The sequence below is a fragment of the Haemorhous mexicanus genome, chromosome 10, assembly GCF_027477595.1.
Source record: "Haemorhous mexicanus isolate bHaeMex1 chromosome 10, bHaeMex1.pri, whole genome shotgun sequence".
In the NCBI taxonomy this organism is placed as follows: domain Eukaryota; kingdom Metazoa; phylum Chordata; class Aves; order Passeriformes; family Fringillidae; genus Haemorhous; species Haemorhous mexicanus.
Genome location: NC_082350.1, coordinates 6,446,505 through 6,517,661, shown reverse-complemented (window position 1 = coordinate 6,517,661; position 71,157 = coordinate 6,446,505). Strand labels below are relative to the sequence as shown.

Here is a 71,157-nt window from a genome sequence, read left to right as displayed (position 1 = left end):
GCTGCCCAGAAAAGCTGTGGCTGCCCCTGGATCCCTGGAAGTGTCCAAGGTCAGGTTGGATGGGGCTTGGAGCACCCTGGGCTAGTGGAAGGTGCCCCTGTCCATGGCAGGGGGTGTGACTGGATGGGCTTTAGGATCCCTTCCAATCCAAACCATTCTGGGATTCCACAAAGTGCATTTTGCCAGCCACCTCCAGACAAATATCTTGGAGAACCAGCTCACTGAACATGTTTTGAGGCTGCCCAAAGAAATTATCCCTGTGCCCATCACTTCCCCTTCAGCCCCTTCCTGTGCTCCTGCTCTGACTCTGCCCAACAGCACATTGAACTGCCAGAGGCTCCAGGAGGCTCCCACTGCTCTGGGCATGGAACATCCCTCCACTTGTCCACAGCCTGCCAAGCTGGGATGAGTCCTGAAAAAAACTGTCCATTCCTGCTGCCTGCTTTGGGCTCAGCTTGTTGCAGATCACATTAACAAAAGCAGTGACACAGCATTTCCAATGGATGCCAGGAAAACATTCCCCATGTTGGAAGAACATGAGGCTTTTTGTGCTCTGTACTTGAAAATCAACCGAAATTTAGTTCTCTGTGATGAAATTTGCTGTTCTCACAAAATCCAATTCAGATTGGATTAAAAGATGTGTATTTTTTTATTGCTGCTTGCATGCAATGGTGTTTGTGAAGGTGCCTGCTTTTTTTGATTTTTCCATAAGTGATGGGAATTTCCATGAACTGTGGCAGTTTTCTACAGCCAGAAAAGCACCAGGAGCCAAGCAGCAGGTCCTGGGCTGAGCTCCCACTGAGCATCTCTTCCAGAACAGCTCCAATCCTTGTCATTGAACCACAGGAATTACCAACCCCCAGAATGTAAAACCAGTTTGTGAAACCCACAGCCCTGGCAGGGACTACCCCACCGTATCCACCACGGTCCTTTGGAACTTCAAACTGCTGCTGTGGAGGTACCAAGTTCTCCCTGCTGGAGTTGGTTTCAACAGGAAAGTTTTGCTGTTGTTGCACCTTCAGCTTTGGGTTCAATATTCCTGGGATGGAAGTGGTGGAACAGAAGAGGATGTTGGATGGGGCTTGGAGCAACCTGGTCTAGTGGAAGGCGTCCCTCACAGCGGGTTTGGAAATAATTGATGCTGAATTTCCCTTCCAACCCAAATGGCCAGGATAGTACAGCCACCATCCTAAGCAGGCAGGGAGCAGGGAAAGTCAGGGGAACTGACAACTTGAGGTCTCCTCAATCTAGGAAGTACACTCAGAAAAGAAAGCAAAATTCCCAAAGTGATGATTCCTGGAAGTGTCCAAGGCCAGGCTGGATGGGGCTTGGAGCAACCTGGGACAGTGGAAGGTGTCCCTGCCCGTGACAGGGGGTGGAACTGGGTGATTTCTTCCAACTCAAGGCATTCCATGAATACATGATTTTAGTGATCTCTCCTACACTCAAAATACACTAAATGACCACGCTGCTTCTTCCAGCCTGATTTTCCTATTAAAAAAAAAATAATCCCAGTGTCAAAGACCATGATAAAAGGATCAAACCTTCCCTTATCAAGCCCCTGAGCAGCAGAAGGGAAGGTGTTGATTCCCAGGCAGAGCCAACCTGTGGATCTCTTCCAGCTGCTCAATATTCCAACACCCCGGGTCCCTCCCAATGCCCAGAACTCCTGTTCATGCCCCGCTGCCCCAGATCAGCGAGTGAGAGCCTCTCCTGCAGCAGCTGTGCAGGGTTTGCTGGAGCAGCTTTGGCAGGAGCTCTTCCCTGTGCCTGCTAACAACACATCCCCCCCGTGGCGGGCAGCACGCTCCATTTCAGCCCCTCTCCTGCCCCGTCGCTAACGAAGCCCATCCAAAGCGAGCAGTAATTGTGTTTGCAGGTGACAGGGCTGGAAGTGCAGTGCTGGGAAACACATTCTTGGCAAGGAGTCCTGCTTCGGAGGTGAGGGAGGGCAGCCAATTGTGAAATCCCTGGCAAAAGGGTTTGTGTCAGAGCAGTGCTGCTCTGCTCGGCCCAGCTGCTGCGGAAAATGCCGGAGGAGGGTGCCTGTGGGAATGCAGCAGAGCTGGGAAGGGCTGCACTGGCATGGAGAGCCAGCATCCAGGGCATGGCAAAGCCTGCTGTGACAGCTCTGCTGCCAGCACATCGCCAGGTGTGCCCGTGGCTGCTGGAGCCACTGCTCTGCTGGAAAAATGTTGGAACCCAGGACATTCCTCTGGCTGCCCTGGAGGACTCAAGACCCTGGCAAGGGGCTCAGAGACCTTGGCATGGGGTCAAAAACACCTGTGCCTTTGATTTTAGCCCATGGAAACACTTACCAACCTTGAGTGAAGATTTACAAGCCACAAGGGTTTGAGTAGGATGACAGTGAATTTGTCACCAGGGTGAAAAAGTAGAATTTTGGGGATTTAGAATGGGGGTTCAAGAGGCAAGATGGAGGGATCTGGGCGTGTCCAGTCTTCTTCTTCTTCTTCTTCTTCTTCTTCTTCTTCTTCTTCTTCTTCTTCTTCTTCTTCTTCTTCTTCTTCTCCTTCTTCTTCTTCTCCATCTTCTGCTGGGATGGTGACACTTCTGGATTGGTTTAGAGTAGAGACAGACTGTCTAACACAGGTGATAGGTATTGGAAAATTATTCTAAATAAAGTACAGGTAGTTCTTAGTATAAAAAGCCAACACCACCCCAAGGGCAGGGACTGTGCCACAACCTGACCTGCTGGACAGATCTCAGCAGGTCAGAGAAAGAATGTGATAGAGAAGAGAAAATAAACAGCCTTGAAAAACAGAGCTGAAGAATCTCGACTTCTTCTTAGGTTGTGGGGCTGGGAGAAAAGAGACTCTTTAATACCTTGGGAGCCATTTCAACCACAGAAACCCAAGAGAAAAATGGGGCTGAGCAGAGCCTGCCGGGAGATTTGGGGATTTAGGAAGCCTGGCAGGAAGGTGGATGGAGGGTGGTGCCCAAGAAGGGCTGGTTTTGGGAGAAACACCTGGATTCGAGCTCTGGGCTCCAACCCTGAGGTGTGTGATGGTGTTAACCTGGTGCAACGATAAATAAAGCTCCCAAATTCTGCTCTGGGATACTGCAGTACTGGGAATGCACCACCTTTGTCAGGTGGTCAGGCCAGAAATTTGGTGTCTGTTTCTTACCTCAGGAATATGCCCTTTTCACAGGAATGCATACCACACGAACACATTCCACGGGGGAGGCACAGACAGACCTCAGGGAAGGACATGAATGGGGAGCAGAGGTAGAAGGTGCTCACGTTTCCATGAATAAAAAAACAAAACGACCCTCTGGATGAAATTCCTGCAGGGCCCAGACCACAGCAGAGAGGATGCTGCAGACACTCCAGGCTGGGCTGCACTTGTGTCTTGGATTTACCAACTTTTAACAGCCCAGGGTGGTGCTGGCATTGCCTGGCACCAGTGGGGCACCTGGGGCAGAGAATCCATATGGGAAATGCAGAGATCAGCCCTTTGGAGTGCAGTGTTGAGCACCATGGCTGGAGGAGCGAGGGACATGTACCATCCCTTCCTTCCATGTCTTCTATCCTGGTCTTGGAGATAATGTGTGGATGTGGATTCCCCAGGTTTACTCTCTTAGTTGCATCTCCCTGGTAATTCCCAGTTTGCATTTGAGTTAATGCCTGGAGTTTCATCCCACTGGGGACTGAGGCTGCTCCTTCTTCCTTCCCCACATTCCAGTTATTCATCTGTAGCAGGCCACAAGTTTGGCTGGAGTGAGGGCAGGCATGCTGTCACCTCATCAAGGCAGAGCTGTTGTCCTGTGCCCTTTCCAGAGTGCCCTGCACATTTATGGTGCCAGAGAAGTAATAAATAACAACAGTGAGTCATCCAGAAGTGCCCCTTGGTGAGGACTCAGATCCCACTGGGAGGAGAAGCTTTCCCTTGGGGCATAACTCTTACACACCAGCTTGTTATTGCAGAACAATTCCCTTCAAGGCTCCATAGCCTGAACTCCATTAAAATGGATGTTCTGGCAGTGACTGATGAATTTAGAAAGCAAGAGCTGCACTTCTGCTTCCAGCTAAACACGATGGAAATCCAGGGTCACTCCCTGGCCTCGTTCACACGGGGCAGAGCAATTCCAACTGCAGAGCTGTGAAAATCCACACTGCCACAAGCACAGACTCCTCATCCACTTGCCAGACACCGTTTTTGCTCTGAATTCCACCCAAACCAGAGAGATTTGCAAGGATCTGAAGGCTGGGTTGGCACTGGGTGAAAGAAGGGATGTGATTAGAGGGGCAGAGAGGGTAAAACGCAGCGGTGTGAGGTCCTCCTGCCTCCTGCCAGATCCCTGGGGGAGGAGAAGGGAAACAGCCTCTTTCTGTCCCATTTAGTTGCTACTGAACGTTGCACTAGTGAGCATTAATGAGATTCCAGCAAGCAGATATCCCGAGGAAAAGGCTCTCATTTGATCATGGGGCCCGGCTGCTAAAGCTGACCTCAGAAAAATGAGAAATATTTTATTAATTGAGGTCTTCCACGTTTGAAAAAAAGCCTGACTTTCTGCCAAAGGAGACCTTGGAGGCTCTCATCTGCTTTTGTGAGCCTGCTGGGTGAGGGGCAGCAATTAAAAGCGCTTTGAGGAGAGGAACAGTGCTTTAAAGAGCTGCAGGGAGCTTGGGAGGGAGGAATGGGGAGAAATGGAGGAAGAAAGGGAGTGGCTGTGTCTGTCAGGAGGTGTGCCACACCTCTGGACAGCAGCGCTGAGCAGGGATGCTCCTTGCTGGAGAAGGCAGCATCCCCTCTGGAGCACCGGGAGCCTCCGGAGGCAGCTGGATTTAGCAGCACTGAAAATGAGGTGTCGCAGGTAATGAGCCAGCAAGGCACTGCTGTAGGACAAGGGAAGGCCAGCACAGGGTGTCCAGAGGCGTTCAGGTGCTAATTGTATTGCTGGTGATTAACTGCTTCCACAGACAAACCTCTGCTGTTCACAGGGCCCTCCCTCTCCGGGAGCCTTGTTCCCGCCTGCCTAGCAGGGCTGGCGCTTCCAAAGGGGTTTGGCCCCCCACAGCCCATGGTTTCAGGGGAATTTGGGGCAGATCCCAGAGCTGGGTGCCCAAAGCTTGCTAGAAATCCAAGTCAGAGTCCAGCAGTGTGAAACCCTTCTTCACAAATCCCCTGTGGGAGACCAGAGCAGGGCCCCAGGAATGCAGCTCCGTCCTCTTTCCATTTGTCCATTCCCAGCTCCACATCAAGGACAATATGAGCAGGGAGTTTCTACTGTGAGTTGGTGAGGCCCTGGCACAGGGTGCCCAGAGGAGCTGTGGCTGCCCCTGGATCCCTGGAAGTGTCCAAGGCCAGGCTGGATGGGGCTTGGAGCAGCCTGGGCTAGTGGAGGATGTCCCTGCCAATGGATGGAACTGGATGAGCTTTAAGGTCCCTTCCAACATGAATGCAAATAACCAGTTTTTAACTAAAGGGAGGTGCTAGTGGGGTCTACACAACCTTCAGGACCTCCCCTCGAGCTTTTCCTGGCAGCTCTGAGGAGGAAGGCAAGGTAGAACCCTGGCTAGAAAAGCAAGTGCAGGAATGGGGCAGTGGGCACGTTCCTAGGAAAAGGCTGGTACAGAGAGGGAATGAGGCAGGAGGGAAAAGTCAGCTTCCAGTAAAGGCAAATTCACAAAGAAACTTTTCAGGATCAATAATAAATTGTGAGGGGGCAACATATCAGTGAAGGGCTGCCCTGGAGCCCAGGGAAGGGAGGGCAGGACCATCCAGTGCCTGCAGCAGGTGCTCAGAAACTGCACCTGGAGACTCCAGCATTCCCTGCCAATCAGTGGTGAGAAAACAGGCATGTCACAGCCATGGCTATCAGCCCAGATAATCCACATCCAAAGGAAAAAATATCCATAATCCAAAGGGAAAAAAAATCTAATCCTCTCTCCTCCTTTGCCTATTAGCTGTGAGCAGGGTTTATAATCCCTGAGCTCTGATGGTGCTGGGGAACCCCACAAGTGGCACTGCCAGGCACGAGGGATTCCTCCTCACCCTTTCTCAGAGGCCTTAAAAGAAGGGATAAAAGGCAGGGGATGAGAGGAGGTGAAGGAGAAATGAAAACCAGAGCAAACCAGCCCTGTTTCAGTGCTCCCAGCAGCTGGAAGCCAGGCAGAGGAGTCAGTGCTGCCTCTGCTGCAGCGGCATCTTCTCCCGAAGCAGGAGCGGGTGGGACTGGCAGCTGTTTTCAGTTTTCCAGCCTAACCCTCTGCCACAGCAAACACCATGAGCTGGAACAGCCCCTTCTGAAGGTGATTAATGGCAGGGAGCTCCTGGGGGGAACTCAGCTGTGGCACGGGCTGTCAGGGGCAATGGAGGGAGCGGTATTTACCTTCCAAGGGATCGCAGATGATTTCCCTCTTTTCTCTGGTCTGTTGTTCCTAAATGGGTGTCTGGGAGTGACAGGAATCCTGGGCAAATGCATGGGAGAAAGGTGTTTCTGCCACTCAGAGGCTGGGCTTTGCTTAAAAGCAGCTGGAGGGATCAGGAGGGGATTCCTGCCTCCCAAAAGTTCTGATTTGCATCAAGACAATGCTGAATATGGGACTCTCTGGAGCTCAACACTGGGAGGAGCAACAGAGGATTCCTGCCCCTCAAAAAGTTCATATTTGGATTTAGAGAAGAGACCAGTGAAGAGTGTGTGACTTTTGGAAGCTCATCACTGGGGAGTACTGGTCTCACTGGGGCTGGCTGGGAGGGAAGTTGGGTCTTGGAGCCAAGTCTGCCTCCCTTCACACCCTGAGAAGTCCAAAATAGCTCAAGTTCTCTCTCAGGGCCGTCTCAGCCCTGCCCTGCTGAGGAGACAATAAACAAAAAACCCATCCTGATTCTGGGCTGAGCCAGATGGTGTCCAAATCTGCATTTCCCTGCTCTCTTTCCAGCAATTTCCCTGCTTTCTGTTCTCTTTGAAGACTCATTATAGAACCCTTCCAAAGCATTGCTGTCACAGGAGTCACACCCAGTTCCCAAGCCCCTGAGGGTCTGAACAACCCCCACACTGCCCCTTTCCCCTGGCTCCTCTCTGACAAGGGCACCTGCCTTTCCTGCCCAAGCCCAGGGGCAGGCTCTTCTTCCCCAGAAAAGGCTCTTTCATCCCTAAACTCGCTGTGCTTTGCAATCCAAGCAGCCTGAAAAGGTGATGACTTTGGATGCAGTCCAGCACAAGCATGGATGGACATCCAAAGATCATCAAACCTCGTGGCAAAATAACCTATTAAACTCCAGCCAAGAGAAAGTGCACAAAAATAACCTTGGAGTACCCTGATGAAGACTCTGAGGTGAAGGGTTGGCTTTGTTTTGCTCTTGGGGCTGAGAACAAGTCCTGGAGGGAGGCTGTGAAAAATCAAGGAATCATTACCCACAAAGCTTCAATAGCCCAGCTAATGCCTTGGTTCCTCCTCCACCCCATGCCCTGTTTTTCCACAGGTTCCCCTCCACCCAGCACAACCTTGCTGTGCACTGTGATTATTTCTGGCCCTTTCCCAGTGGCTTGTGGCATTATTTCCATATCACTTTGTTGGGATTGCAATTAGAGCCTATCCAGCCCTGTAATGGCCACGGTCATCCCTGGGGGAGGGGGAGGTGCAAACAGCTTTTCCAGCTCCATGTTTCTGCAGTTCCAGCTCCTCTGGCTGACCCTGGAGGTACAGGCACTTTCCACTTGCTAATCCTGCTGAAGGTCAGGCAAGAGCATGGAATAGCCCAGAGGCTGGAGGGAAAATCACAGGAGAGTGACTGCAGCTCCTGGGAAAGGTGAAAGGCAGGGCTGTTGTGCCAATATGTGTGGGAAGGGCAGGGGATTGATTTAAACAGGGGAAAAGATGGGGGGAGACAAGGAAGATCTTTTTGCTCCTTTCACTGAGCTGTTAGACCAAGCAAGCTCCAGAAATTCTGAGGATATCAACCCCCAGCAGTTGGTTTTCTCTCCCAGAGCTCCTTTACCATCTGTTACACGCTGCCCAAACAAGCAGGAAAACTTTGGACCTTCCCCTTTGCTTCCTGCCCTGTCTGGGCAGAGGAAAGAGAGGAACACTGCTGGTAGTGACAGCCTTTAAAGCCTTTGGGTGGAGGGCATGGGGGGCACGGAGCAGATGGAGCCACACTCTGCCACCCCAGGGGGTTCCTGCAGCCTGGGTGCTGAGGCCCTGGCACAGGGTGCCCAGAGAAGCTGTGGCTGCCCCTGGATCCCTGGAAGTGTCCAAGGCCAGGTTGGACAGGGCTTGGAGCCACCTGGGACAGTGGAAGGTGTCCCTGCCCATGGCAGGGGGAGGAACAAGGTGATTTTTAAGGTCCCTTCCACCTCATTCCATGATTCTATGATAACTCTGGGAGAACATTTGCTGGGAGGAAAACAGTTGGGTTCATCTGCACTGGGGTGTCCCTGTAATCATCTACACAAGCAAATAATGTTCTTGGCAAACATGAGGACATCCAAGAGCAGGGACATTCCTGGGTCTGCAGCCTCATGAAGTCCCAGTTCACTTCCAGCACGTGGAGCTCACCTCCAGCACATGGAGCTCGCCTCCATCCCAATCCCTGGTGTGGGGAATAAGAGCCCTAAGGTCCACCTGAGACCCTTCCCTTGACCCTGAAATCCCTGGATACAGCAGGAGGAGCCTTTGTGCTGGTGTAACTATCACAGAGACCCTTCCTGGAACAGTGAGAGCTTTCCTGGGGCTGCTCAGGGGGGTGGAGTGGGAGTTGTGGATACCTCAGGGTCCAGAGAGAGGGAATTTTTAAACTTTGGACTGAAAATGTAGACTTGCTACAGAAATTTCTCATTTCAATATGCAGATTTCCCAAAGCCCATGTGACAAAGATGGGGGAGAGGCAGACTGGGGAATGCTGGAGGGATAATGGGGAAGTCAGACTCCAGCCCCTGTTGAATCCCTGCCTGAGGCACGGGAGGATGCAGTCACTTCTCTCTGCCTCATCTGCCTTCTCCACACAGCTAAACGTGGGGGGACAGGGGGAGGAGGATGAGGAAAGCTCCTGAGCCATGGGATGGCAGGCACAGCACTGATGTGGGATCCTTCACACTCGAGCCTGGTTCCAAGTTAAACAATCAGCTGGAGCCTCCACACAGCTTCTCCAGGCAGGGGCTTTCCCCAAGGTGCTTTTCCACCTCCTGTTTTATGTGAAAGCTCTTGCAAGCCCTGCTAATCCAATACAGAGGAAATGCCAAAGCTGTGAGGTGTTTTGCAACCCCCAAATCCTGTTCCTCACCCGGTCCAACCTCCAAGACAAGCCAGACTGATCCTCAGGACCTCCTGAACTGTGCCACGGGCTGCCTTCATCCATGGACTGCAGCTCCCAGCAGCTCTCTGCCCCAGAGTACCCACACCAGCCTAGATTAGTCCAAGATTAATTCAGCAGCACACAGGAGGAAGGAAAAGCTCCCAGTCCAGCCTGGGCCCTGAGCACAGCCCAATTTTCCATCACCTCCCCATCTCCAAGTCACTCATTTCCCTCTCCAAACCAAAGGCAGAGGTGCAGCTTGGGAAGGAAAGGCACTCCCAGGGGATGGAGGGGTGTCATTTCCAATTCCAGGAGAGGTGACTTTGGGGAGGGAGGAGGAAGTGCAGAGGAGAATGATGGCAGCAGCTCCATCCCTCTGCTCGTTGCCATGGCAACAGTGCGGGTACCAGCCCAGGGGTGCACACACCTTTCCAGGCTGCCTTCCAAACCCGGGAGCAGGGGTTGGAAATGGAGGCTTTGCATTCCCTGAGCTCTTTAATATTCCCCTGGAGCAGGTCATTGTCTCTCGTGTCAGGTAGGAGCCCTTTCCTCCCCCTCCTGTTCTGCTGGTGGAGCCCAGGCTGGAGATAAGGTTCCTTGGAGGGAGCCGCAGGGAAGGAGCCTGTCCCGAGCCATTCCCACTGACTGTGCCAAGGTGACAATGTCCTGCAGCATCCAGAGGATTAGGAGCAGGCTGGAGCACTGGGAGGTGTGGATTAACACCTTCTCCTTCCAAGGTCAAACGTGGAGTTTTGGGGCTGAGATTTGATTTGGTGCCTTCTGTGGGTGCACAAAGCTGGAGCTCCCACTCCAGGGGATGATGGTATTTCCATGGATCTTTGGTCCATGCAAGTCACTAAATTCCTGTGCTCCCCCTCCTGCAGCTCCTCCCAGCTCTTGGAGCAGCACTGGCTGCTACAATGGGACAAACCCAAGGGGCTGGAAAAGGGGAAGGAATTTTCCTGAAGAGGGAAGGAAAATCTGCAGATAAACAAATTCTCCCTCTTCTGGTTTCAGTTAACTCGCTGCGAGCGAGCAGCACCCTTTAGGGGTTATTTGTGGTTATATTTTCCAGTTTGTCTAAATAAATAGCTTGGTTTTCAAAACACAAACATGTGAAGTGGCAGGAAGTTTTGGCTTTCTCCGTGTTTGTTTAACAGCACAGCTCCTGCTGCCATGAAAACAAACTCCAGCTACTTCTGTCTGCTGGGAAAAGACAAAGTGCTTTCAACAGGGATAAGAAGAGGCAGCCTTTTACCCCAGGAAAGGTAAAAAGGAGGCATGAAAGGGAGTAAATTAAGATTTTCTGTCGATCATGGAATCATGGAATGGTTAAGGCTGGAAAGGACCTCCAGGATCATTGAGTCCAACCCGTGACCAATGTGCAGCTTGTCACCCAGACACATCCAGGTGTTCCTTGGACACCTCCAGAGGTGGGCACTCCACACCTCCCTGGGCAGCCCCTGCCAAGGCCTGACCACCCTTTCCATGAAGAAATTCCTCCTGGTGTCCAAGCTGAGCCTGCCCTGGCACAGCTTGAGGCCATTCCCCTTGTCCTGTCCCTGTTCCCTGGGAGCAGAGCCTGACCACCCCCAGCTGTCCCCTCCTGTCAGGGAGTTGTGCTGAGCCAGTTCCTGAACCCTCTGATGCAAAATATCTCTGGGAGCTTCCCATTGCTCACAGCCACCTCTCCTAATCCTAACCCCCCTTTGTTCATACCCAGAGAGACACAGGGATGGATCCAGAGGGAGCTGGCATCCAGCAGAAAAGGCTGAGTGAGTGATTTAAAGAAATTTTGTGATGTTTGTGGAGCTAAGGGGGCTTTGATGACTGTCCATAGCCCATTCCCACAGGGATTGTCACACCAGGTGGATTTAGGGAATGGTTCTTCAGAGAGAATAGCTGAACCTGGTCTATTAACCAGGAATTCTATCCCACCATCACCACACTGAAGGACAAGTGGAGGCTTGCTTGATGTTCCTGGAGGAAGGGATTTAGACACAAACAAACCCTTCTCTTCCTTTCCCCCCACAGTGTCATTATGGGATAGAAGGAAAGATGAGGCACAGCACAACACTTAAGAATGGAATTGTCAGCACTGTACCTGTTCCTGAGGAAGCTGTGTCTCCCACCTGCTGCCATCTCCTAGAAGAGACCCCAAAACCAGGGCCTGGAGCTGGGAGGACACCAAACTTCCAATCTCATTACAGCTGGAAACTCTGACCTGCTAAAGTCAGCTAAAAGGATTTTTTTTCAGAATTTAAAGCTGCATTTTTTTCCCCAAATCTGCCCTAAATTTCACCCTAGATATTTTCTATTTTTTCTTTCCTCTTGTATTTTGTTAGACCAGTTTCAGCACTTTTTTCCTGACTGAGAGGGGAAAGAAAGAACATAATCTGGATTTATTGGCTGTCGGGTGGGATTTATATTCAAATTGCTCTTTCTCCCTGTGGTGTCCCCACAATTCCCACTGCAGGCAAGCTGAGATCCTGTGCTTTTCTGGTACCACCCCTGTGTGTGATGGGGGAGCACCACAAACCTTCTCCCTTTCCTTCAAATGATCCCATCAGCCTCTGGAGCTTTGGGAAGGGCCATTCCCACCTGCAGCTCTGGGACTCACATTCCAGTGAAGCTGACCTGGACCCACTGGGGACTCTTCCTTCAGACACCCTCAGGGGAATTCGAGTGGGGTTTAGGGACCAGGAGCAACCCAGAAATGTCCAAAAGGATTTTGGGGCTGGCCACTTCCTGCCTGTATCCCTTCATCTCCCCCAGAGGAATTTTCTATCCAAACTGAGTGAAGAGGAAGAGCACCCACAGCTCCTGTCTGTCTTTGCTGAGGATGGGGATATACAGATTTAGTGCCTCCCTCAGACTGAGCTGTGTCTTCTGCCTCCCTGAGGATGCCCAAGCACGGATGAATTTTGGAGGAAGCTGTTGGGAAAGAGAGGGATAGTGACTCAGCCTCCAGGCTCAAGGCAGGTGAGCATGGAGTGACAAAGTCACCACAATTAGAGGAGGGAGAAGGAAAAGTTTCCCCCTTGTGACTCCATGGCTTAGGAGTGCTCAGAAGAAAAAAAATCCCACTGTTTCTAAGCTGGATCACAAGCATTTCACAAAATCCATGGAATAAAGCAAAGTGAATGTGCCTGGAGTGGGAATGACAGCCCAGGATGTCTCCTCTCCCAGCAGATCCTTCAGTCCCTCCAGGCAGTAGAGCACAGAGAATACCCCAGGCTGGGTCTGTGCACTGAGAGCCTGCCCAGACTCTCCATCCTCAAAGAACAAAAGTTCCTCTCTGCACCTTTGTGCAAATAATAAATATTTGCACGGACATGCTCGGAGTGAGTCCTGCCTGGAAAGAGCAGCTGGTTGTGGCTCCTTTATTGCCACTGCTCAGCTGGGTGGAGCTGGGGCTCACTGAGCACTGACACAGCTCAGCAGCTCCTGAAAACACTGGGAATTTACACCTGGGGCTCCTCACTCACTCCTGGAGAAGGGGTTGTTTTCACAGAATGATGGAGCTACCAGCAGCAGGAATAGCAGTGATGATGATGATGATGATGATAGTGGTGGTGATGTCTTAATTTTGTATAATTCCATCCATCCATCCAAACATTCCCAGAACTGAACAGATCTTAATCTGCACAGGGATCACTCTCACCACTGCAGGTAACTATCAGAGATATGACAGGTCCAGATAAAAGAATGGTAGGATTTTTAGGCAGAAACACAGTGTTTTTCAATAATGACCCCATTTTTTCTGTACTGGGAGGAAAAACAGCTGGAACAGCTTTTTGTGGCTCTCCACTTTCCCTCTGCTCCTGGGTTCCAGCCCATTTACTCTGGGTTTTACAGACAAGGAAATGATACGTCCTGTTCTTTTCTGATGTCCATCAGATCTCTCCTGAACAGAATTTGGAATATCACATTGCCTGGGGAGCACTGCCTTTTTAATCTCCAGTGTCTGGGAGAACATCTGACATTCCAGGGACATACTAGACCTGTGTAGAAAGAGGTGATCCCTCCTCAGCTCTGCTTGTAGGGACACTTTCAAAAGAAAAAAAAAAAAAAAACCTGTGGCCTTTCATAAATCCAGATTTCTCTAAATGCTGCCTGCTCTGACAGCCCTTGGGAGGCAGGGAATCACAGAATCAGGGAATCATTGAAGTTGGGAAAGATCTCCAAGATCATCAAACCCAACCTGCAACTGAATATCCCCATGCCCACAAGACCATATCAGAAAGTGCCCCTCATCTCATTTTTGAGCACTTCAGAAGATCTGAGGATGTGAAGCTCAGGGACTGCAGGAGATCCCAACTCTCCAGTGTCCACCTCCCCACATCCTGGCTCCAGGAATCACCTGCTGGAACAACACTGGGTTTTGTGGTGTTGTGCAGAGTTTGGTCTCAAAGCTGGGGTAGGAGAGAAACACACCAGGTTTCTCTTCAGGGAGAAAAACCAGCTCCACACTGGGAGAGAAAGGCTGTGGGAATCTGCTTCCCATTTTCTGCACTGCCATTCCTGGAAGGCTCAAGACTCCAAAAGATGCTCCTCACCTTGGGATGACCTGTGCCTCACCACTGATGAAAGCTGGAGCACCTCTGCAGGATTTCCAGTGGCCACATCCAGGAGACAGACCAGCTCCCAGGAAGAAGAAATCCCAGGAATAACAGAAACCCAACAACCTCTTCATTTAACGATGAAGGGAAAGATGTGGGACCCACACATGAGTGATGGAGATGCATTTGGCTTTGGAGAAGGAGAGATCTGCCTTCCATCTGCTGGAAGACATCTGTCCACCCCTCAGTGGAAGCTGTGGCGGGATATCTGCTTCCAGCCAGCCAGCCCTGCCAGTTCCTGACATCTGCTCCCACCTACCCACCGTTCCCAGAGCATTGGGAAGAGCTGCTCCTCTTCCCAGCCAGGGGAACGAGCAGCAGCAGGACTGTGAGAGCAGCAGCAGCAGCAGCCTCAGAGCAGTAATGGCCCCGTTCCTCTAGGTGGAATTTGCAGGGTGACTAAGAGTGATAGCAGCTATCAGCTGCTAAGTGCGAGCAGCTGGACTAATGACGTGTCCTAGTGAAATTCCAACTTTTTTTTCGTTCATGGACCAATGCAAACGGCAAATGCAGCCCAGGCATTTGCTATAACTGCAGGGTCAGACCTGCTCTCCTGTGTCCAGCATCCCAGCCACCAGCAGGAGCTCCAAGGAAGCTGAGAAGTTCCTTGGTCCCTGCCGGGGGCAGGAGGGGATCTGTGGCTGCTGCAGCTGCCTGGGCTGGGTTCCTGCCCAGAACATTGATTAGAGATTAGGTGCTCCTTATCACAGTGCTTGGCACCTGCCTGGTGCCAGCAGGAGGAAGGCACCAAGAGCCCACGGGGGGTTTGTCCCCAGAATAGGGAACAGTTCTGGGAAGGCAAAGTGCTGCAAATCAGATTCCTGCTGCTTCCTCCTCCCTGAGGGAACAACCTGTCAGTGCCTCCTCCCAGGAGCAGTGCTGGAAACACAGGGAGAACCCTTTCACAGTGAGTATTTTCCATGGATGCACGCTCCCTTGCTGAGTCTTTTCCAAGCTGTCTCAAAGGGAGGAGGGATAAGTCTTGCTCTCTGAGTGGCTGCCAGCTTCCAGTCCCTCTGGCAGAGTGAGTAGCAGAGCTCTGACACCTCAGCACCTCCTGAAAATTCTGCCCCATCCGCCCACAAGCCAATATCCCCACCCAGAATGCAAACCTTGAGATATCCAACTGCTGTGGCCAAATTCCAGCAGATCATTCAGGAATGAAGCTCACCAAATCCCAGTGATGCTGCATCTGCCTGCCTCCTCTTTTCCCATATTTTGGACAGAGTTTGTGAAAACATGCATTATACAGCAGGTGTAACACACATAAGGAGACACTGAGGCAGAGAACAGTTCCTGTATTTATTTGAATTCTCCCAGCCACACAGCCATTGCCATAAATTCCTGTGACCGAGGGAATCTGTATTTCAAAACACACATTAGAAAAAATATAATTGAAATGGAGAGACCAAGATAAATTTGTGTTATCAGGTGCAGTTATCAAGGCAGTAAATCATTGTCACAGCATAAGCTCTTATCCATATTTCCATATTAACACCAAACTTGGGCTCGGGGCTGGTGCTGCTGCACAGAAAAGGGATCAGCACATCCTGATGCTGTCTGGAGCTGGTGGCTGTCCCCAGGGACTGAGTGGAGCCAGTGCTGTGTCCTTGTCCCTCCGGGATTTGTCCCCATGCTGGAGCTGCTCTGGGCACTGGGGAATTAATGCTCCAAGCTGTTCCCAAGCTGCACCCTCACAGCTCATCCATGGAATAACTCTGCACCCAAGGGGGACTGATGCATGGTGGTGCCCCAGGGTGAGCTGATGACCTTGGTGGCAGCCTCAGCCTGCTCAGGAGACAGACAAAGATCAGATAAGCTCAAATCTCCGAGCAATCCCAAAGGTTTGCCACAAAACTTAAACCTAAGGATCTGTGCTGGCTGCACTCCCAGGGGAAAGGGCGAATCCCTAACCCTGTGTGCCCTGGAATAGTGCTCCTGGTGCCTCTGAGCCTTCCAAACCTCCCTCTTCACAAATCCTGTCCCTCTTGTAATCCCTGTCAGGGATTTTCCACAGCACCTTCCAGAGGGTCCCAGCCAGCAGCAAACCCTCTGCAACTCCCCAGGCTCATCCTGAAAGATTCTGCATTGCTCAGGGGGGCTGGAGGGACCAGCCTGGCATTCCATGACTGCCCTCCTTACATCTCCAACCCAAAAAAGTCCATTTTTCAGCCTCTGCTTATGTGAGAATCCATTATAAATGCCAATAAATGGAGCCAGCATTTGGTTCCACTTGAGATAACGTTTTGGCCACAGCTGTGCCTCTTTACAGGCAAGACATAAAACCCTGGTGAAGGCTCCCTAATAAACACCCTCATCTTTAAAGGACTTACAGCCTCACAAAAAAAAAAAAAAAAGCTGTGTTAGTTACCAACCTGATTGATCCTCATTAAAATAAAGCTGAGATAATTCTTCCCTGAAATGAGTTGCCACTAGGAATGCACTGATGGAGCTCGGGCAGTGTCGTCATTTTTCCCTTCATCCCCTTGCTTTTTCTGGAAGAGGAGAACACACACATTTCAACAGAGAGAATGCTGTAAAATGAAGAAATAATTTTTGGGCAAACTGTCAAGGTTTCACGCCAACCCCTAAATCTTCTTGTTGAAATCCAATGGTTTTCCAGTAAAACCTGTTGGCTCCTGACAGGGATTTTTTTTTTTTTTTTGTGCTACTGGCTCAGCACTTTCCTTGCATAATGTCCAAGCAAATGAGTGTTCTCTGCCCACATTCTGATGCCTTTGGAGGAATGGGATGCAGTCACAGTGTCCATGCTTCCCATGCAGGGCCTGTCCCCACTGAAGAGAGGAGAGGAATAGTGAAGGCACCAGCATAAAAATCACCATTAAAAAATGACAACGGCTGCTCCTGCCCCTGTGTGCTGAAAATTCCACTACCCAGCCATTATTCCATTGTATCCTGGTAAATCTGAAGTGCCAATCTATTCCTAGAGCAGCCCTGGCCCGAGCTGAGACAACCCCTATGATTAGTTTTATTCTGCTGAAGCCCAGAAGAAATTGCAGGGGGTGATCCCGCTGGATGAGCTCTTTCCATTACCTTCAGTCCTCTCCATAAAATACACGAGGAGACTGCAGGAAGAGCTTTTTCTTGTCTGCAGCTTCCTCCTGAGGGATAGTAGAGGGGCAACTCCCACCTCTGCTCTCTGGGATCAGGGACAGGGACCCCAGGGAACGGCTGGAGCTGTGCCAGGGGGTTTAGGTTGGAGATCAGGAAAAGGTTCTTCCCCCAGAGGGTGCTGGGCACTGCCCAGGCTCCCCAGGGAATGGGGACAGCCCCAGAGCTGCCAGAGCTCCAGGAGAGTTTGGACAATGCTCTCAGGGATGCACAGGGTGGGATTGTTGTGGTGTCTGTGCAGGGCCAGGAGCTGGACTGATGATCCTTGTGGGTCCCTTCCAGCTCAGGAGATTCCACGATTCTGTGATTCCATGATTTGAGCTTGAACCTGGCATGATTTGAACAGGATTTTTAGTACTGCAAGTGGAATATCCATCCAGTCATGGAGAAACCATGACTCCCTTCCAAGCCAAACCCAGGCAGGGGATGGGGCACACTTGGAATGCCTCTCTCATTTTCCAGTGGACAGCAGAAAACCCTCAGGGCCTGCTGGAACTTCTCACAGCAGAACAAACACGTGGTGGGGGGTTATTTATTTCTGATGGGCTGGAGGAGGTCCAGAAGTTCCATCTGTTCTCTTACACCTCCCCATGCTGGAGCCAAACCAGCCAATGCCCCCTTCCCTTCCCTTGGACACTTGGAAAATTTATTCCCCTATTTCCTGCCTGACTAGAACAAGCAAAAGAGAAACTTGCTGATTGATTTGAGTCTCGGAAAGTCCCTGTCATCTTGTTTGATGACTTCATTGCAGAAATGAAATAGGCAAGGGAAAAGCAATGTTTTCAAAACAATTTGGAGCAAGAAGAGGAAGGTAGTAGGAGGGGAGCCACGGGAAGTTGATGGCCTTTATTCCTCAATTCCCATGTTGTGCCTGGCTTGCTGCAGGCTACGGAGAGAAAGCAAAATTGTTATGATTCTTATTAGCTTTTATTTTATAAAGCCTGGCCCACGCTCTGTAGGGGTTTCCAGCTGGAGCTGCAAATCAGAGGCACGGCTGGCGCCTGCCTGGCCACCTCAATGTCCCATTAATGTCCCACCTGTCTGCAGGGGAGGGGACTTGTGTCCTGCTGCCAGCCAGGAGCGAGGTGGCTGCTTGGGGGATGGGATGAGTGTGGCTGCAGCATGGCCCTTTGTTCCCTGCTGGTGAAACACCCACCAGGAATGACTGGAGTGTGTCACTCACCCAGCCCAGGAGCAAAGAGAGCATTCCCAGCCCTGCTCCCAGCTGCTAAACAGCCAGCTTGGGTAACCAACATCAAGGAATGACAGCTCTGAGACACACCAGGCAGCAGCACCCATGGGCAAGGCTCTCCCACAGCCCTCTGGCTTCATGAAGGAAAACCAGGACCCCCCTGGATGCTCCCAGTTCTGCTGGGTGTTTGTGCCCAGCAGCTTCTCTGTCCTACCACAGAAGGTGTCAGCCTGGAGAAGAGAAAGCTCTGGGGAGATCTCACCTGGAAGGGGTCCAAGAGAGTTGAAAAGGGATTTCATACCAGGCTCTGGGGAACAGAATGAGTGGAATGGCTTCAAATTGCCAGAGGATGGGATATTGGGAATGAATTCTTGCCTGGGAGGGTGGGGAGGCCCTGGCACAGGTTGCTCAGAGAAGCTGTGGCTGCCCCTGGAAGTGTCCAAGGCCAGGTTGGATGGGGCTTGGAGATTCCTGGTCTAGTGGAAGGTGTCTCTGCCCATGGCAGGGGGTGGGACAATATGATTTTTAAGATCCCTTCCAATCCAAACCATTCTGGGATTTTAAAAACAGGGTTGGGGGGGGTCACCCAGAGCACCTGGAGAGTTCCCCTGCTGGCCCTGGCAGTGTCTGTGCTCAGCCTTTCCTCAGTGTTTGGCTTTCCAGAGTGACAATTCCTGAGAGCTCACACAGGTGATTTGGGGGGGGAATAACAAACCCAACAGGATCCATTATTTATTTCTTGTGTTGGCACACCAGGAGGCAGCAAATAACACAGAGCACTGTAGTGGAAGGGGCTGTGTCCTCCCAGGAGGAACACTGGCTCAAATGGATTTGCAGCCTAAATGGAAGAGACAGATGTGGGGTGGGAGAGGGAGCAACAGCCAAGAAAGAGCTGTTTTTGTTCATCCCTAATCTCCAGGCAGGCAGTGATGGCTTTCCCAAGGAATACAGGTAGGGTTTGCACCAAAAGGAGATTCCTGGTTGTGGGGTGGGCAGCAGCTCCTTCCTTCTCCAAGGAGCTGTTCCCTGGAGCGTGGCTTTGATAACACCTCAGGCACAGCTCACAGTGAAAGACACAGCCCTTTACCTCTGCCTTTGGCATAAACCAGTGATTGCTGTTCCTGAAAATGTGCTCTTCCTCTCCCCCAGGTCATTCCAGAGAGCTGGCACAGAGCCCAGATTCCTGCACGGGACTTGCACGCAGCGCTCCAACAGGGAAGCAGTCCTTATCCTCACCTAAACAGTCAGGAACTCAGAGGGAGCCATAAATATGCCAGTGCTCCACTTGCTTTTTTAGGATTTAAAAAAATCTTGAGAAGACACATTTCTTAGGAATCATTCCTGTGCAGGAGATAGGAGGCAGATTATGCTAATTGCCAGCAGAAGCCTAATGCTCAGCAAATCCCATCAAATTCCAATATGTTCCCAGACACATTCCATTTGCTCACGTGTTTATTTGGGGATGATGCCGACAAAGGAGGGAATTCTTTTTTTTTTTCTTTTTTTTTTTTTTTTTTTTTTTTTTTGAGCAGAATTCTTGGATTTTGACTGTAAATATGGCAGGAAGCAAACAGACAAGCTGCAAGGATTTCCCTCCAGAGAAGGAAATGCAGTGAGATTACTCAGAACAATTCCCATTCTGAGGGCTTGGGGGAATGGCTTGGGGGGACCCCAAGGAAAAGGAGATGTTTTGGGGTTGTAAGTGAAAGCCAAGCCCAGAGCATCAATAGCAGCACATTTCTAAGCCATGGCACCACGAGAGGCATCAATCCTCACAGGGAACAGAGGGCTGGAACACAGGGAATGTGTGCTGTGCCTCCCGGGAAAACTGCACCTCCCACTGCAAAGGGGTCACACAGCCCGATGGGGCTTGGCTCCAGCCCATCCCCTGTCCCAAGGGCTGGGATCAGGTTGCAGTTAGGGATCACCACAGCTGATATGCCCTTCTCCCAAGGAGGGAAAGACTCCTCGGTGTGTCCATGCCAAGTCCCAGAGATGCTGGTTTGGGTGGGAGAGTGTTCAGGCAGTTCTACAGAAGTGTTGAGAAAGACTTCCAAGGTCTGTGAGCCCAGCACTTCTCTGCTCACCACTGAGCCATGGCCCCAAGTGCCACCCCCACGAGTCTGCTGAACGTGTCACAGAATGCACAGTCACAGATTTCACAGAATGTTCTGAGTGGGAAGGGACCCACCAGGATCACCGAGTCCAACCCTTCAGGGAAAGGCTGCTCTGGGATCAAACCCACAGCCTTGGTGTTGTTAGCTCCATGCTTGCCTCCCCCACTGTGCTGGGCAGAATGTCTGACCACTCTTTTAGGGAAGAAATTTTCCCTGATGTTCAGCCTGACCCTCCCCTGGCACAGCCAGGAGACCCATAAAGCCCAACTCAGCCCAACTCAGTCCAACTCAGCCCATCTCAGCCCAACTCAGCTCCCAGATGATGCCTTGCACTAGGGAGTGGTGATGAGTTATCATGGCTTGAGGGGAAAAATCCATTTTATTATTATTATTATTGTTATTATTATTATTATTAATAATAATATAGAATCACAAAATCCTTAGGTTGGAAAAGCCCTCCAAGGTCATTGACCCCAAACATTAACCCAGCACTGCCAAGGCCAACACTAAGCCATGTCCCCAGCTGCCACATCTACACAGCTTTCAAACACTTCCAGGGATAGCTATTCCATCCCTTCCCTGGGCAGCCTGTTGGCAGTCCTTTTGGTGAAGAAACTTTCCCTAGTTCCCAATCTAAACCTCTCGAGGCCATTCCCTCTCCTCCTGTCCCTGCTCCCTGGAGCAGAGCCTGACACCCCAGCTGTCCCCTCTGGTCAGGGAGCTGTGCAGAGCCAGAAGGTCCCCCCTGAGCCTCCTTTTCCTTGGAGTTCCAGTACTGAGCATCCCAGGTGTCACCCCCAAATCCCAGCACAGGATGTCCTGCCCCAGCACTGAGATCCACCCCCAGCAGTGACCCTGGGCTGCTGAGCCAAGTGCTGTCACACACACAGGCCTTTCTCCAGCCTGGCTGTGACACCAGAGCTGGGCAGCCTCATCCAGCAGCTTTAGGAGAGGGGAGATCTGGTTGCAGTGTGCTGGAGTCTGAGGCCCAGATGCAGGGAAATGCACCATCAACCAAGGATGAAATGCCACCCTCCCACTCTGCTCTTTCCCACTGTTATCTGCTGCAGTCACACTGGGACTGCTGCTCCCATCTCTGGGTGGAACTTGTCTGCCTGACTGCTGGTTTGCCTCTCAAGCATCGCTAAACCAATGAAAGTCACTCCATTGCAACCCCCGAGGCCAGATTTGCTCACCATGCAGGGAGCACAAACTCAGATTTCAGTACATTGGTGATGGTTCTGTTCCGACAGCTCGGAGAGGAGTGATGCTGCTTCATGCTTAGAGTCATGGAATCCCAGAATAGTCTGGGTTGGAAAGGAGCTAAAAGCTAATCCAGCCCCACCCCTGCCATGGGCAGGGACACTTCCATATCCCAAGTTGCTCCAAGCCCCATCCAGCCTGGCCTTGGACACTCCCAGGGATCCAGAGGCAGCCACAGCTTCTCTGGGCACCCTGTGCCAGGGCCTCCCACCCTCACAGGGAAGGATTTTTTAGCTCAGACAATTTATCTTTCTGCTCAGGATTTCCAGCTCAGAGCCTGAGCTGCTGGCATTGAGTCTCCTCTTCTTTATTAAATAATTACTGAACCTTCAGACTCTGAACAAATCTCCCCTGTGCCCTGTGTGATCAGCTGGAGGCTGCTGTGCTGGTTCCACCATGGATAGAAACTCTGGAAATAATGCACACCAACACCTCGTGCAGAGAGGATTTTCCAGGCATTTCTTTCCAGAGGGAGAGATCCATTTCCTTTCTCATTACCTGACTCTGTAGAGACACTGGGCTCTGCATCCACAAGCAGACCCCCACTCCTGCTTCTTTGGGAAAGGCCACAGGTGGGTGTTTACAAGCACAATACCACACACTCCTGACAGGACAAGATTGGGAGTCCTTGGAGGATTTCATGGCATAAAAACTTACAGGATAGAAACTGATCCAGATAACAAAGAGATATAAAGGATGGGTGACCTCCTGAAGCCATTGCTGCCACCAGGAATGTGTGGTGAGGGCATGGGAAGATGCCTTCACTCTGCTTTTACCTCCAGGACATTATTTTAAGTCCTCTGGGAACTATCAGGGAGTCTCTAGGATTAGAGCTGGAGGTTTTTTAACCTATGGAATGGGATTCAAGGCAGATCTTTACTGTGAGGGTGCTGAGGCCCTGGCACAGGATGCCCAGAGCAGCTGTGGCTGCCCCTGGATCCATGGAAGTGCCCAAGGCCAGGCTGGACAGGGCTTGGAGCACCCTGGGACAGTGGAAGGCGTCCTTACCCGCAGCAGGGGTGGGACTGGATGAGCTTTAAGGTCTCTCCCAACCCAAACCATCCTGGCATTCCATGATATGGACCAAAGTGAAAATCAAATCAAGCAAACCTTTGTGTGAAAGAAGCAGAAATCCCCAGGGAAAGGCAGATTTACTTTTATTCCAAAAAGCTTAAGGCTAACAGTAGAGGTCAGATGAGCAGTTCCTTCCTTGGACAGTACTTCTGTCCAGTGCACTGGAACAGGGGACACTGACACTTGTCTTGAAGTGACAGATTTATTTGCCATAATTATTGTCAGCTCCAAAGAGATCGGATTTTTCCTGGCACTTCGTATTCTGGCAGGAGAGTGGGACTGATGAGGTCTGATGCAAAGGCAATGAAAAATGTGAGGGATCTCCATAAAGAGAAGCAGTCAGCTTTAAGGTTCAGCTGGATGAACTGCTCCAAGGATTTATGGTGTGGAAGGCAGAGCTACAGCAGCTTCTGAAATCATTGCTGCAGTCACACAGACAAGGGGAAGGGACCCCAGCCTGGGCGAGGACAACTTCCAAACCAGGCTCATCTCTCGTGGCTCACTCTGGGCACATCCATGTGTAAAAGTGACTTTGGAGAGTGAGTGCCATCACCTTGAAATCTCATTAATTACAGACCTAGAACCACAGGATGGTTTGGGTTGGAAGGGACCTTAAAGCCCATCCCATCCCACCCCCTGCCATGGGTAAGGACACCTTCCACTGTCCCAGGCTGCTCCAAGCCCTGTCCAGCCTGGGCTTGGACACTTCCAGGGATCCAGGGGCAGCCACAGCTGCTCTGGGCACCCTGTGCCAGGGCCTCACCTCCCTCACAGGGAAGAATTTCTTCCCAATATCCCATCTAACCCTGCCCTCTGGCAGTGGGAAACCATTCCCTCTTGTCCTGGCACTGCAAGTCTTGGTAAAAAGTCTCTTCATCGTTCTTGAAAGTCCCCTTTATATATTGAAAGTCCTCTATAGGATCTCTCTGGAGCCTTCTCTGTTCCAGGCTGAGCACTCCCAGCTCTGCCAGCCTTTCCTCCCAGCAGAGCTGCTCCATCCCTCTGCTCACCCTGGTGCCTCCTCTGGGCTCTCTCCAGCAGCTCCAGGTCCTTCCTGTGCTGGGCCCCAGGGCTGGGGCAGCTCTGCAGGTGGGCTCTCACCTGAGCAGGGCAGAGGGGCACAATCCCAATCCCTTTCCTGCTGCCCACTCTGGGATCAGCCCAGGGCAGGGGTGGGATCAGTACAGAAATCCCTCTCCTGGCCTCCAGACCCCAAAAGCTCCATAACACAAGACAGGGAAAAAATGCTCTCTCCCTGAGTCACAGGTGAGGTCCTGTCCTCTCAACACCTCCACAGACCTTGCAGGCATCAAAAAGCAAAGGGAACTGTCCCCAGGAGGTTTTTGAGGGGGAACCCTGTCACCTTTCCTGCCACCCATCCCCGTGGGGCTCCTGGGACACTCAACCCTGCTCACTTTGGTGAGGACACGTCTCAGGACCAGCTTCTCCTTTGGCATTTCATCACGTTCCAACCAGCAATGTGAGGGAAAATGAAGAAAATCCCCTATTTTTAGCAGATAAAATGCAAATTTAAAGCATTACCTAATGCAGAACATTTGTGGGACTGTGTTTCATTGGTTGGCTGGAAAACCCTGATGTGGGAGGAAAGATAAAGCCAGTGAGCTCCCCCTTCCCACTTCCAGCCACAGAGGTGCATCCATGCATTGGAATGAGGTGGTGAACTGGGCAAACCCAGGTTGGGGTAAATAAAGGTTTAGCCAAAATAACACATTTTTATTGATCTGCAGATGTGTAGATAATGATTAGAAAGTTTTCTTGGAAGTTTTCCTCAAGGTGTCCTGAAAGCCCTTCTTGTACAGCCACCAATTTATATGAATGTCCTGGAATGCTGAGGTTTGGCCATCACAAATGGAAACATGTCCTTGCTCAGGAATTTGGTAATCACCCATGGAACAGAAGAATTTAGGAAGATCTCCAAGGTTGTCAAATCCAATTTGTGCTCGATCCCCACCTCGTCACCAGCCCAGAGCTCTGAGTGCCATGTCCACGAGTTCCTTGGACACCTCCAGGGATGGGGACTCCATGACCTCCCTGGGCAGCCTCTTCCAATGGAATACATCCCAAATACATCCCTGCTCCTTCGGGAAAAGGACAAATTCCTGCCAAGGAGGGAAAAAAGCTCTGGGCAACTGGTCTAGCAGGAAGTGTCCCTGCCCTCAGCAAGGGGTTGGAATGAGCTTTATGGTCCTTCCAATCCCAATGCTGTGATTCTCCTCCCTCCTCCTGTTTGGGGGCATGGAAAGCTGTCCCTGTGGTGTGCTGGGATGAGGATCCCAAGCAGGGAGCTTCTCCTGCATCCTGGCAAGTGGCACAGGGGGTTCTGCTGCTGGCTGCCGCAGATACAAGCAGGGCAGGGAGAGGCTCTGGAGCCTGAGCACCCCCAGCTCCACAGGGAAGGTGTTTTGTACCTGGCAGCCCAAAATCTCTTCCAGTTAAATCCAAAACCCTACTCAGCAGCACCTGCCAGTTCCCCAAAATGTAAATTTTCCAGGCAGACGATATTGATATGCACTGACACTCCACAGGGGACTGGGGGAGTTGGGAATTTGCCAGAAATAGGCAGCTCTTACTTCTGCTTAAAACTCACTTTTCATCTCACATTCAATTATCAAGCACAGAATGTATTTTTAGCAGCTGGCATTAGGAGAGCGCTGTCACTTTTGTTCCAGCCTGACTTGAAAGTTGTGTTTATGGGAAGACTTGGAAGAGTTTGTGCCTGTTCCTGTCCCAAAACTGGGAAACAGGAGCAAGGAGAGGCTTGGCAGGTGTCTCTAGACCCCCCCAAAATAAAAGAAATCCATGCTGAGCGTGGTTCAGGGAACTGGGACCGGATGGGAGCTGGCAGGGATGACAGAGAGGCAGAAGATGAGGCAGCAGAGGAAGATGATGTTGACAGTGACATTTTTAACAGGATATCAGCGCTCAGGATTCAGGGACCTTCCTGCCCCTGTTGCAGCAGCAGGAAGATGAAGCAGTTTGGAAGAAATCTGTCAGAAAGACACAGCTGTAATCCCTCTCTTGGTGCTCCCCATCCTCCTGACACCCAGTGCCACCACGCCTCAGCCCTCCCCTCACCACGGGGGTCTCACCTGGGGCTTTGCCTTGCAGGAGATGGATGGATGTTGGGGGAGGCAGAGGAAGTTGTTAAAGCCTCGTGTTTCCCTCTCCCTTTCACAATGCACCTTTTATTCCGCTGGAAACATGAACCAGCCCGGTAAATGCTCAGGATTAGATTGGAAAGAAAGAAAACAAAAGGCAGCAGCTGCCTGGGTTAGGAGCGTTTGGAGCTGCCGTTGCAGCGAGTCCCTGCTTCTTGCCAGGTGTTTTGTTGAGTTCAAGTAAAACATCAAAGTCCATTATCTTCCCTGCCTTGCCCTCAGCTCCTCGAGCCAGCGCACAGCACAAAATTAATTTGGTTTATTCCAGCACACGCAATAGCCGCCTATCTTCCCGACTCCCTGGCTGGAAGGAAACAAATTTCCTCCTTAAGCACTTTCCACTTGACCTGCTCTTTTCTCCACGGAGAAAATTGAGGTCAGGGAGCCGCTGTTGTGCAGTGGCTGCCGTTCTCCTGATGCTCCGTGGCCAACAGGGTCCCTGCCCTGCTGCTGCTGGTGGCTCCAGATCTCCCAGCTGGGGCTCCTGCCTTCTCCCTGCTCCCACGAGACCCTGGCAGATTTAGGAAGGCAAGGGCTTCATTTCCCACTTGGTCCAATTATTTTTTAAGCCTCTCCTGTGCTGCTGGAGAGGTTATATCTGGTGAGGCCTGGAAATGAAGAGAGAGCTGTGGTGGGGGCAGAGCTGCCAGGAGGTGTCTGTGACTCCAGCCATCCCATTAACAGCGAGATGTTTGTGGGCTGCACTGAGCTGGAAATGCAACAGGAGAGGGATTTGTCTCCACGTTTCTTTCCTCCCTTTTTATTTCTTAGGAAAGTGAGCACAGACCTCTGAGTCTCCCCACACCCTCCTTGCCTGGGGGTAAGAGTGCTTGGAGCCATGAGCAGGGGATGGGTGGCCACTTCCAGCCCGTGGGACAGATCCTCAGCTTTCCTTCCTGCTGGATCAGCACTGCCAGGGATCTGGTACTGACTCCCCTCCCAGGGCTGTTTGCCACGAGAAGCAGAGCAGAACCTCTGAGCCCATCCCCAGTGTCCCCACGGAGGGACACGGGATATGGCCATGCCAGCTCCGGCTGCCTGGATTCTCCTGGTGCTGCCACAAGGATTCCCAGCACCACTGACACCACCCACCCATCCTCACCTGCATCCCAGTGCTGCCCAGTGGGGCAAGGAAGGCAGGGAAAGGAGGTCAGAGCTGTCTCCCAGGCACAGCTCTGACAGGCAGCTCATCACCCACTGAGTGACAGCAGCTCCCACGGCTCCAGCCCAGCCTGCTCCATCAGGGAGCACCGTGTCCCCTCAAGCTCCTGCAGACCTGTGTGAGCACTGGTTTTGGAGGATGAGCCAGGGATTTCTCCCTGCCAGAGCAATCCTCCTTTTCTTACAGCTTCCAGCTCAGGGTGATGGTGAGAGGGAAGGGGAGGTCCAGCTCCAAGGGCTGAGGGTGCAGAGGCTGGAGCTCTGAAGTGTGAGGAGGACCCACACTGTGTGTGACACCTGCCCTGCTTGCAGTCATTCCACTCCTGGGACCTGAAGGGATGAAGGCAAATCCACAGATGTGGATGGAGGCACTTTTTGGGTCTTCAGTCTCAGGGGGAAGAGTTTGGCCTTGGTAAGGAAAGGGTCCCAGTGCTGCATTTCCTTCACCCACCTCGGATGGATTCATCAGGAGATGAACAACCAGTGTCCCCCAGGCTCTGTGGAGGGACAGCAGGGCCACTGTGAGAGCCCACAGTGCACCAGGATGACTCTGACAGGCAGAGCCAGGAGTTCCTCCGGTATCTGTTGCTTCAGGACCTTGTTAATGTGGATATGCAAATTCCTGAAGCTCGGCAGCGCTGATGGCCGGTGCCAGCTGTGCACCTCTAATGACTGCAGAGCTGCAGGCTCAGCACTCCCCTTACTCCTTGATTACCATTTATTTACTTCAGGGAGGAGCCTGGAGAATCAAAACAAGGCCAAAGTCCTGGGCAAAATCCCCACAGGTTAGGTCCATCCTGAGACAGCTCCTGAGAGCTGTGGAATTGTGTGGGATTAGTGGGGTGTCCTGGCAAGGAGTTGGACTCTGATTGTCCATGGTCCTCATGGATCCTTCCAGCTCTGGGTATTGTATAATTCCATGGTTCCCTTTGGAAATGGGCAAGATGTACACCTTCCCAACTGATACACAGAGAGGGGGAAACTGGAATATCATGATTTCAGTGTAAGAGAAAAATATGGATGACCAAGGATGCATCAAACTGAAGGCAGCAGACTTCCTGCCCACTCCTTGGGTGATGGTGCTGCATTTCACCTGTTCTCAAATAAACTGCTGTATTTCTGAGGTATCAGGTAAGCCCGGCTTTCCCTAATTCCCACATCTGATTATTGATTTCCAGGGAAATCTTCCTGCCTTGCCAGAACCCGGAGTAAGACACAGTGAATAATTCCCCAAAAATAATTTTCATGACAAACGCAGCCTTTTCTCTCTGCTCCTGGAGCACACACGAACTAACTGCGGTTTCTTTGTGCTGGAAACCATTCCACACCTCGGCTGGTGATTTCGAGCGTTTGCTTTTCGCAGTGTGAGCTGATTTTGAGGAGACATCTCCCGCCAGTGCTGGATATTTGCATCCAGATGACTGTGGGTCGTTCTCCTTGCCTTCCTTTCTCTGCTTTCACGGCAAAACAAACCCACCTAGAGAAGCGACAGCCAGGGAAGCAAATAGTTCCTGTCTGAACTCTGAAGGATTTGCTGAGGCCACCGCACTCGAAGCCTCCCCAGTCGCACAAAGGCCGTGCTGCCAAAGGCTAATAAAGATGCCTAAGTGGTGAGTGTATTATAATTACCTATCAGCTCGTTTGCAAAAGCACCGGCAGTTAAAAGGCAGCAAATGAAACGATGCCGGCCTTCCTCGGCTTCCCACATAATGAACAAACACATTGCCCATGGCAAGCTCACAGGAACAGATCTTTCATTACGATAAAAGAGTCTTAACCTTGACCAGCCGCTCCGCTCTGCCTTCCTGGCAGTTGTTCCACAGCTCAAATAGTTTGTTTTCCAGCCCTTTGATTCCCACAAAATGCTACAAAATCAAGCATTTCTTATTCAGTAGATGCACACGAGGGCTTTTTTTTTTTTTTTTGTCATATTTCTTCAGATCTTCCTTGCGCAGTTTAGAGCAGAAAGTGTCTGGCATAAATTCCTGACTGCATTATTAATGTGGAAAAGGGAACATCTGAAGTTAATCTATTCCACTAATGGGTGCTATATAATACATTAAGTCAGGTTAAGCGTGTGATATAATAAAGATCTGCCGGGTGAGATATTCTGAGATTACTGATTTAAGCATAATGGTTATTTTGGTCAATGGTTATAGATTTTTAATAGAATTCCCATCTCAGTGCTGGCTGAAAGGGGAGGAAATCTTGTTCTGAACCACAATGAAACAACCCCTTGTAACAGTCTTGGAGCAATTTTGGGGCACCACGATATGGAAAGGAGCTAAAGCATCCAAAGGAAAGATACCAGGATGGGGAAGGGTCTGGAGGGGCCACAGCAAGGAGCAGCTGAGGGCACTTGGTCTGTTCAGCTGGAGCACAGGAGACTGAGGGCAGAGCTCATCCCAGCCCACAGCCTCTTCCCAAAGGGCTGCTCCAGTCTCTGCTCTCTGGGACCAGAGACAGGACCCAGAGAGTGGCTGGAGCTGTGTCAGGGGGGGTTAGGCTGGATATCAGGGAAAGGTTTTTCCCCCAAAGGGTGTCAGCCACTGCCCAGGCTCCACAGGGAATGGGCACAGCCCCAAGGCTGCCAGAGCTCCAGCAGCATTTGGACAATGCTCTCAGGGATGTGCAGGGTGGGATTGTTGGGGTGTCTGTGCAGGACTGGATGATCCCTGTGGGTCTCTTCCAGCTCAGAATATTCTATGAATATTAACACTTCTGTATTCCCCAGAACAGGTTCCCAGGCTATTTCTAAAATCTTTGTATTAAAAGAATCAAAATGAGAATTCAAGCATCTGATCAAAGTGATAAGAATTTCTTGGTGCTCGTATCACTCAATTTTAATGTCAGCTTAGAAGGTGGGTAAGTCTACAGGCTGGTCTTTAATTCACCATGAAAAGGAATTTACAAGGAAAAGGAGTATACAAAGAAATGTATCAGCTGTGCTTTACAACATTTTTTTTTCCATTTTCTGTCTAGATCAACAAAACTGAATATATTTCACCCTGGAGAAAGAGCCTCCTCCAGGATTCCATAGGGATGAATAAGGAGATCCATTTCAAGGTCTCCACAGGCAGCAGGATTGCCCTGAACACTGCTGCAGCTCCCATTTCTCCTGCCACAAAAGCACAAGGTATCAGCTCACTTCAAACCAAAGGGAAAAAATTTAATGGGATGCTTGGAGAAAACTTTTCTCCAATTTTACATTCCTTGGGGATTTCCTAGGGAAAAAATCAAACCCATTTTAAGGCAGGGTGAAACCCCCCCCGTGGGCTTCCTGAACAATGCAGGGAACGTTGGGTTCATTTTGTGCTGAATTTCCCTGTGTGGATCCTGATCCTTCCCTCAGCAGAGCTGAGGAGGGATGGATGTGCACAACACCAGGGATCCTCGGGTTCACTTTTTGGTCATTCCTGCCACATGCAGGGCTCCCACCTTCTCCCAGGCAGGAATATTGATAGGGATGAGCTGGGAGAAGCTGAGGGTTCAGCTCTGCCCTCTGCACCCTCCTCTGGCAGAACGGCTCCATGAGGGGACCAGAGGGACACAGAGGGGAGCTCTGGGAAAATGGCCCAGAGACCTGGGCTGGCTGTAGGAGGGAGGGAATCCCTGTCTGGGATTGCCCAGGATTGCCACACACCTTCCACTGTCCCAGGTTGCTCCAAGCCCCATCCAGCCTTGCCTTGGACACTTCCAGGGATCCAGGAGCAGCCACATCTGCTCTGGGCACCCTGTGCCAGGGCCTCAGCACCCTCACAGGGAAGGATTCCTTCCCAATATTCCATCTAAATCTACCCTCCTTCATCTTAGAGCCATTCCCCCTCATCCTGTCCCTCCAGGACTGTGTCCACATTCTGTCTCCATGTCTCCTGTTGGTTCCTTCAGGTACTGCAAGGCCACTGTGAGGTCACCCCAGGGCTTCTCTCCTCCAGGCTGAACACTCCCAGCTCTGCCAGCCTTTCCTCCCAGCAGAGCTGCTCCATCCCTCTGCTCACCCTGGTGCCTCCTCTGGGCTCTCTCCAGCAGCTCCAGGTCCTTCCTGTGCTGGGCTCCAGGGCTGGGGCAGCTCTGCAGGTGGGCTCTCACCTGAGCAGGGCAGAGGGGCACAATCCCAATCCCTTTCCTGCTGCCCATGCTGGGATCAGCCCAGGGCACATTTCCTTGTTTAAGGATAAAATACTCAGAAATAACATCAAGAAGTGATTTATATATGAATTACCAGTTTTTACTAGGCCGCCTGTAAAGCCTGTGAAAGAAGTCATAAAATGTATCCAAATCAGCAGGAATTTCTTAAGACACTGAGGGCAGAACTCTCTGAATTCACACATCTCCCTGGAAGTCAGGCATCTGGAATAATCAGTGACAGGAAACCTGCACTGCATCCAGTCCCTTTTCAAGTTAGGTACAGACAGACCCAGCCTTGCAGACAAATCCATGATTTAGGAGCTGTGGAAGGGCACCTCAGATGTATTTTTATTCACAGACAAAGGTCCTTAACCACCCATGGCAGCTCTAGCTCTGTTCCTGCCACAGAGTGGGATCTCCAAAATAGTTGTTTGGCTTCCTGTGCTGTGTTGCCCCTGTGTATCTGTGTGTCAGTGCCTAACAGGGCTCCAGGAGAGCTGGAGAGGGACTTGTGACAAGGACATGGACTGACAGGATGGCTTTAAACTGCAAGGGAATGTCAGGATTAGAGATAAGGAACAAATCCTTCTTGTGAGGGTGCTGAGGCCCTGGCTGAGCCCTGGCCCAGCTGAGGCTGCCCCTGGATCCCTGCAAGTGTCCAAGAGCAGGTTGGACAGGGTTTGGAGCAAGCTGGGACAGTGGAAATGTCCCTGCCCAGGGGTGGGATGAGATGGGCTTTAAGGCCCCTTCCCACCCAAACCATTCTGGGATTCTCTGATTTGGTCTCAGGGCTGGTCTATCAACCTCCCTGCCCCGTGTGGGGCTGTCATGACAGAGAGCCACTGCTCCAAGAATTCCTGCAGGCTCTCTCACCTCTTTTGGAGGAAGGAGGAAAGGGGAAAGATCCATCTTGGCAGAGACCCAGAGTCCTGAGACAGCTCCAGTGCTCCCAGCTGGTGTTTTGAGCTGGTGGCGAGTCTCAGTCCTGTCTGCTCAGCCATGAGTAGCTCCAACCAAAAGCTGGCAGACTCCCCAACAGCGTCTGCAGAAGGTCACTGGCAGTCCCTGCTCAGAGCTGCTGTCCTTGCCCCACCAGATGTCCCTCCCAGGAGATGGTGGAGCATGGATTTGGGAGCCTGGACGTGGAACACTGAGCCCTGCTCCAACCCTGGGGTGAGTGAGTCCAACTCCATGCTCTCTCCACAAGTTGAGTCCATTTAAAAGCTCTCCTGGACACCAGCACCACCGACCTTCTGCTTGGAGCTTAAACCTTACTTCTCAGAGATGTTTGCAAGAGCTGAGCCCCTTCTCCCACCCAGGCTGGGGCTCACGAGGGAAACCTCTCCAAGCCTGTGCCCAGACTGCCAGCGTGTCCTCCCTGGGATAATCACTGGCACAATTTGTGAGCAGGGAGGAGAGCACCTTCCGTGGCAGGATCATGTGGGATACTGTCTGCTCCAGTGGTATCACTTACTGGGAGGGCTTGAGCTGGATCAGCAGCAGTTTTCATTTTGGATTTGCAACCTGTAAAGTAAACCGGACCTGGTTTGTGCTGGATTTAGAGCCGATGGAGAAAATCTCCCCCAGGCACTCAAAACCAGAAAGAGAGAAAGGGAAAGAACTCGGGATCAAAAGGATGAAAGGAAATCAGCAACCCACACCCATCTCTTGGGCCAGCCCCCGTGCCCTGGGAGGTGATGCCGGGGGATCGGTGGCTCTGAAGGATGCGCTGTCCTGGGGCCGGTGCTGACATTCCGGGCTCGCAGAGCTCCCCTGCCCAGCTCATCCGTCATGGGGACGTGTTTACAGGGCGCTGACAGCCCGCTCTGGGAGGTGATTGATACTGATTGGAATTGTTATGCAAATACACTTCGCTACTCTCTTGCCTATAGATTCTCCCCCGGTTGTAACAGCGGCCCTTTTCTCCAGGGATTTTTCCTCCTGTTTTTTTTAATAAGTCCAGGTGAGCTGGACTCTGTGGCCTCAAACATCCTCAAATAGAGCAAATAATGTGACAAACGCTGAGGATGAATCTTTATCAGTTCCAGGCAACAGAAATGTCTCTTTTACTTTCTGTGTTCTCACCTCACATGTTCCTTTGCAAGGATCTGTCACCCTCTGTTGACAGAGACAATTTTCAAAGGTATCAGAGCAACATAAAGGCTCCAAGTGCCGCCTTTAAAGTCAAATCTGGGTTTTCCACAAACATGGGCTTGTTACAAAGTGCAGCACCACCAGGAAAGTGTTGATTGAAGTCCAAGTGAATCCCCAAGGATGCATCCTTAGGCTGAGGTAGGAGAAAGGCACTGTAAAGGAAAACTGGGAACAGCTCATGCCTAGAGATTAGGGGTCCAGACTGTCCTTGTACCTCATGAAAAAACACCTGAAAAACACCAAAATGTTATGTTCTGGTGTCCTTGACAGCCACCTGACTGTACAATGACATTAAAAATAATTTTTAAAATTTGGGAGATATTCCTGCACTACTTGGCCACTTCTGCCTGCCCAGAGTAGGAGCCAAGAGAAGACCTTTGGTCTGGAATGAAGAGCTTTGCTCATATTCACGAGGAACCTTTTAATTTAAGCCCAACTTTTGAGTTGGATGGAAACCCAGACATTACAGATTAGGTTTGACTGGCACTGAGACTGAATCCCAGCATTGTTTGGGGTGGAAGGCACCTCAAAGCCCACCCATTTCCACCCCCTGCCATGGGCAGGGACACCTTCCACTATCCCAGGGTGCTCCAAGCCCTGTCCAACCCAGCCTTGGACACTTCCAGGGATCCAGGGGCAGCCACAGCTTCTCTGGGCACCCTGTGCCAGGGCCTCAGCACCCTCACAGGGAAGGATTCCATTCAGCTACAGCCAAGGAGGAACTGAAGCAAGCACTGGAGCAGTTGGACTCCAGGGAGCAGCTCCAGCTGGTGACAGCCAAACGTGTTGGTCCCTGGAAGACCCCAGAGCAATTTCTGACAGCTGTGGAAGGCACTGCTTGGAGGATGATTGCTCTTAAACATCCCTAATCTCTGGTGACACCACTGGAAGCAGGTGGGCTTTGGCTTGAAGGTGTATGGATGCCACTGGCCATGAGCATGGAAGCATCTCACTCAGTCTGAAACCCCAGAGTGCCAATTCCCTGTCACAACTTCAGGCTTCAGGAAAGCTGGGAAAGTCCCTGTGTGTGCTGGTCCACTGGAACCTGCTGTGCAAGGAGGTTTGGAGTCCCCATCCCTGGAGGTGTCCAAGGAACCCCTGGAGATGGCACTCAGAGCTCTGGGCTGGGTGATGAGCTGGGGATCAGACACAGGCTGGACTCGGTGATCTTGGAGGGCTTTTCCAGCCTCAATGATCCCAGGATTCTGTGGTGTCTCCTACTTCCTCTGCTGTCTCAAGTGCTCTCTTCAGCCCCCAGTGACCTTCACTGAGCTGCACAAACACAGCCAAGCCTTGAGCTGTCTGCAGACCCAAGAGCAAAAAACATTTGGGGTGCCTGAGAAGGGCAGCCACGAGACCCAGCAGGAGCCACTGGATCAGCCCCGTGCCTACAATTCCCATCGATCCACTCCTGCCTCTGCTCTTTAATCAGGCACCTTGTAAGGGTGGGAAGGGACATTTACAGCCACACTCCTTCTCCTCCCAAACAATCAATGGTTATTAAGTGCATCTTTGGGCTGGGGAGGCGAGGAGAGAGACAGCAAGAATTCACATTGCTCATCAGCCCGGAGAGACTTCATTTTCTATTAGGGCTGATAAACAAGCTGGGAAAATAAATCAGTTACCTGCTGCTGCCTGACAGGCATCACCAAGGAGCTCCTTGGAATGTGACACCATGGGGCTGGGCTCCCAGTACTGCTGGGGTGAGGCAGCAGCACTGACAGCTCCCCAAAGGGCTTCTTGTCCTCTTTTTTGTGGAATGAAGCACTGGGAGGCTGGTCTGCTATGGAAGCATCCAGGAGAGGGAGAGGAGAGAAGAGAAGGAGAAGAGAAGGAGAAGAGAAGGAGAAGAGAAGGAGAAGAGAAGGAGAAGAGAAGAGGAGAAGAGAAGAAGAGAAGGAGAAGAGAAGGAGAAGAGAAGGAGAAGAGAAGGAGAAGAGGAGAAGAGAAGAGGAGAAGAGAAGAGGAGAAGAGAAGAGGAGAAGAGAAGGAGAAGAGAAGGAGAAGAGAAGGAGAAGAGGAGAAGAGAAGAGGAGAAGAGAAGAGGAGAAGAGAAGGAGAAGAGAGGGAGAAGAGGTCCCACTATATCAGGAAACATCTGGGACTACAAAGGCCCATGGAGTGGTTCAAGCCAGTCAGGGAAGACAGCACAGGCAGCTCCTCCCTCACCTCAGAGCAGGTGGGAAGGGATTTAAATCTGGGCCCTGTGTCCTGGTTGTTCAGTGAGTCCAATCAGGAGACAATAAGAAGTTCCAGGACTTTCAGTTTCAGGCTGTCACAGGATGGATCAAGGTGCTGAGTTCCTGGGAACACATTTTCCCTGTTTCCCTATCAGAGCTCCAACAGAGAAAGTGCTGTAAGACAACCTGGCTCCGGATCCATGTCACCCATCCGTGGGAGCATGGAACAAATGGGAGCCTCTTGTTAATGGGAAATTGCAAATGCTCCATTACCCACCCTGTTATTCACATATTTCTCCTGCCTTTTGACTCCAGGCAAGCCTGCAGCTCTGAAAAGAAATTTTCAGACATATCAACAATGTCCCTTAATCACTGCAATAATAAATCATCCCTTGTAACAGGGGAACTTCAGTCTGACCAAAAAATGGAGGTTTAGGAAAACTACTGAATTATTCATGCCTTCTGTTCCTGTGACAGAGAACAGAGTTACATTAGGATAATGAAAATTCCAAAGAATTTGCAGGATTTGGTGGGATAAGGAGATGCTACAAATCAGTGTTGGCAAAACCTGCAGGAATAACCAGGCCTTGGCCAGCCAGCACATGGAGTGAATGCATGGTAGGAAGCACCTCTGCATCTCCAAACTCTGCCATAACAAAGCAGGAGAAATGGAAAACTGACTCTGGGAGTGCTGAGCGAGGGCAAAATAAAGGAATTGGCAGCAAGGAAAGCTCCAAAATCCAGTTCCTGGCCTGTCCTCAGACATGGAACAGCCTGTGACCAGCAAATCCCAGAATCCTAGGATGGTTTGGGTGGAAAAAAGCTCATTCAGTTCCACCCCCTGCCATGGGCAGGGACACCTCCCACTATCCCAAGTTGCTCCAAGCCCTGTCCAACCTGGCCTTGAACACTTCCAGGGATCCAGGGGCAGCCACAGCTTCCCTGGGCACCCTGTGCCAGGGCCTCACCATCCTCACAGCCAAGAATCTTCTCCCAATATCCCATCTAAACCTGTCCTTAGCCATTGTGAAATCACTGCCCCTTGTCCTATCCAAATCCCATTTTCCCCCTCCCAACACTGTACACATGGGTTAATTCCCAAGTGCTGGGTTTGCAATCCAGTATCAGTGGAGTAAAAAAAAGACACTAAATATGGTTAGAAAATTCCTCATCTGTCCTGGTTTCAGGTGCTGTAATGAAGATGCAGGACCTTTCAGCTCAATTCAATCAGCCCCATTCACCAGGCACCTTATGATCCATTAGCTCAGTCCCTCCAAATTTGATTGCAGCGTGTTTTGATTCCAATCAATTGTTTGCAGCTCTTCTCCATTGATTTCCATGGACTCACATTATTCTGCTGAGGCTTCAGATAAACTTGGGGGTTTGGACCAGGACAGGAGCACCTCATGGCAGGTGGCTGGGCTGGACCAGCTCTGCCCAGAACAGGGCCAGCACCACCCTGCTCCCAGCAGATTGAGGCAAGGTGACAATTCCAGCTCTGAGATTTTTCCAAACCGTGTTCCCTGTCCCATGGCTTCAGGGGAAAGCTCAGAACTGCAGCAGGATCAGAGGAAAGCTCGTCCATAAAATGCTGGGGAACAAGAGGAAGTTTTTCACAGTGAGAACAGTCAGCCATTGGAATAATCTCCCCAGGGAAGTGGAGGAATCCCCAGCTTTGGACACTTTTAAGGTTTAGCTGGAGAAGGAGCTGGGTCATCTTGTCTAGACTGTGCTTTTGCTGAGAGGTTGGACCAGATGATGTTCAAGGTCCCTTCCAACACATTATTCCATGATTCCATGAACTGTGAGCTAACCCAGCATGACAGAGGGAAGAAACACTCACACAGGAGTCTTCAGGTTCTTTTTTAGAGTCACAAACTCTGTGGGATGAAGAACCAGAACTTTACTCAATCCTAAGCTACTGGTCTGATTACTGGTCTAAAAACTCTAAGAGAAAAAAGGTCTGAATTAGGGACAGCCACTGGAGAAAGCTCTAGAAAACGGGGAATTTGTCTCCTGGCACACTGGTGTGTGTCTCCAGCTGTGAGAATTTCTGGCTGGACAAGTGGCACATGGAATCCAGACAGGAAAGGACCTGCTGTCCCCAGGGAGGGCTCTCACTCCTCTCCCATTGACACTTTCTCCAGGTTAATTGACAGGGAATATTTCCTTGTGCACCCTCCCGAGCTGGCCCAGCTCATGCAGAACTGACACCCATCCAAGCAGGACGAGGCAGGAGACTCTCCCTGAGCTTTGTCACAAAATCAGGGCAGTGAAACAAACCCACAGAGGATCTTTCCAACTCAGTGGAAAGGTTGCTGTCAAAACCCCAGCACTGTGTTTTCCCAGGAAGCAAGCCTGAAATGCAGGCAGTGGCCTGGGGAGATTTTGATGGAAATCCCAGGTGGGAGCAATGGAAAAATCAGCTGCCACTTTCCTCTGGAATGACAAAAAGTTGACAAGGGTGACATTTGAAACTCTGGTGACTTTTCTGAAGCTCGATAGGCAGAGCAGAGGAAAATCCCTGAGCAATGGCACAGAGGGATGTCCCTGGGCACTGCCCTGCAGGGAAAGGGATGTCCAGTTTACAGCCCACACTGGGATCCCCAGTCCCACCAGAGCACCTCAGGTTCCACACCCACCTCGGGAAGCAGGCACTGCAGGACATGATGTGTTCTCCTCATGCCCACCTGAGCTCCTGAGAGATGATTCCCTGCGTGTGACTGGGGGGGAAGGAAGTCTGAGAGAGCAGGAAAACCTTCCCGGCAGTGCTGCTGCTTAATGGAGTGCGAATGAATTGGACAGCACTCCTGCTAATGTGTCAGGATTATGCTTAGCAGTGGGAATGACCTTGTTGAAGCTAAAAAATGAACACATTCACAGCTCCACGAGCAGGAGCTGCTGGATGCTCCATGCAGATCCTCAGCGCTGCTGTTCTGATGCTGATTCCAGGGGGGTGGGTGGAATTCTCCTCTGGCTCCTGCCCCAGTGCTCTGGAAGAATGGGGCCTTTTGTGGAGGGATTGAGAGCATTTAGGGATCTGCTTTTCCTTTTGCATGCTGTGTTCTAAGGTAGAAAGGCTGAGAAGGCCTGGAAGAGAGAGGAGGGTGACCCTAGACCCCCTTCCAGCACCTTAAAGGGCTCCGAGAGAGCTGGAGGGGGACTTTGGAGAAGGGATGCAGGGACAGGACAAGGGGGGCTTCCCACTGCCAGAGGGCAGGGTTAGGTGAGAAACTGGGAAGAGATTCCTCTTTCCCAAGAAGGGGCTGAGGCCCTGGCACAGGGTGCCCAGAGAAGCTGTGGCTGCCCCAGATCCCTGGAAGTGTTCAAGGCCAGGTTGGACAGGGCTTGGAATAACCTGGGATAGTGGAAGGCCCATGGAACTAGATGAGCTTCAAGGTCCCTTCCAACCCAAACCATTCTGGGATTCTCTGATTTTAACTCTGGCCTTGTAAGAAAGCATCAAGCATAACAATATGGAGTTCCAGGGTTGCATGTGCACTAAATTAAGCCTAGGAACTAATGGGAATGGGTCTGACTCCTAAACAGCTCACTGGCTTCAGCTCCAGGTGTGCTCATCAATCTCCAGTGTGCTGAAGGAAAAACTGCAGTGGAGCAGCTACGAATGGAGTTAACTGAAAAATAAAATAAATCCATGTGGTTCCTGGGAATCCTCCACGTACAGGAGGTCATGGCCTGTGCAGTCCCCTGACAGCACAGACACAGCTCAAATTAGACATTTATTTAGTGTGCATTTACAACATGTGATTAACCTCATGTATTTAGATTTTTTTCATGTTGGCTTTTGAAAAGAGTCTCTTAGGAAGAAGAAAAGCAAGAGGGATAAAACTGCTGAAATTCATGTTTTACTCTTAGTCTTTGAGCAAAACCTTTCATTCAACTCTACCTATTTTTAAATTCTTTCAAGCAAAGGGTTTATTTCAAGACACTGTCCTGAATGGTCTGTGTACTGGCACTGGGAAGTATAAGCATGGAAGAAAGCTTGGAAAGGGTGGAAAAAGGATCAGCATATAAACCATTATTGTGGGAGAGGGTAAAAAGGAAGGTGAACCCCAAAACTGAGTCAGGACACGTTGGCTTGCTCAGACTCAAACTCTACCTGTGTCCATCTACTCTCCCAGCTGTTAAAAAACTTCCCATGTCCATGATGAAAATCCCAGAGTCCCAGAATCACTGAGGCTGGAAAAGATGGCCAAGGTGATCAAGTCCAACCTGTGACTGACCCTGACCTTGTCACCAGCCCAGAGCATTGAGTGCCATGTCCAGTTTTCCTTGAACTTCTCCAGGGATGGGGACTTCACCACCTCCCAGTGCCTGACCACCCTTTTCATGAAGAAATTCCTCCTGAAGTCCAACCTGACCCTCCCCTTGAGGCTGTTCCCTCCTGTCCTGTGCAGGTGGAAGAAGGTGCCCCAGCACCATTTGTGCTGCCTTAATGCAAGAGGCAAGACAAGCCCCCAAATGACCACTCCCAGCAGGAATTGCCATTCCCATCAGGGGTTCCTACAAGGCCTGTGTCCTGCAGGAAGAAAGCACCTTTCTGTCTAAATCAGGAACAGGGTTTAAGGCACAGGAGGGCACTAAAATTAGGAACGGTAGGAAGACTGAGGGTTTTTTCTCCTTCTCTTTTCCTCCCTGATCTCAGGAGGAAATTATTTAAAAATTATTATTATTTATTATTATAAATTAATGGTAGAAATTTATCAGCAGGAAGGCCACCTGGTGCTGGCTGGAATAAAATCCTCTCACCAGGAACAGGAGGCTGCTGCCTCTGTGCCCCTTGCCCAGCGGAGCTCCCGCTTCCTCTGCTGCCGCACATCCAAATACGGAGACTTTCCTGCAGCTTAAGCAGGATTGATTTATGCCCCCTTCACAGTGCTCTCTGGATGCTCAGAAAGCATTTGTATCCCTGGTCCCTAACAAGTGCTCCTCGGAGCTGTGTTATTTCAGAAGGACTTCCCAATGCCCTGGCACATTCCATTCCCGCTTTTGTGCGATAATGGATTCGTCAGCGGAATCGCCTCGCTATCACAACAATAGAAGCCAACTGGCAAGGTGACTTTTTGGGGGAATTCAGTTCCCTCTTTGTGGGCTCCTCTCACTTTGTTTTACGTGTGATATCTTCTCTCTGCATCTCTTTGGAAGGTCAGCGCAGCAGGGGAAGGAAGTTGGTCTTAAAAGGAAAAACTTGATTTGATTTGGAGCAGACTCGGAGCTGCTCAGGAAGATTCCTGACAGGGGGACAGAGGATCAGTCATTTCTGAAGGTGTAGTGCAAACATGAATCCCTTAAACAACATGTTGGACTCCTGCTCTTCCTCGGGAAGCACTTGGATGGTGGATATAATCTCTGAATTTCCAGAGACTCTTCATTGAGTCTCTCCACTCCTTTGCTCACAACATAACACAACACTTGCAATTAATTATGGATGCACCCGAGTCCAGACATGAGCTCATGCTGTTGGCTTGGCAAAGCAACTTAATTAATAAATAACGATGATGATGATGAATAAAGATGGGAATAAACAAAGAGGGCTCTATATGAGGGATGAAGCATGAAGTATTCATGCACCAGGCTGTCAACAGACTCGTTCTGCTGAGCCCACCTCACTTGACAGCACTTCAGCACTTTCCAACCACCACCAAGCTCCCGGTGGTTCCAGGATTAGATCTGGATCCAGACAGGAATTCATCAGCTATGACACCAGAAAAGAGTTTGACTCAGGATCCTTGGATCAACAGTCCATAAAAACTGGGCAACTGGGCCAACTCCTGCCATGAACGGCACTGACACAAAGAGCTGGAGTCACCAACTGCCACGTTCCCCCAGACACTTTCATAGAGGCATGGAACCAGCAAGGTTGGAAAAGACCTCCAAGATCTTCCAGTCCAAACTTTAATGTGAAGTTCTACCTCTAAGGAAACTTCTTCAGAATCATTTAGATTGGAAAAGCCCTCCAAGATCCCTGAGTCCAACTGCTCCCCAGCACTGCCAAGGCCAGCACTGACCCATGTGCCCAAGTGCCACATCCACATGGCTTTTAAAGCCCTCCAGGAATGGGGAGCCCACCACTGCTCTGGGCAGCTATGACAGAGCTGGACAGCCCTTCTGGAGAAGAAATCTTCCCAAAATCCAACCTGACCCTTCCCTGGCACAACTTAATGCTGTTTCCTCTCCTCCCATCCCTGTTCCCTGGGAGCAGAGCCTGACCACCATCAGCTGCCCCCTCCTGTCAGGGAGTTGTGCAGAGCCACAAGGTCCCCCCTGAGCCTCCTTTTCTCCAGGCTGAGCCCCTTTCCCAGCTCCCTCAGCCCCTCCTGGTGCTCCAGGTCCTTTCCCAGCCCCATTCCCTTCCCTGGACACACTCCAGTCCCTCCGTGTCTTTCTCAGAGTGAGGAGAAATGCCAGAGGGTTTTGTTTGTACCAAGCCCTGGGCTCCACGTCCAGGCTGTGCCCTCTACTCCTTTGATGGATCAACAGCCACCTGGGACAGCACATTTCCAACACTGACAAGCTCCAGGTTTGGAGGAAGCCGTATCTGAAAGGCTTCTGACCTTCAAGGACATTCCAGCCCCCTGTCCTCTCAAACCACACTCACACTCCTGCTCTCTGTCCCCACTGAGCTCTCCTTGGCAATGGGATGCTATTCCACCTCACCATTCCCAGGACAGATGGGAAGAGCAAGCAAGGCTCACACCATGGGTGACACAGAGCAGGGAATGGGCTCCTGACCTTCAAGGACATTCCAGCCCCCTGTCCTCTCAAACCACACTCACACTCCTATTCTCTGTCCCCACTGAGCTCTCCTTGGCAATGGGATGCTATTCCACCTCACCATTCCCAGGACAGATGGGAAGAGCGAGCAAGGCTCACACCATGGGTGACACAGAGCAGGGAATGGGCAGAAGCTCTGCCAGGCTCAGGGCACTGAAAGAGGCTCTGAGTGTCCTGAAGGAATTTATTTTAGAGCACACCACATTAACCACCAGTAAAGAAGAATCAGAGGCTCCTGCTGCTCATTCCTCTCTGGCCTCCAGACTCCAGCTCCTTGTTATGTTGGTACAGACATATCGACCTGAATGGGAATGATTGATGAGGGAAAACACTGAGCTTAACTGAGCTCTGCTTCCCTTCAAAACAGGACTTGCAGCAGGAGCTCCTGTTCAGAGGTGTCTCTTAGAAGGACAGAATCTCACTGCATTTTGCCCATTCATGAAGATAATCTGAGAAGGACAAGATGTTTCCCCCTTCAAAGATGAGGCAACACTGACTGCATCCTTCATGGGGACTTTCAGCTGGAAATTCAGCGTCTGGGGATGCAAGCCTCAGCTTGCAAAACCAATGGCATAAGGACAACCAGGCTAAATGCTGAAATCACAGGAAAAAGCCTACCAGGAGAGAAGCTTGCAGCTGGAAATGACTGCAGTTCCCTCCTTTTTCATGTTTTTCACCATCACCACTGTTGTCAGTCATTGTTAGGCATTAAATTGCATAAAATACAAGCCCTTGGAAACAAACATCAGTGCTTATCAGCCTATGTCAAAAGTCAATTTTTTCTTTACAGCAATTTCACCTGGAAATTACTTCTGGGGAGCTGCTCACTGCAGCTCAGCCCTGGGCTCCAGAGGCACAGGGACAGGAGCCACCCTCTTCTCCCCTCTCCCCAGGTCCTGCAGGTTGGCTTTGTTATCATGGAATGGGTTGGGAGGGACCTAAAAGTTCATCCCATTCCATCCCCTGCCCCTTCCACTAGACCAGGTTTTTCCATGCCCTGTCTTCACTTAAAAAGAAAGATCTCCTGTCAGGTTTGACTTTTAAAGTAAAAGGCTTAGGACAGGTCATATGTGAGGTCTAAATTACTGAATTAGCACCTGCAGTCACAGGCATGGGGAAATGAAAGATCTTAGGGGATTTATACTGTTAATAAACCCCTGGGAGAGTGTGCCTGACAAACAGCTTGTGAATTAACCTAATAAACAACCACTGGTCGTTGATAAATTGCATCTGGGCTGAAATTGAGGGAGTAGGGATGGGTTGAGCTGCCTCCTGCCTATGGAATAACGATGGACATTATTCCTTTATGATATGAGCATTCACTGCCTGGGACACACCAGCTGTGGGTCACTTGCAAGTTGCTGGGTTTCCACCATCTCTGTGTGGTCCAGTTTACACCATCTCCTCACAGGGCTCAGGAGCTGGAAAACCCAGACCAAACTTTTCCTGTCAGCTTTGACAGAGATGGAGATGAAGCATTTCCAAAATGGAAGAAAAGGTGGTAATGTTGAAATACAGCATCATTATGTGGAGCTGACTTTTATTCAAGCTCCAGAAAATGCTGCCTTAACTGCAGTGAGGTTGGAAAGGTCCAGGTGAGCAGGTTCATGTTAATAGAACCATGGAAATGTTTGGGTGGGAAGGGACCTTAAATCCCATCCAGTCCCACCCCCTGCCATGGGCAGGAACAATTTCCACTACCCCAGGCTGCTCCAAGCCCCATCCAACCTGGCCTTGGACACTTCCAGGATGCTGAGAGCTGCATCCAGGTATTTAAAGTGCTGAATGGGAGTGTTGAGGAGGGGAGTTCTCCAGATTTGCCTGCAGCCTGCTCCAGGTGTGGCAGAGCACCTCCTTTCCCTGCCCATCCAACAGCCCCCCTCTGGCAGTGGAGAGCAAAGGAAACCTTTGGATAACAATTCCAGACAAGAGGCAATGTGTGAGGACGCACATTATTAGTCCCACTCCAGAAACCTGAGGTCACTTAGCCACTGTCCCAAAGCTTAACCTTGACCTTATGACCACTGGCTCCAGCTGCAAACCCTAAATGGGATATTTTGGAAGCACCCCGTAACCCTTCCCTCCTCACTGTGCAGACATGGAGCAGCAGACCCTTCAAAAACTAAACACTACTGATTAATAGAATATGCAGTATAAACTTGGTTTTTTGGCTGCTGCTGCCTTCCTGCCCTCAAAGCCAAGCCCCACATCACCTTTAGTCCTTCCCACAGAAGGTGAAGAAATGTCCTGTACCAGCCAACAACCTCCTGGCAACCTCAGGGTCTCAGTTTTTTTGGCAGAACAACCCAACTATAACAATTTTAAGGTGAAAACCTCAGAGGACAAGCAGGGCTGTTGTCCCTTTGTGGTTGTTGAATATATCCCAAAAACCCACAACAACACCCAAAAAAAATCCCTTACAGCTGAACTTTTTGGCCTAAGGATTTAGGATGATCCACAGGTCTATTTGCCCTGGCCTTGGCTCCTTGATCTGATGCTGTCTGTCCATGTGACCTTGGGGAAACCACTTAGTGCCTGATAATTAGAGACTCTAACTGATTATTAGAGATTCTTAAACTCATAAAAGTGTTACGAGATGGCCAAGGTGGGGTGGAGGTGGAAGAGCCTCCAGAAGTACGTAAACCAGATTGATTTGAAAATCAATGTGATGCTTTCAAAAAATGAAATGCCTTTGATCCCCTGGCAGCCTCACCTCACCTCCTGGATCCCCATCTGTAACAGCAGAAGCCAAGGAGCAAGCAGGAGACTTCATTCTGCTTGGAATTTTCATGGAATTCATAAAATAGTCCCTGAGCTGAAGGAGAATGGCATTGTCCCTGCAGTGACCCCTCAGCAGGAGGGAAGGGGTTGCACAGACCCAAGGCACACTTGCAGAAGCACCTCTGCATCTTGTCCCCACCATGGGTACAAGCAGAGCCCACCCCTCAGGTTGTGCCACCTGCTCTGCCAAAATCATACCTCACTGCCAATAGCCTTAATTAAAAAATATTAATGCTGGGAAAGTGTGCCTGGAAAGCCTGCAGCTCCATTCTGCTGTCCCTCCAATTGCTGGGTAATTGCAATAATTCCTGTGTCTCGGGGAGGATCACTCCCCAGGGCCTGCCTTCCCGTGCCTCCAAGTGCAAAATGCTTTATTATTCCAGTCCAAACTTTAATTCTATTTCCAGGCTGGCTCTGCCACCAAGGTGGTACCACTTCATTAGGAAGAGGGAGAATGGATGTCAGGCAGAACCCATTATGTTCTGAGAACAGGGCATGCACAGGAGCTGCTGCTGGGCTGCTCATCCAGGAGCTTCCCACGAGCAGGGAAGGGAGGGAGCAGAGGACACACATCCCCCTTCCTGGCAAAGGCCTGCCCTAGCAGCAGGAGATGGAGCAGGACATTTCCCAGCAGCAGGCTCTCCCTCCTCCTCTTCCAGGAGCAGCAAGGAACGTGCAATGGAACAAAGAGGAGAAAATTAGGCTCCCAAATGCAGAGGCTGGGGAAAATGCTAAGGAAAATGCTGCTCCTGCCCACTGGAAAGAGTGGGCTGAGCTATTCCACATGGGAATAACTCCAATGGAGGAACCACCACGCGGAGGAGATGCACATGCATCAGACCTTTAGTTTCCTGCTTGTGTAAGAAACAGAGTCCTCCTTGCTGCCACGCGAGGTCAGGATCTCAGCTGGGATAAACCAGGATGTTTATCCTTAATTCTCTCCAAAAGACCTCTGAAAACAACCCAAACCTACTCCTGCTTCCCAAATGCCTCTTCCCCACAAAACATGAACCCCACTGATGGCTGGGAGTTTGATATGCAGAAATATTTGTGACTTTTGAACTATGGAAACATATGGAAAAGCAAACTAATAGGATCACTTCCCTTAATGCAACTTTTGAATTCTGAGAGTGTCCTCTACCTCTAATCCATCTTTTCCCAGTCCTGCTCACAACACACATCAGAAAAACAGAACATGCCACTGAGTGTTTTCCCTTGGCCTTTCCACCAGGAACCCCAGGGCAGTCAGGGAGACCCAGCTCCCTGCAGGGATCTCCCCTTTTCACAGAACCCCAGGATGGTTTGGGTCAGAAGGGACTTTAAACACCACCTCTTTTCATCCATGCCATGGCAGGGACACTTTTCCCTATCCCAGGATGGTCCAAGCCCAATCCAACCCAGCCTTGGACAATTCTAGGGATCCAGGGGCAGCCACAGCTTCTCTGGTTTGGGTGTTGTCACTCCAGACAGCCCCATTCCCACCTGCACAGGAGCCAGGGGAACATCCAGCCCTAAGGACAAGCTGATTTTCCCTCTGCCAGTGCTGTGGCACTTGCAGGAGAGCATTCCCAGCCACAACACACAAATAAATAGCTGATAGCCCAAATTAATCCCCGTTCTCACCCAGCCCGTGCAAGCCAAGCCCTCGGTGGTCTCCGGCGGGGTGAGTTAATTTCCACACTGCCAGCAGATCTGCCTGAATCCTGTCAGGATGTGACAAGCCCCGGTGCCAGCGCCATCCTTCCCAGCAGAGCATCCCCAGCCAGCATTGCTGTCACGTCGCTCCGTGATGAGGCTGTGATGAGCACCCCAGGAGCAGTCCTGATAAAGTTCCCCTATTCACGGGAACTTTTGTCTGCTTTATTACATTAGGCATTCCTCGGAGACGGGCGGGGAAAGCAGGAATGATTAGCGCTCCATTTGCAAACACGTATTCCTGAGTGCAAAGTGATTGCAGAGTTTGGGCCCCTCTAGCTCTAGGAAAAGCTGGCTTTAGCTCCACGAGGAAATCTGGAACAGCAGTGTAAGGTATGGAAAACCTCATTCCCTATCCTTCATAATGTGGTGGGGTAAGAATTGTGGTGAAAGAGCTTTTTTCACACTGGAGAAATTTTTTATCCCAAACGTTCTGAATTTTTCACAGAGATGTGAAAATGTTTGGGGGCAGCAATTGCTCAGCAGAATGTTGCCTTATGGTACAAGAACCTCCCACCAAGAAGAGTCCCACAGAATCCCAGGATGGGTCAGGCTGGAAAGGACCACAGTGGGTCCATCTGCTCCAGCAGGGCCATCCCAGAGCCCATGGCACACATTGTGTCCAGACAGCTCTGGGATATCCCCAGGGAGGAAGACCCCACACCCTCTCTGGGATCTGTCACTGCACCCAGGGACAGCCAGGGCTGAGGGCCCCTCTCAGCTGGGGCTCCTCTCCAGGCTGAGCAGCCCCAGCTCCCTCAGCCTTTCCTGGGCACAGAGATGCTCCAGGTCCTTCCTCCACAGCTCCTGGGCCTTCCTCCTGCAGGCCCAGCTCCAGCAGCTTCATGTCTCAACAGAAATTAATTCCTGCACATTGGCAATGCTTTCCCTCAGGAAAATTTCTTTCCTTGTGAAGATCCAATGTAGCACTGCTCTGTGACAAAAGCCACTGACTCTGCCTGATCCCGAGGCAAAACATCCAATCTGTGCCGTTTGTATTAACTCATTACATCCAACACAAATCCCTTTTTCCCTGAGTACCTTAAGGAGAAGCATTCCCGGTCCGAAGAATCAGCTTTGCAATGTATCTCCAGGAGCTATTTTCTCTACAGACTGCAGCTGGAAAATTGTGCAGTCCTCACCTCTGGAAAGCCAGGCTGGCAGTGGGTGATGCCCATGTGCTCCCTCAGGAGACAGGCTCACAGAGCCCTGAGAGCACAGCAGGAAAAGCTGGAATGGGAATGTGAGAGCAGCTTCTGTGGCTCTTCTCAGCTGGGCCAGCAGCTCCCAGAGCTGTCCCCACGGGCTGACTTTCTCAGCAGAAGCAGCAGGGCCATGCCACATCCACAGAGCTGTGTCTTTGATCTTCAGGATCCTATGAGTACCAAGCTTGGGATTTGCATTTTTCAGGAGCAGAGGTACAACAGCTCCAGATGCTTCTTAATCCCTTCATGTTACAGCTGTAAAAATGCAGGTGAGCTCCTTAAGTGAGCCCTAAAAAGTCTGGAAAGCCTGACAGAAATCTTGTTAGCCCCAAAGGTCCAAGTACCCAAGTCTAGGACATTGTTTTCCCATTACATTGGCTCTGCACCAGGGTTATATTTTTATTTAATGCACAAGCAAAGTTGTCTGAATATTGCTAAAACACCCCACTTTAAGGAGGCTGCAAAAAGAGGGAGAATCCAACTTCCCCTTGACTATTCTTCTAATGGAAGAGGAAAAAATTGTGGCTTCTCTTTAGCACAAAGGCCTTTGCAGCCCACTGTGAGCAAGACCCTGCAGATATTGTAATATCCAGGTCCTTGATCCCCTTTCAACAACTGGAATTTAATCTCTGCATTTCAAACATAGCCCAGACCTGCTCAGTATTCCAGGGATGGCAACAGGACCTTCGGAGCAGCAGCCCTTAGGAACAGGAAACAAGAACAACACAATGGGTCTTTTCGATGGAAGAAGTTATTTCCAACATCCCTGCTGTGGCTTTGGGGGTTCCAGTCCTTGGGCCGTGGTTGGGGGACCTTGGAAGCAGCTCCCACCGATCCCCGAGGCAGCCGCCAGCATTTCGCAAGATGAATTTGCAAACCATCCATCACCAGCAATCCCAACCATTTAATTAGACCCAAATTACTTTATGTCTTCGAAAACATCACAAATCTTGCTGGAAAAGATCCCATACATGTGCACGGGCTTGCCAGCATGGAATTGTTTCCTCCTGCCAAAAGTGCGGGAGCACAGCATTCCCGGCCCCGGCGGCGGGCGGGCAAAGCCAGCGGATGATTCCAGCGCCTGCCTGGACCGGAGCCTGCGGGAAAAGGGAGTGACAGCCTTCATCCTCCTCCAGCAGAATCCTCTGGAGCAGAATCCTCTTCCCAGCACGCTCCCCGCAGCCTCTGCGCTCTTTTCCGCAGCCTTGCCGGGAGGTTTCTGCTCCTGGCCAGGAACGGGAGAGCAGCAAAGGCAGCCCAAGTTACTCAGTGCCTCAGCCAGAAACACAACAAAGCACCGGGGGCTCCCTGATCTGTTCCAGATTGGCTCAGCCCCGTGCCAGAGAGCACAAATCCACGAACCCCACACGGCAGGAGCTCCTCCTGCATCCCTGCTGGGTGGGCTCCGAGCGGCCGCTCCCTGCTCCCGGTGGGCTCGGTCCAGCCCAGCCTGGGAACAGCTGCGGGGCTGGGGAGAACGGCCCGATGAGACACCGGGGCTGCTGGAACAATTAACAGAAACCCGAGCCCAGTGGGAACAGGGCTGATGGCGGGATTATTCCCTGGTGAGTCGTGCTACAGGCAGGATTGATCTGAAAGCTGCGCTGGGATGGAGCAGGCAGCTCTGGCTCCCCAAGAACCACGCCAGGCACCTCCAGGGTGAGGTTTACAGAGGGGTGTGTGCCCTGTGTGTGACACACGTGTCACTCATGGGCAGGACTCTGCTCCTCCCTGCCCAGGGCAGACCTTTGTAAGTCCCGGTGCCATGAAAACCATGATGGTTAAAAGCACCCCCAGCTTTATATGTGGGTTTTTTCAGGAAAATAAAATAATAATAAAGCACCCCAAAGGTGGCAAGACACCCAGAAAGTGGTTCATGAGATGATATAGGAAGATAAACCAGGAGGCAAACGCTCCATCCTCTGCCTTGGAAGAAAATGAGAGGTGCTGCATTAACCCATCTTGCCAATTGCTGTGGCTGCTCACCCCTGGAAGTGTTCCAGGCCAGGCTGGATGGGGCTTGGAGCAACCTGGGATAGTGGAAGGTGTCCCTGCCCATGGCAGGGGGTGGGACTGGATGAGCTTTAAGGTTCTCTGCAACCCAAATCCATCTGTGATTCCATGCAGCCCTGGATAAATAGAGAGAAAGCAGGGGAGGCCCTTGGGAGAAAGGGTGGGCTTGAATCCATATCACAACTCCTACTATAGTATTTAGTTTGTCCAACAGGATAAAAAAAGGCCAGGAAGACACAGGTGTGGAGACCCAAAGGTGGCTCCAGAGGACCTGGAAGCACAGCAGATGCTGAGAGACAGCTCATGTCCCTAACTGGATCAACCCAGGCAGAGCTGAGCCAGCCCTGCCACAGGCACACACCACACAGCAGGAGATGCTGCTCTGCCCAGGCAGGCTCACAGCTCCAGGATTCCTGTCCCATCCTCAAAGGCACTTCATCACCTCCAGCCCCACAGCTGGTGATCTGATCATAAAGTCACTCCAGGACATCTGCCTACACTGGAAACACGGACATCTGGGAGAAATTCAACCAAATTCCCTGAGCACTGAATTCCAGAGCTGCCCCTTAGGAGGCAATTCTGTTAGGGACAACTCACTGCAGCCTGTGACTGCACTGTCCAAACAGCTGAGTGCAGCCTGTTTTCTCCAAAATCCGTAGGAAATCTAGCTCCACACACTCCTGCCTCTGCTTCCAGCTGTGTTTGGGAGCAGGGAAGCCTCCTGGCACCTGAGCTCTGCACCTTGGAAAGACCTTGTGTGCCTGAGTCATTCCAGCCATAGAAAAAGGCCACGTTGGCAGCAAAACACTTGCAGGCTGCTGCAAACCCACTGACCTCCACAGTCCTGGGTCCTGCTGCACTCTTTCCCATTTTTTCCCTCTTTTTTTTTAATCAATGTGCCTTGTGTGATAGATCAAAGGACTTAAAGCCCAGGGAAGGCACTCCAGCCCTTGGCAGGAGCAGGGAATGAGACAGCCAGTCCCGCCTCTGCAGGCAGCCCAGAGGGGCTGCAGATATTCATTTAAAAATCACATTGCAAGGCTTGAGCAGTGCCATTTGTTTCAGCCCTTCATTCTCAGCTCTTCCATTTCCCTGTTCAATGGCAAGGAAAGAGCCCCACGGCCAAGAAGCCCCACCCAGCCCCAGATTCACAGGCTCTGGATGTTGGGCTGCTGCATCCCTGGCTGCCTCCTGCAGGTCCCCAGTGCTCAGGGAGAGCCACCGTGCAATTAATTCTCTCACAATAATTGGGCAGCACAAATTACCAAGCAGACTCTTTTAGCAATAAAAATATAATATACTGAGTCTGACTTGCAAAGTCCCAGCACTAAATGTCTCTCTTTTGGAGGACTTCCATCTTTATGTTCCTCTTCCTTTTTTCTCAGCCTAATATGAGTCTCACTTCCAGAGCATTTGTCCCAGAGCTATAAATTCCTTGTGTGAGCCATGTCAGACCCAGCAGTCCCTTGGCTGGATTGGGAACATTGAGTTTCATCCATCCAGGTTTTGGCTCATCCCCAGCATGAAGGTTTTACTCTTCCAAGACATTGGGAGGGGAGGAAAAAGGTCCAACCAGGATCATGGGGACCCAGGATGGATTTAATGGAGAAAACTACAGGAAAAGCACAACTCTGGAGGGACCCTGCTGGAAATCTCTGACACAGCAAGGTTGGCTGGCACTTGATGACAGTATGGGATGGAAGAGGGCAGGTCCAAGGAAAAGGGAGTGACTATTCTAGGGGAGGGCTCAGCAGGAATTCCAGGTGAACTGAAGGGTTCCCAGCACTAACATAGCTCCACGTTGGGTAATTCCCAAGCCCAGCAGTGCTTGGAGGGATAATTCCCTTCCACCATCCCTCTGTGAGGCTCGCTAGAAAAACTACAAACTGCTGCACCCTGCCTGGGCTTAAGGGATGCTTTAGTCTGGGCTTTATAACCCTGTGCTTTGGTGCAAGCCTCCTGCTTTTCTTTAAAGAAAGAGAAGGATACAGACAGAAGTTTTAACAAGAATGAATCATAAAAACTCGTGACTGACTCCTCAGAGTCTGACACAGCTGATGGCGATTTGTCATTAAGTAAAAAAATTCACATGAAACCATCAAACATGCACCTGTTGGTAAACAATCTCCAGACCACATTCCAAAGCAGCCAAACACAGGAGAAGCAATCAGATAATTATTATTTACATTTTTCTCTGGGGCTTCTCAACTTCCCAGGAGAAGAAATCCTGGTGAAGGGATTTTTCAGCAAATATCACAGTGGCAATGATCCCCTGTGGCCAAGCAGGGAAGATGGGGTGTTCCCAGGAGGAGTGTTCCTCCTGGCAGCACATCCATGCAGGGAGCAGGGACCAATCTTTGGTATGGGCAAAAAAAAAAAACCAAACTGGACTTTTCAGAGCTCAGATGAACATGCTCTTCAAGTAAAGTCCCTGGAAGTGAAATTCTGATGAGGCTTCAGCACCCTGGTGCCTGCAGACAGCCTCCTGCTCGATTCACTGCTCTGTCATGCTTGTTACTGGGAAATGAATTCCCTTCACACTGACATTTCATAGACTTCCTGATCCAGCACATAATGAACGCCCCGCCAGCCCTGGCAGCCTCTTGCCAAACTAACTTTTATTACCTGTTTTCTCATTATTGTATTTAAATTTTCTGGTCTGTTGTGCCATGGCTCTTTTTTCCTTTTTTTTTTTTTTTTTTCTTTTTTTTTTTCCTTTTTGAAAGAGAAAGAGCAGGGTAAGATAACAAATTTCCCCAGCAGAGTCCTGCTCTGGGAAGCACAGATTCCCAGTGTCCCAGCCAGCCCTCAGGGCTGCCCAGGATGAGGCAGCAGCACTTGCAGGCAGCTGCAGAGGTTGGAACAGGGATAAATGATGCAGTGCTGAAGCACCTCGCCAAAATTAAGCACACAGCAGTGCTGGCTGTGTGATCCTACACCTTCCTGACCCGGGGCTAATCACATCTCTGCCATCAGCAGGGCACTTACACCTCATATCCCTGACATTAGGATGACTTATTCCACAGTTTTAGACTTATTTGCTTTCACTCTCCTACAGCGTGTAACATAAGAGAGTGGCAGTGCTCAGCAGTGGCTCCCGGGCATTAGAGCTGAAAGACTCCTAATGAAAACCTGGAGAAGCTGGAGAATCATCCCTGCAGCACTCCAGCTACAGGCTCGAGCACTAAGCTGGCTGCTGGCTCCTGCTGGCTTTGTTTTGGGTGACATACATCCCTGAGAAATCTCTTCTGGGCTGGGAATGGGCCTTGGGAGCCCAGAAGCAGGTGGGATCATCCCTGTGGGATCATGGCCATCCAGTGCAAGCCGTCACCTCCTCAGCTGACCTCTCCCTCTGGCCTGGAACACCAAATAAACAGAGCAGACCACTCTGAAATGCCATGGCAGGAGCCCGAGACACCTGAAATAACAGAGGGAAGTGACAAGTGCTCCCAAGAGGGGTTTTCCTTCTTTCCCTGCTTGACACTTCCCTGATGCCTTTGCACCTTGTCTAATCCCCCTCAGGAAAACCAGAAGCCTCATGGAGAGGGGAACCTGTTTTCTTTCACTTTTAAAGAGCCATGAATGCAGAGATTAAAAGCCCAAAACCCCAATGAGCAGCACAAAGTGCCGTGTGCAGTTTCTCTGTTAACAATCAGACACCACAGTAGGAAACAGAAACCTCCCAGGGTGAGTAAACATCTCATTTTCCCCTCCATTTCCAGAAGAATGGCTAGAGCACATCCCGTGGGAGGTCTGTCACTGTAGACACCCAGTCTGAGGGACCCTGCAAGGAGCAGTGTGCAATTAAGAGTCTAATTATGAACTATCATCTTCATTTGAATATTCCCTCTGCTACTGCTGTTGTTAAGCCCCTAATTCTTGTGGGATGAGGCTTGGAGCAACCTGGTCTAGTGGAAGGCATGCCTGCCCACAAAAGGATGAGATTTAAGGTCCCTCCCAACCCAAACCATTCCATGATTCCTCACACTCAAGTTCTCCCCATGTTGCTGCTGCTTCCTGCTCCTCCCTGTGCCTTTCCCAGCTCCTGGAAGTCCTTGATGAGGTGGCTGTGTGGAACTGCACTGAGCAGACAAGTCACAGAGCCCTGGCTGTGGGCTGTGTTCCATTCCCTGATCCTTTCCCCTGATCCTCTTGCTTTGGGAGAGCTGCAGAGCTGTGCCATGCCATTTCCATAGCATAATTCAGGCTGTCCCAGCTCAGAACTCCCCATTTGCATGGGCAGTGACAAGTGCCTGTCCCCACATGCATCCCTGCCTTTCTCTGCATTGCATTCCCCAGTTCATTCCTGGGCACTCCGTCCCACGAGCTGCTTCCCTTCCTGACCACCCCTTCTCAGCACCCTCTACATTTCCATTCCATCCTGACTGACCTTCCAGACCTTTGATGAGCACAGGGAACAAGCTGCAGGCACACAGATCCCTGCAGGGCACCACTGCTGGCCTCCCTCTCTCCTTCCCTGGGTGAGGGAATCTTCCTGCCTTTCTAGCATTTACTCATGGGATGACCTTTCCTCTTAGCCCACAGGGGCTTAGTGACCTTAAGCTGCTCCTCTGAGGAAAGGGATCAAAAGCCTTCCAGAAATCTAAGTGGATTTTTGTCCACAGGATTTACCTTGTCTACACGCCCTGTGATGCCTTCAAAGATTCCTGAAGACATCTGTAGAGCCTGATGCCTGCCCTTTATGAAGGACATCCTGTCCCACTTATCCAGGCACCTGTTGATCCTTTCTTTCTCCCAGTTATCCCAGTTCAAGTTTCCAAATCTCTGGACCTCCATCAGTTGTGCCACAGGAGATTTTGATTAGATATTAGGAAATTTTTTTACATGGAAAGGCTTGTAAAGCACTGGCACAGCTGCCCAGGGCAGTGGGGGAGCCACCATCCCTGGAAAAGTTCCAAAAATCGTGGAGATGTGGCACCACATGGGTTAGTGGTGAATGTGGGGGTGGTGCTGGGTTGATGTTGGACTTGTTGATCAGAGAGGGCTTTTCCAACCTTAGTGATTCCATGACTGTAAGAAGGAAAAGGTGGGCACAGCAGGCTCAGAGCAGACATGATCAAACTGACAGATAGCAGGGATAAATGGGATATTGGGAAGGAATTCCTCCCTGTGAGGATGGGGAGGCCCTGGCACAGGGTGCCCAGAGAAACTGTGGCTGCCCCTGGATCCCTGGAAGTGTCCAAAGCCAGGCTGGACAGGGCTTGGAGCAGCCTGGGCTATGGAAGGTGTCCCTGCCCATGGCAGGGGGTGGCACTGGATGAGCTTTAAGGTCCCTTCCAAGCCAAACCATGCTGGGACTCTCTGATGCATCCCTGAAGTCACAGCACAAGAACTCTTCCAACACTTTCCCACTGAAAAGAGACGTAGATCCTAGGATTAAACATCTCCACCCAGGCTGATTTTTGCAGCCCCATGACAGAGTTTTATCCCACACCCTTCCACCCCTGACACAGAGCACTACTGAAGGCTGCAGGAGCTGAGCTCCAGAGGGAATGAGCTCGGGAGCAGCCGGGGTTTGCTCCCAGCTCCTCCAGCCCAGGTCCCACATCCATCCCCTCCAGGGGCACTGCCAAGGCACGGTGTCCCCTTTGGGAATGGCTCCCAGAGGACAGCACCTGAGGGATTGCAGGTGATATACTGCTGCTCCCAGCAGCCCTGGGAACAGCTCCCCCAGCTCTCCAGCAGAGCAGCGGCCAGTGCTTCCACAGGCGGGGAGCAGTTCATTATCCTCGGGGCTCAGCAGAGCACGTTCCCATGGAAACAGGGAGCCTTTTCATGTCTGTTGACAGCTTTGGAGAGTTTTTTCTCTCAAATGCTTGGACACAGAACAGGTGTCTCCAAGCCAGGCAGTGAGCAGATAGTGCAGAGCCAGCGCGGGCCGATAATGAGACAAGTGTTTGTCTGAGATGAAACATTTTCACCTGGCGAGGGAGCTGGGCTGGAGCAGCACAATCCCTGCTGCAGGGACACAGAAACCATGGGAAGGGGGGACAGGCTGCCCACACACCCAGCACAGCACACTGTGAGCGGGGGTGTGGCTCCTGCTGCCTTCCCTGCACCCCACGGCAGGGCTGGGAATCAGCCTCAGCATCCCAGCAAATCCCCACCACTGCTGGGAGGGCTGGCAGGATGCTCCTTAACCTGGCTGAGCAGCAGCAGTGAGCTGTTTGCAAAGCAGCCTCTCTTGCAGAGCTGGATTTTCAGTGAGCTGGACTGAAGGGAAAGGGTGGAATAACAAATGTGCAGCAGCCACGTCTCCCCTCGCTCAGGGCAGCCACGGTGGCCAAACTGGAGCCAAACACCAAATATCCACCTCCTCTGTTTTGTTTCTTCCACAGCTCAGGTTGTTCCAGGGCCTGAGCTCAGCCAGGAGCACTGAGTCATTCTGCACAGGAAGATCCATAATTGTTAATGTGGTGTTACATCAAAAATCATGTCCAGGACATATCCATGTTTCCATGTCAGGTGCTCCGAGAGCAGCCCATGCCAGATTTAAATTGTCTGTGCAAATTGCATTGTGCTCACACATTGTGCTACAGCCTCATTACCCAATTGCCTCCTATTTTTTCCCCCTCAAACACCTGCCTTGTTTGTGGAATGGATAATTGTTCACTGCAGACTTTTATCACCCTAATTATTATTTACTGCACAACATCCAAACCCTGTCTCAACAGAGAACTGCTCATTTCCTCTCCAATGTGGCTCAACTTTTCTGAACAATGTAGTTGAAAATTTTTCATTTCCCAGCACATCATGTATAAATGATTCCAGATAGAAATGATTTTATATATAAATTCATTTCCCAGCAATGTCACATATAAAAATGAGAAGCTGAGGAGTCAGAGATTAAAGCTCAAGCTCCTGAATATACCAAGCAGTTGTTTGCTATTCCAGGTGTCACCAGGCTGATGAACTCCAGAGCATTTATCATCCTTCAGCCCTGCCTGCAACGAGCCAAACCTCCTGTAAACTCCTGACAAGTTATCTGCAGCTCCCCACATCAGCCCTGGATCTGCATTCCCAAGGTGAGGATCCTTCAGCTCCTTGCCCTGCATCACAGAGGATGCATGGACAGAGATTCCCATCTTCCCTTAACTCCAGGAGGCTGCTCCAGCAGCCCTGGCACCTCTGCTCTCTGCTCTGCACCATCCAAACCCTGCTCCTGCACAGCGCAGGGATCATCCATCCCCAAATCCATCCCAAATCCGAGGATGGAGCTGCTGAAGGATGAAACAAACTCTGCATTTCATATTTTTTATCCAAATGGAATGAGAAAGGCACAGAGCTGGAGTTGTTTTCTGAATGAGGGAACTGCTCAGGGTCAAGTGAAAGGTCTCATTTTTAGATCAGCCCTCTTTGTTTCAAACTCCTTAGTGTGAATTTCATTCCAATTCAAAGGAAAATCACCCCCACAGCCAGGGTGCCATGAGGAACGGTCATGGTAAGAGGCCTGTGCTGCCAGGATTAAAGAGATTTTGGACATCAATACAATTTCACATGGAAAAAAAAATATCACTTTAATTCAAGCCTTATTTTACAGCAGCAGTTGGTGCCAGGAAGGTTTCTAAGCCTCTCTCATTGCAAGCACTGAGCAAGGTGCAGAATAAATAATGTGGGGCCACATTATCGGAGGGTGTGCAAGAAAACACCTGCAGAGAGCAGATAAAGTAAGGATCTGTCCCCAGCTGCTTAAATCCAGGCAGGTGAGGCCACACCTTGAGTGCTGTGTCCAGTTTTGGGCATCTCATGACCAGGACCTTGAGGAGCTGGAGTGTATCCAGGGATGGAAAAGGAGCTGGGGAAGGGGCTGAAGCACCAGGAGGGGCTGAGGGAGCTGGAAAGGGGCTCAGCCTGGAGAAAAGGAGGCTCAGGGGGGACCTTGTGGCTCTGCACAACTCCTGACAGGAGGAGACAGCCGAGGGTGGTCAGGCTCTGCTCCCAGGGAACAGGGACAGGACAAGAGGAAACAGCATCAAGTTGTGCCAGGAGAGGCTCAGGTTGGACACCAGGAGGAATTTCTCCATGGAAAGGGTGGTCAGGCCTTGGCAGGGGCTGCCCAGGGAGGTTTGGAGTCCCCATCCCTGCAGGAGTCCAAGGAACACCTGGATGTGGCACTCAGTGGTCTGGGCTGGTGACAAGGTGGGGATGGTGCACAGGTTGGACTCGATTATCCTGGAGGTACTTCCCAACCTTAACAATCCTGTGGTTCTGTGATTTTAAGTCCCTGTCCTCAACAGGTCAAATTTATCACACTTTCCATCACAGGAGCTCCTTTTTTTTGCATTTCACTGGAACCTTTCTGTATCCCAGCCTGAAAGTCACTGGGAAATCAGAGGCAGAGAGCACACCACAGGGATCTCCTCCATGTGGGCACCCTTGGAGCAGAGGCTGAGTGCTTCAGGTAGGTGACAGGCCCCACACACCCTTCCTGGTCCCCAGAAGAAGTTCTTTCATGCCTGTTTTGCTTGCAGTGGGACATCAGGAGGGATGCTGCACTGTGTTGTTGCTGTCACAATGACAGAGAGGGAATGGAGTCAATGCATGCAAAACATTGGGAAGAGAGAGCCAAAAGTGAGAAAAACAACAAAGTCATCCCTGAAAAAACAAGACTGAAGGGAAGATGAATGGTATGAGCAGTGAGGACATGGAAAAAGAAAAGAGGGGACACCTGGAAATGAAAGATGGGAAGAGCTCCTGTAAAATTGGCTTTTTACTCTGTTTGGGGTAACGGGGGATTTGTGTGCCCTGCACTGACTGCAGAAACCATTTCCCAGCTTTCACCCAAGGCCTGGCAGGTGTTTTCCCTCCACCTCCACCTCCAGCCTCCCAGTGCTCTGGAAGCCTCTTCCCCATAGCCAGGCACACCAGAGGCAGCCTTCTCACAGCCAAGCACTCTACAGTTCCTCTTCTCCATTTGGGATCTGCTGCACCCCACAACCTCCAGGGCTGCCCAGCCCCACCAGCCCCACTCACTGGCACACCTCTGAGCAGCTCTGCCCTGCATTCCCACCTGGCTGCACATTCCAGCTCCTCTCCTCTCCCTCTGCCATCCCCAGAGCTGGGTTACAGCACAGCTTCCCGTGGTGTGTGTTGGGAGAAGGGCTGGGAAGCTGCTGGGTCTTCAGCACTTCCCAAAATCCCACTGCAGGCTGGTGATGGGAGCTGGTGCAGCTCCACACTGTGCAGCACGTCAGGAATGTGCTCTGCCTGGAGAGGGATGGATTTGGATTTGTTTTCTCATCCAGCTCCACTTGAGGGTGGTGGGTCCCATCCCTGCCATTCCCAGCTCTCTGGTGACCAAAAGCACACAACAAACCTCAATCCCACTCTTCTGGAATGAGAGCCAGAGCTCTGAACCCTTTCCAAAGGAGACTTACAAAATATCCCTGGTTCATGAGATGAATTCCCTTCTGCTTATTATTCAGCTCAGCTATGGTTAAACCAATTTAGACTACACAACATAAGAGTTATTAAAAAAGATCTGTGCCTGTCAACTTTTCATTACATTACTGCTCGACATTCACCTTGTACAAAATAAAAAAAAAAAAAATAAGGAGAGGAAAAAAAAAAACAAAAAAACCGAGGAGACTTTAAAATTAAACTATGTAAGTGTAAACCAGGCACGGAAGAGGAAGAAATTAAAACACTATCACTGGAACACAGCTTGCACCTCTCCCCTCTCCAGCCCAGCCAGCCCTCGGAGCCCAAGGGCATCAACAGCAACACAAGGAGGCAGAGCCCTGCCGTGTTGGTGCGTTTGCCTCTCACACAGATCTCTGCCGAGGCACTCTGTGCCCTCCTGGAGGGGGTCACATCCTCAGGGAGAGCTGCACTGGACACAGCTGGTGCCCTCCACACCCCGGGAGGAGCTTCCCTCCTCCTCTCCTCATCGCAGGCAGCAGAGAAGGAGGGAAGTGCTGCCCCTCTGTGCCCCAAGGGGGTCGTTTTCCTCCCGAAGCCAGCGAGCACAACAGCCAAACTGCTGCTCTTTATGGCTCACCTGATGGTTATTGTCTCGGAGAGCACCGCACTAAAACTGCCCCTCTCCAGCTGCTGGGCAGGGCTGGGCCATCCCCCTCTGCATCCCTGCTGGAATTGTCCATCCACCTGCACGGACAGCTGTCTGCAGCTTCCTGCAGAGGAGATCCAGAGGGGCAGCTCCAATCTCTGCTCTCCAGGACCAGGGACGGCACCCAGGGAATGGCTGGAGCACTTTAGGTTGGAGATCAGGAAAAGGTTCTTCCCCCAGAGGGTGCTGGGCACTGCCCAGGCTCCCCAGGGAATGGGCACAGCCCCAAGGCTGCCAGAGCTCCAGGAGAGTTTGGACAACGCTCTCAGGGATGTACGGGGTGGGGTTGTTGGGGAGTCTGTGCAGGGCCAGGTTGGACTGGATGATCCCTGTGGGTCTGATCCAGCTCAGGAGATTCCATGAGTGTGATCAGCCAGGCAAGGCCAGCCCAGGGCTCGGGGATGGGAGGAGGGGGAGCTCACACAGAGATGCCTCTCATGCCTCGAAGCTTAAGAAAAGGAAGACTTGGAGTGCACTCACAGCTCTTCCCAAGCTTCAGTCTCCCCAGGGAGCTCATCCCTGCAATCCTGGGAGCAGCAGGAGTGCCAACAACCCCATCTTCCCACTCAGCAAGCAAAGCAGAAGGTGGCAAGTGGTTCTCCAGGAGAGAAGGACAAAGCCAGCCCAGCACAGAGCCTGGGCACTGCCCTTCCCTTCCCCTGGCCAGAAGCCACAGGGCCCTGCAAGCAAAGCCTTGCCCTGTTCTACTCAAGGGTTATCTATCTGCATTTATGCCAGATGAATTCAAGTTTTGCCCCTCTAAACATCCTAGTTTGCAGGAAAAGGGACTCAGTTTGCTCGCTGTCACCTCAGAAGGCAAATGAAGGAGGCAGAACTGCATATTTTGGTTATTGGTTGTTCCACTCCAGCGAAGCTCCACAATTGAGGAGAGCAGGAGGCGCCTGCTCTGAGCAAACACACAGCTGTGAACACACCGACAGGATAATCCCCGTGGGGAATTACAGCTCTGCAGGGCAGGGGGGAAATCCACACCTCCTGGGGATGAGAAAGGAGACAGAGCAGAGAAATAAAGACAGAGAACTCCCAGCTTTTCATCAAATCAGATCACTCCACTGAGCAGAACAATTCCAAGCAGCCACACCGGCGAGTTCTTCACGGTGATTGTTTCACCAAAGACCGGGACCAGAGCTTGCTTTAAACAGCTCAAAAAGCTCTTCAGGTATTTGATAATGAAGCTGCTTACCTGGTGGAGCCTTTCCCCCCTCCCTGGGCTGAGCTCAGGCAGCAGGTTTTTGTTGGCACTGCCTCTTACAGGTGCTCACGGGTTTAAGGAGAGATAAAGCAAAAATAAAGCCTTTGTTTGCAATGCAATTGGCCACCAGAGACCTGATCCTGCAACCCTGCTGCCTACAAGCAGCTTTTCCTCGCTTAGCAATTCCTGCTGGAGAGGCACGTGGAAGGCTGTGGAGCTGGGATTGTGCTTTTCCCAGCAAGGGAGGGAGCACAGGCTTCAGCCAGGGCTGGCCTGAAGGCAGCAAACACCCCAGAGGTGGTATCAGGAAAGGTACTGTGGGCTAAGTGTGAATCCAGGGCTGCATTCCAAGCATGCATCCAGGATTTGGGATGAAGCAGCACCTACCTGTCCCTCTGCAGGAATCCTGCACCCTCATTTGCAGGGCCAAAGCTCCATCAGAGCTCAGAGGACAGAAATGTTCCTAGAGGGAGGGGACAGGCAGGTGCCAGTGGGAATTTGCTAAGATGAGCTGGATTCTGCTGGGATGTGAGCATTCCATGGCATCCCACGTGTGAAATATATCCCAAGGGACATTCACAGGAGCTCATTTGGGGCTTGGGGACCCTGTGGGGCTCAGCCTCAAAGGGATGAAGGGTCAGCAGGAGTTTGAAGTGTCACAGGATCTCCATAATTTTCTCTGGTGGGTTTTTGAGCAGCTTCCTCCGGCCATGATTTGGGTCTTTTGCCTGTCCCTGGGAGAGAGGAATCACTGTTGCTTTGTTAACAGGAAGGGTAAGAAAAGGTTTCTGTTTCTCCTGTGGAACAGGGGATGGGGGGTGATCACTCCCCTCTTCACTCCCCAGGAGAGGAAGAGATCCCTGGAGCTGGCTCTGTGCCCAAGGGATGGAAATCTGGGATGGCAGCATCCCCATCCCCAATAGCCTATTCCTGAGGGCCTATCCATAAACCAGAGGGATGATTTCTATGGAGAATCAGCCCAGTGCTGGAGCAGAAACAGCAATTCCTCAAGCACCAAAAGCACCTAAAGACTTAAATGCTGCAAGCAATTGCCAGGAAGCACATTTAATTGGAATAATACTCCCACTGAGCAGATAACAGGATAAACTTCACAAAATAAGATAATGAATGAGGAAGATTTACAGCCAATATTTTGGTCGGGTGTTTTGTTGCATTTCTACACAGTCTGTGTGCTCACAAATGTTAATTTTCTCCTATTCTGTGTGCTCACAACTGTTGATTCCCTTGGGAAAGCAGATCCCAGAGTCTTCCACAGCATCTGATTAGCAGGGAAAGGGCCATTAATGTCTGTGGTTCCACTCCAAACTGGAAAAAACCTTTCCCCATTAAAGGAGAGCCCTCAGAGAAAGACAAAGAAAGATATTTATGGCCTGGAGAGTTCCTGCCTACAGAATCAAACCAAAGTTACACCCCAAAGGCACAGATCCACCAGGTTTTCCTCCAAAAAGCAGAACTGGCCTCTGTGAGGATGGAACCAGCCAGAGGTAGGAACAAGTTCTCTCAGATTCATCAGATGATTTTCTTTTAAAAGAATATTGAAAACCTGTATTTTAGAGCAAACCCAACATGATTTCTGGAATACTGCTGCAGCACTGGCCTGGGAATTGTTGCACTCACATCCACACTTGAGGGCTTTGAATTCCAGGAAACCCCAAGTCCAAAGGCAAAATCAAGAGGTCTCCTCAGCATCACAATGAGGATCCCTATGAAAGAAAGGAGAAACTTTCCCCATCTGCAACTCCTCACTTATGTCCAGTTGCTCTTGTATTTTTCAGCTTTAGCTGCTTAACTTCAGCTTCCCACCTGTATCATATATATATATATATATAAAATACAGATATATATATATAAATTATATATCAAATGTCCCAGTATCCCTCAGGGTAGGGAATGGCTGCCATTCCCTGTTCACAGGCAGGAAAATCAAGGATAAATCCACTGCCCTGTGGAGGTTCTGGAGCTCACCATGTACACAACCACTGCTTCAATCCATCATTTATCTCATCTTGCCATGAAACTGCTGCTCTTACAGTGCCCTAAAGCCACCTCAGCTGACAACAACCCAAGCACCTGGGAAGCTCCAAGGCTGCTGTGGGAAGGATCACTGTCCAGCCCCACATAATGCCAAATGTTAAGTGCTGAGGCTGAAAGGGCTTTCCAAGGCTCTCCCAGCAAGAAACATGAGTTCAGCAGAGGAACTAAATTCCATGCAAGCACATGTTTATTCCTAAGGAATTGGCACTGAGCACCAAAAGCAACAGGTGTGGAAAAGGAACTGGGAAAATTGCTATATAGGAGTCGCTGGAGAGTCAACTGGGTGGGAAAGATTTCCTGATCCTTTCATTCAAGGGGAACATTTGTGCACCTGAGTTCCGGCTGCCTTAATCCCTGGTTTGGTTTTCATCAGCTCTTGGACATTTTTCTGGCTTTAGCATTGCATTTTTCTGGCATTGCCATAAATCCTGGGAATTGTGAGGAATCTGTAAGTGCATGTACAGGAGCCACCTGGGACAGTGGGAGGTGTCCCTGCCCATGGCAAGGGGTGGAATGGAGGAGATTTAAGATCCATTCCAACCCAAACTATTCCATGATTCTGTGATCCCAGGACCATCGGAAGAGGGATGCAAAGAATCCCATTGAACCTGCCTCAGAGCAAACCAGGCTAAAACCTTCCTCTGTCCCCTTTTCCCTGCTCAGAATCCAGCTGGGTCCTTCTTACTCTGCGCTTTCTGCTTCCTGCAATTCCAAGCACCCAGAGAAGGCTCCAGAAGCACTTGCTGTATTTTATCTCCAATGACCAATAATAACCAAGGTCAAAATCAAGCAGCTGACCCAGATCCAACCTCCCTTGTATCTCCCTGCCTCATTGCCTCCCCATTTCTCTCTAATGTCAGCTGGAAATAGATTTTTTCCTGCCTTGGCCACAGCTGTTAATTTGTGTGTGTGTGTGTGTTGTTATTTATTATTTAGCACAGCAAAGCACCTCATGAAGCAGCTCTCATGAAAGGCACTACATAAAAGGAAGCTGCTTCTGAATATTTTAGGAACCCAATGTTCTGCTATTGATATTCTAATTCCATTTGTTTGAGAATCAAGTCAGGCCCAACAGGTTATCCAACAAATTAATAAATGTTGCGGCTTTTGTCTTCCGGAGGGTTTGCAGCTCCTGGGATTTGCACTTTCATGTTTTTCCTCTGGTAAAGTCTGCTGCGTTTGTTTGTTCAAGAGAGGAGCCCTGATGTTCTCGTGTGATCCCCTGACTCCAACAGCTGGGGCTTGGAAAGCAAACAAACACTGCAGGATACTGAGGGAAATCAGGAAATCAGGGATTGGCCACTCCGCACCTCCCTGTGGTCAGTGGGATTTCCCATCCTTCTGCTGATGCTCCTGGGATCACAGAGTCATGGAATGGTTTGGGTTGGAAGGAATCTTAATCCCATCCAGTCCCAGCCCCTGCCATGGGCAGGGACATCTTCCACTGTCCCGGGTTGATCCAAGCCCTGTCCAACCTGGCCTTGGACACTTCCAGGGATCATGGGGCAGCCACAGCTTCTCTGGGCACCCGGTGCCAGGGCCTCTGCACCCTCAGAGGGAACAATTCCTTCCCAATATCCCATCCAACCCTGCCCTCTGGCAGTGGGAAGCCATTCCCTGTCACCCCATGCTCCCATCACTCCACTCACGTTCCAGCTCGGGGCCTTGCAGAAGTTTCACATCCCTTGACATCTTGGGAGCACCTTAGAGCTGGACCCACTGTCACAGACATATTTCATGAAAAATCCTTTCTTTGGGATCTTTGCTCCTGAGAAGCTGAGAAGCTTCAGCTTCCCCATGTTTTGCTGCTTTGGAATGTGATTTGGAGAATTGTTTACCCAGTATGAGAAATTGTTTTTACTTGATGACCAATGACAGCCACCTGTGTCAAGGCTGTGAGCAGTCACAAGATTTTATTATCATTCCTTCAATTTCTTTCCTTGCTAGCCTTCTGATGAAATCCTTGCTTCTATTCTTTTAGGATAGTTTTAATATATCATTTTCTTTTAATATAGTATATGTCATAAAATAATAAATCAGCCTTCTGAAACATGGAGTCAAGATTCTCATCTCTTCCCTCATCCTGGGACCCCTGTGAACACCACCACAGACCCACCTGCTCCAGAGGGGGATGTGGGAGCCAGGACATTCCTGCTAGGTAGGCACTGTCCCTGGGACAGCCTGTGCCTGCTGTCCTTGGGGACAGGTTATTCTAGAGGAGGATAACCAGAATTAGGCTGTGGATTTGAGCCTTGGCTGTGCTGCCTCAGCTCTCCCAGATGATCCTCCCAGGCTTTCCAAGCTCCTCACTTCCTAGGCCTTCTCCTTGGTGGGAGCTAATGCCCCAAGACTTCTCCACACTTGCTGTCCCTCATTCCAGGTGCTGGGACATTCCCTGTTCTAGGAAGCAAGCTGGGAGCTGTCATCTCCATGGAAATGAGGTGCTGAAAACAAAGAGGGGCCAGCTCTGTGCAGTGAGACCTTGGAAAAGCACCAGGACATGCTGCTGATCCCTCCAGCACTCCCACCTCAACCAGAGGGATTTTTCCCAACAAAGGACATGAGATACTGTTTTCAATTAACAGGAGTTCCCTGGCCTCTTTGTGACCTAAAATTTCCCTTGAATGGAAGTACAAAACCTATTTGTTTAACCTGGACATTTCAGCCTCCTCAGAAGAGAAATAAATGCTGTCTCCTCCTCAGTCCGAGTCTTATTCAGACTTTCATCTTGTGCACAAAAAAGGGGAGGGAAAGTAGGAAAGATTCTTCAGGGAATTAACAAAAAACTCTCCACAGTAAGTAAAAAATCTCTGTATATCCTGAACATCAGTGTACAGCTATGCAAAAAGCTGTGCCTTGTCTTTTCCCTAGGAAATAGTTCATGGATTCCCAATCCTCAAGTGGCCCAGCCACAGCATCCATCCTAACAGAATGCTGAGTTAACCTGGAGAAAAGCAGGAATTAGATCACTGAATTCACTTGTTCCCAACAAAGGCAAAGCCATTTCAGTGGCAAATGGGCAGAAAAGCCACAGAAGTGGTTGCAGTGCAGATCTGCCCTTCCCATGGAGAACCCAAACAGCGCCAGAGCATCGGCGGGGACGGTGTCAGCTCCGAGGATAATGCCAGGAATAATGTCCCCTCACAGGAGATAATGCCAGGAATAATGTCCCCTCAGCTGTACAGAAGGAAGTTGCAGCTCCACAGAGAGGCTCGGGGGCCACCAGAAAGCACAAGTGTTAAAGTGGAGCTTTCAGCTCCTCAAATTACTGCCTTAATTTATGTGCAGTAAAGTGCACCAGGCAACGTGTTCCACACTTAGATTTTAAAAGGATTTTTCCCACTTTGCCTCTTGTCCTCTCCTTTAACCTCCCAGTAAATTCCCATTGGCTGCTGCTACCATGCAAGCCTGAAATTTTAATTCCCTTCCACATCTCCACAGCCCCGTTTCTCTGTGGGTGCAGATATTGTGAAATTAGCAAGAAATGGGGAAAATCACATTGGAAAAATTTCACCTTGAGGGTTTTTATCTCCCCACCTATCACAGGAGTAATGGAGCAGACGACAGGAAGATTTTAATGCTGATTTAACATCTATCTATTTATGCTGCTGCATATATGTATTTATTTGTGTTTCTCCCTGAGCTCTGTACGTCCACAGGAGCCAGGAAATGGAGCTGATTAATAGAGCTCCTTCCTCCAAATGCACAAAGTAAATTCAGCCTAAATGATAATCAGTGAGTTTGATTTTATTCTTCCCTTCAGTATCAAGTGGAGGGAAGTGTTGGAGGGAGTGTTTTGGATAGAGGAATACTGATAGAGCCATCCTTCCACAGTCCATCCTTTTCCTCCACATTGCAATTCCTTTCCATCACAAAAGCTGGAGGGCTGCTGGTAATGTTGGTCAGCAGGTTAAATATTTATAACCTCTATAAAAATATATGCTAATTTAAAAATAGTAAACTAAGCTCAGGACATGGCTTGGGGCAAATTTAAACAAAGCCATCAAAGCAAGAGTTGTGTTTTATACTAAAGCCATAGGCAGAGCACAACAGGTATAACTCTGAATTTCTTTGTGTTAAGGACAAGCACTAAACCCAGGGCACTGTTTGCATACCAAGGGCTGCCTGGAGCAGGGAATGAATCTCCCCCTGAGCCTGTGCTGCAGCTCTTTCCTGGAATCCCAGGGTGGTTTGGGATGGAAGAACCTGAAAGCTCCTCCAGTCCCATCCCACCCCCTGCCAGGTTGTCAGGGACCCCTTCTACTGTCCCAGGCTGCTCCAAGCCCCGTCCAACCTGGCCTTGGACACTTCCAAGGATCCTGGGGCAGCCACAGCTGCTTGGGCACCCTGTGCCAGGGTCTCCCCACCCTCACAGGGAAAAATTCCTTTCCAATATCCCATCCAACCCTGCTTTCCGATAGTTTGAAGCCATTCCCCCTTGTGCTGTCACTCCAGACCCTTGGATAGTCTGTCCCCATGTCTCCTGTTGGCTCCTTCAGGCACTGCAAGGCCACAGTGAGGTCATCCCAGAGCTTCTCTGTTCCAGGCTGAACATTCCCAGCTCTGCCAGCCTTTCCTCCCAGCAGAGCTGCTCCATCCCTCTGCTCACCCTGGTGCCTCCTCTGGGCTCTCTCCAGCAGCTCCAGGTCCTTCCTGTGCTGGGCCCCAGGGCTGAGGCAGCTCTGCAGGTGGGATCTCACCTGAGCAGGGCAGAGGGGCACAATCCCAATCCCTTTCCTGCTGCCCACGCTGGGATCAGCCCAGGGCAGGGGGTCCTGGGATGGGGCCAGTGACACTTTGGGTAGAGGAACGAGTGAGGGAAGGAAGATGTGTATTAACCTCACCTAGGGAAAGGATCTATTGGAGATTAAAAACCCCAGGACTTTGTGCTGGAAGAACCTGGAGACCCAAAAAGCTGAGCCTTGTCCATACTCTGTGGCAGGAAAGGGGATTCGAGCAGTCAAGGCAGCAGTGGAAGAAGCACCAAGGGTCAAACCCAGAGGGATTAAAACTCTCTGGATCAAACACCAGGGGATTAAAACCCTCCAGGTCAAACACAGAGGGATTAAACCCCTCTGGATCAAAACCAAAGGATTAAACACAGAGGGATTAATCACCTTCCTCAGCCAAGCACTGTGGGAAGCCCCATCCACAAGCACAGTAACTGCAAGGCCACCCCAGGATTATTTTTTGGGACTTTGGGCCAATAAAAAGGGATCCTCCCACATAAATCCAGGAACTTTTGGCCATGTGCATGGTTTGGGGTTCTGTGTGCAGTGCTGGGGAGATTTGTCCATCACTGCCCAGGAAACCCCCACCCCACAAACAGCTGGAGCTCTGGACTCCCCATCCTTGATATTCAAGGCTGCCTGAGGGGACAATATCCACAACCCATGGGTGCTGCTCAGGATGAGAGGTTCCTGGATGCCTTTCCTCTCCCTGCTCCCAGAGAAGCTGGTGGGCAGTCCCCGTGCCCTGTCACATTTCCATAACACCAATGACAATCTGAAATGTCCCTTGTACGGGCAGTGTTGTGTTTGCTTTGCTGCCTGCTGCTGTTGAGGTAACAGATGTTTTCATTGAGCTGTTCACAATAACCCCTGGGCCTTTCCCCTGAGTGGTTCCAGTTAATTTAAAATGCAGCAATGTGGATGAGGAGGTTGGATTTTGCCTTCCAATGCACATTAACTTGCATTTGTCAACATTTAATTTCATCTGCCACTGCCTTGCCTGCTCACCTGCCTGGATAGAGCCATTCCCAGCTTTTCACAGCTTGAACTACACAACTAAATAAATTTCACTAAATAACTGTGGGCAGCTACTATTTATTCCATCTTTCCCTCCCCTCTAATTCTGGATTATATTTTTAAAAGCCTGGCCCACGCTTTCAGATTCTCTCCTCTTCTACAGCCACACTGAAAATTGGTTGTTCTTTTTCTGTTTAACTCACGGCTGCTTCCTAACCTGTGCTGGTAATTCCTTTATTTAAGGCTGCCCTCTTGTTCTGCTGCCTCCTTTTCTACTGGGATCTTATCTTTAGATCCCTCTGAAGTCTCTTCCCATGGATATTCCCTGCGTAGTGTTTTCAGCAAAATCTGTGAAGAGGCAATTAGCAGAAGCCTCTGCCTCCTGTCTATTCCCAGATTAAATTCTCTCACCAATTTCTACTTCCAGTCCCTCATACAATCACTTGGTAGGAGATCTTTTTCCCCTTTATACAGTGGGAAAGAAAGGATTTAGAGTGCAAAAGCAACTCCAGACACAGCATTTCCCTTGCCCTCTCTTCTGAGGTTTCCAGAAAACCCACAAAGGGAACAGCCACTCTGTCCAGCTCTGTCAGTTCCCTCAATTTGGGAAGGACACCCAGGGCTGGAGTGTATCCAGAGATGGAAAAGGAGCTGGGGAAGGGGCTGAAGCACCAGGAGTGGCTGAGGGAGCTGGAAAGGGGCTCAGCCTGGAGAAAAGGAGGCTCAGGGGGGACCTTGTGGCTCTGCACAACTCCTGACAGGAGGGGACAGCTGGGGGTGGTCAGGCTCTGCTCCCAGGGAACAGGGACAGGATGAGAGGAAACAGCATCAAGTTGTGCCAGGAAAGGCTCAGGTTGGACATCAGGAGGAATTTCTCCATGGAAAGGGTGGTCAGGAATTGGCAGGGGCTGCCCAGGGAGGTTTGGAGTCCCCATCCCTGGAGGTGTCCAAGGAGTGCCTGGACATGACACTCAGTGCTCTGGGCTGGTGACAAGGTGGGGACAGGGCACTGGTTGGATTTGATCATCTTGGACATCTTTTCCAACCTCAGTGATTCTGGGATTCTCTCATATCAGGATAATTGCTAAGAAAAGTCAGATCCCTGCCTAATCCCCTCCCAGTTTCCCAGAGATCCTGTCCAGCCCTGAGGCTGCAGTTTTGGGGACAAGCAAAGCTTTGCTGTGCCCTCTCTTTGCCAGACACTTGCCAGATTCCAGCTCCAGCATCCCCAGCTCTGGGTAGACACAGCACAGCAGCCAGGGATACACAACTGGAGAGGTACAATTTGCAATTTACCCCCCCCAAAAAAGGGAAAGAAGGGGAGACTGGGACAAGCCTTTTTAAGGAATGGGAATGGATCAGCTCGCAGGGCTGCACAGAGGGTGGGGCACAGCCAGGGCCTGCCTGAAGACAAAGAAGGAATAAGATGTTTTCCTGCTGAACTCAGCCAGCCTCCTCTCCCACCAGCTCTGCCCCATATCAGACTGCTCAGGCACAAACCTCTGAGGATTTCCAGGCACAAACCTTTGAGGATTTTCCTTTCATTTTCAATTTGCATTTCCATATTTAAATTCGAGGAGGAAGAAAAGAAACCCCAAATCCAGTGCTTCCTGGAATCCACCAGGGAAACCTGTCATACCAGCTTTGACCCCTGGGCACAACTATGAATTCTGAGCAACCTTTTATTTCTCCTTAAAAATCAAATGCAAGCTCTGGGAGGCAAGGAGCAACAACATTCACTGCAAACTCCACATCCTTGTCAGAAACTCTTTATAACAGACTCAGGATCTGCACTCACTCTGGCCAGAGGAATATGCTGCTCCAGCCGTGCTCCTTCCAACCCCCCAAGCTCTCTGTAAAATCACTAACATGGAAATAGAGAAGAAACTCAATATTTTGGCAATTGGAAAATGTCTTCCTCCAACCACAGGAAGGCATTTCCCTGTTGATTCTTGTGTTGTCATAAAAGCAGCAACACCCCTTTGACAAGTTTTGCTTTATCTCTGCAGAACCTCATGAATCTGCTTCCAAATCCTCCTTTCCAAAAGTGTGAGCACCAAGAAATTCTCTTTTGAGCCTGGATAGTCAAAGCCACTGCTAT

General features: G+C 50.6%; 1 long non-coding RNA gene across 1 annotated transcript; it reads right to left on the bottom strand.

The window, feature by feature from the left end:
* Window positions 1-15,163: 15,163 nt before the first annotated feature.
* On the bottom strand, window positions 15,164-60,214 carry LOC132331455 (uncharacterized). The gene is made up of 3 exons (XR_009487592.1): window positions 59,973-60,214; window positions 16,258-16,377; window positions 15,164-15,670 (listed from the first exon to the last, which is right to left on the bottom strand). It is a non-coding gene; the product is annotated as an uncharacterized LOC132331455 (long non-coding RNA).
* Window positions 60,215-71,157: the final 10,943 nt, after the last annotated feature.